Source organism: Oncorhynchus gorbuscha, linkage group LG05 (assembly GCF_021184085.1).
Source record: "Oncorhynchus gorbuscha isolate QuinsamMale2020 ecotype Even-year linkage group LG05, OgorEven_v1.0, whole genome shotgun sequence".
Taxonomy (NCBI): domain Eukaryota; kingdom Metazoa; phylum Chordata; class Actinopteri; order Salmoniformes; family Salmonidae; genus Oncorhynchus; species Oncorhynchus gorbuscha.
The window spans coordinates 35,546,052-35,618,140 of NC_060177.1; the positions used below are offsets into that span (position 1 = coordinate 35,546,052).

Consider the following 72,089-nt stretch of genomic DNA (forward strand, 5'->3'; position numbering starts at 1 on the left):
GCGGTTATGACACAGCCTGGGATCAAACCCGGGTCTGTAGTGACGCCTCAAGTACTGCAATGCAGTGCCTTAGACTGCTGCGCCACGCAGGAGGCTGCTAAAGTGATATTTCTAGTAGCTATGTTGACTTTGACAGTCTTTTTTTTGTTGCCTGGTCACAGACAGCTGTTGTGTTGAGCACTGAAGTCCTGTGGAATGCCTTCAACACCTTGTCCGTGTCCGGAAGAAATGAGGCTGTTCTGAGGGAAAAAGAGGGGGGTGCAACTCAATATTAGGAAGGTGTTATTAATGTTTTGTACACTCAGTGTATTTGAACCGAATTCATATTCTATCTTAATCTATCAGGGAGATGGAGTTTTGTGACCATGGTGATTCCAACATTGTTTGTTTAAATCAATCAAAAGTAAAGAACTTTACAGACCATGTGTGGTCTTGTTGCACTACATGTAATTAAAAAATGAATAAATTACAGTATAGCTGACCCTGCTCATTCCTGATTCATTTTAGACAAATCAGACGGCGCTGACCAAATCACATTTTTGAGAGAAATATTAAAGTCACAGCGGGCTATTGCATGAAACTATATACATAAGATAATTTTTCAGTCAATAATCATTATTGCCAGTTTTTAGAATTTTGAACAGTTTGAAATTGGGATCCTTTGAGCCAAACAAATGCATTTCCAGGCATAGAGCCAACATGAATAATATTGAAAGTATTTAGAAAATACCAAAATAAATATTTTACCTTATCAAATTCTCCTAAATGTACATTTTAAGCTCAAATAACACAACAAAATCAATCATTTGTGTAAGGTTCTGTATTTATTTTTTTAGTCAACCTTGTGTTCTGTTTCGTTGTGTTCGTAGCCCTGTTTCTTTGTGTTCTTGAACGTAGCCCTGACTTTCATTTTTGTTCATTGTTAGTTACTCACCTGGTCTCATCAGCTCCTTATTTAGTTCAGTCCATTCTGTTTGTGCCTTTGTGAGGTATTGTTTGTTTTGACTCCACTAAGCCTTTTCGTTGTTCGTTTGTGAGAACCAATTATAGCCTTCAGTCCTAGTTTTGATTCACCTGCCTGTGTATAATCATTACCTGCATGTGACCATGATTCCTGCCTTCTGTGAAGGCGTAATAAACACCTGCAGGCCTCGACGTGTGAATCTACACCTTTTTCTCCCCGAGTATTCATTACAATTTTAGACTATAACAATAACGTTTCCCTGCTGGAGAAGGGCTGTCCCGATTTTCGAGAATCTGTAAACAAACTTTCTGCTTATTCTGCTAATTTTGACATGAGGCTGAGAGCAAATTTAGTTGTTTTAAAGCAAATTCATTTTGGGGGGTTGGGGGCCCCAAAGCTTGTGGGCACCCCCGTCAAGATTGGGAATTGAATGCCAGAACAGTCCCATATCTAACAGGCCCCTGTCCCACAGCCTAGATTAAACCCCACAGTAGCCCTGTATCACACAATTAGACAGAACATGACTACAAAAGAAAATATGGCAATTTATTTGAAAGCAAATGATTAAGGCATATTAATCATATCCACAAAACATGTGGATATTATCATATTCAACATCTGCATATTCTAGAGTGAAACACTTAGAATTCCAGATCCTTTGTATTTTGTTGGAACACCACAAAAAGGATCAAACCATTCTTCTCAAAATGTCAATGTTTGTATGCTGAAAGGGTGTGCACATTTGCCCGTAGGCTAACATGCGAGTTGGGTAATTCTACTTTTATGAAAAATTTCCCATTCACACAGTATGGAAATTACTATTGTGATTGAAGTAATATAGGATGTTTGAACATTACGAATGAGACGAGTTTGTATTTGAAAGATGTACCATACTTTTAGAGATATATTAATACTCGTTCATAAGGACAGTAGGCTAACAATTACCTGATCAGAACTTTCTATTTCGTCCCTATTCTGTTCTCCACGAATGCAAATGATTTTTTTTACCCTGTTGTCTTGTTTAAGAAAGGTTAGCCTCGGACTTCAGTTAACGAGATGGGATTGGAAGGATTGCAACACAAGACTTATGTAGTCCTATAAGATATTGACCTGTTGAAATGATCAAGCATATGCGTTATGTTGGAGATTGGATTGTCCACAGTGAGTGTCTGCAGCATGGTCATTGTGTACACCCGCAGTAGTCTTCTTTCTCCTTGACCTCCTATTTGGCACAGAGCATTCTAAATGCACAACATCTCATGGCTGTAGACTAAAGTCTGTTTGCTCTTTGGGGTTGAGATTGATCTTGCAGCCACTTCAGTAGTGCTCATCAAAAGTGCTACTGTGGCCCTGAAATCTCCTTTGTGAGCCACTGTCTCCACCACTGTAACAGCCAGAGAGTGGTGATGATTAGTGCAGACACAGCATGCCTAAGGACAGAATCTGCACAAGTAGAACCTATAGGGCACAGGTGTCAAACTCATTCCACGGAGAGCCAAGTGTCTACAGGTTTTCACTCCTCCTTTATTGATGAATTAAGGTAACTAATTAGTAAGGAACCACACACCTGGTTGTCTAGGGCTTAATTCAAAGGGGAAAACAAAAACCTGCAGACACCAGGCCCTCCATGAAATGAGTTTGACACCCCTGCTATAGGGGATCACTGGAGACAGTCTTGTGTAGCCTACTGATGCAAGAGCAGGGTTCTCAGTGGGGTAAAATCACATAAAATCTTGACCCTGGCCTGCGGCATAGTAGAGTTTATGAAGAAAGGTCAAATGTACTCAATGTACTGCACAGCTGCAATTTAGGACACTAACGTATTATATATCACGTACGAATGGCTTAAAATACAGTATGATGCAACATAGCGGCACACAATATGACAGGGTTAGGCAACTACATTCAGCCGAGGGCCGATTTATGTCAGAGCCGATGTTCGGGGGGGGGGGGGGGATGTTTTGATATTGAAATAAAAATAGCTGCATTGGGCCTTTAATAATTTATGGATGCAGTGCTATGTGAAATATCAAGTTTAGTTATCATCACATAATATAAGTAGAGCTATTGTAAAAGTTATTGTGTGGTAAACATGCACAGAGGAAAGTCTTTCACAAAAAGCAGCAGTTTTGGGATCTCAGCAAGGTCACAGCAGCAATCAGGTGAGTGAGTCATAGAGTATAGTACAGCCCTCAGCTCAGAGTCACTCTAATGACATAGACTGTTTCAAATAGTGCCTTCAGAAAGTATTCAAACCACTTGACTTATTCCACATTTTGTTGTGATACAGCCAGCATTTACAGTTGATTCAATTGAGATTCTCTGTCACTGATCTATACACAATACCCCATAGTATCAACTTGGAATTTTGTTTGTAGAACATTTTAGAAATTCATTTTTTTTTAATTAAGCTGAAATGTCAATAAGTATCAATAAGTTAATAACTATTCAACCCATTTCTTATGGCAAGCCTAAATACATTCAGCAGTAAAAGTGTGCTTAACAAATCACATAATATGTTGCATGGACTCAGTTTTGTAGGATAAAAAGAAACGTAATACAGCTATGAGCATAGGCAAAGTCCTAGAGGAAAAGCAGGGACGCAAATTCACCTTTCAGCTGAATAACCTAAAACACAAGGCCAAATCTATGCTGGAGTTGCTTACCAAGATGACATTGAATGTTCCTGAGTGGCCTAGTTGGTTCTGACTTAAATTAGCTTGAAAATCTATGGCAAGACTTGAAAATGACTGTCTAACACTGATCAACAATCAGCTTGACAGAGCTTGAAGAATTTTAAAACAACACCTCCTAGTCCTTGCCGATGACAAGCATACCCATAGCATGATGCAGACACCACCATATGAAGAGTGGTACTTTGTCATTATGGGGTATTGTGTGTAGATGGGTAAGAAAAACATATATGTAATCCATTTTGAATTAAGGCTTTAACACAATAAAATGTAGAATAAGTCAAGGGGTATGCATAGTTTCTGAAGGCACATATTTCTCACCCATCTACACGGTATTCACACCTATGAGTCAATAGATGTTAGAATCAACAACAGTGATTACAGCTGTGAGTTTTTCTGGGTAAGTTTTTAAGAGCTTTGCACACCTGGATTGTAGGATATTTGCACATTATTCTTTAACAAATTATTCAAGCTCTGTCAAGATGGTTGTTGCTAGTCAGCCATTTTCAAGTCTTGCCATAGATTTTCAAGACGTTTTAAAACAAAACTCAGGGACATTCAATATCGTCTTGGTATGCAACTCCAGTGTGTATTTGGCCTTGTCTTTTAGGTTATTGTCCTGCTGAAAGGTGAATGTGTCTCCCAGTGTCTGTTGGAAAGCAGACTGACTCAGGTTTTCCTCTTGAATTGTTCTGTGCTTAGATCTATTTCATTTATTTTGATCCTTCAAAAACTCCCTAGTCTTTGCCAATGACAACTATACCCATAACATGATGCAGACACCACCATGCTTGAAAATATGAAGAGTGGTATTCAGTGATTTCTTTATCACATTTTTTGCAATTCTACTTCAGGATGCCTGTTTTGGAATATTTGTATCTGTACAGCCTTCCTTCTTTCTATTCTGTCATTTAGTTTAGCATTGAGGAGTAACTACAATGTTATGGATCCATCCTCAGTTTTATCCTATCACAGCCATTGAACTGTGTAACTATTTTAAAGTTACCATTGGCCTCATGGTGAAATCCCTGAGCAGTTTCGTTCTTCTCCGGCAACTGAGTTAGGAAGGACGCCTGTATCTTTGAAGTGACTGGGTGTATTGATACACCATCCAAAGTGTAATTAATAACTGCACTATGCTCAAAGGGATATTCAATGTCTGCTTCTTTTTACCCATCTACCAATAGGTGCCGTTTTTTGCGTGGCGTTGGAAAACCTCCCTGATCTTTGTGGTTGAATCTGCACTTGAAATTCACCACTCGACTGAGGGACCTTACAAAAGAATTGTATGTGTAGGGTAAAGAGATGAGGTCGTCATTCAAAAATCGTGTTAAGAACTATTATTACACACAGACTGAGTCAATAATGTTTAATTCATTTGTAAACATTTAAAAAATATATAATTCCATTTTGACATTATTGGGTATTGTGTGTAGGCACTATACAGCATTATAAACTTTATTAATGTATTTCATTTTGTATTTCACAGTCAAACATATCAGAGAACAATATCTTCAAACGTTCACTAATGCAAAGGCACTTGAGTGTTCTAATGAAGCTGTTCAGATACAGAAGTGCCTCTATTATGTTCTTTAATGATGGAGAAAATGAAGGGAGAGGTCAATCCACAGATCTGGGTCCTATCAAATTGCTCATGCCCTATTCTCTTCTGTACAGATTCCTATCTACACAGGAGAGAGTAGTTAAAATCTCAGTCACTGAAAAATGCACACCTGAGAGAAATGACAGGTCTCACAGCTATATCAGTCATCTAAAAGGAGCTCAGCTGCTGTCTTCTTTTCTCTGTCCTTTAACCGTGTTCTCACCAAGTTATTAAATCGTTATCTCTGCTCTTACAGTTGAGGGTGGTGTTCAATGTTTGTTCTGTAGATGAAGCAATGGAGTTACATTTTCGGCTCTGCCAAGTTTTCACACTGAGAAATGTGTCTACTTGTATTTATAATAATTCAGTGACTGCTTTTCAAAGCCTACTGATAAAATTGAATTCTGAAGTTTCATTGTGAAGATTTAATGACTTAATGAGAGCTTGCTGTTTATGTGCAAACGAAGCCAGATCAAGAGTATTGGCTAATTACTACAATACTCATGCCAACAAGAATGGGATCTATTAGCCAAAGTCACTTTGAAAACGATCAATAATGTTTACTAGTGTTCTGGGACATGTTTTGAGACGTCTGGGTACGTGGGAGCATCTAGTGTCAGTCCGAAGATGCTGTATCTTTGTGGTTGTGTGATTGAGAGTGAAGGTGTGGTAAACGTGAGGATATGCATTGTTGAGCTGCAAAGAAAATGTATGACAATCCTTGAAATGTTTCCCTTCTCGTGTATAGACCGTCAGTCAATCCGATATACTGTAAGTCAGTGAGACTTTGAAACATTGCTGTTGATTGATTGTTTCGTGCTACAGAATATTCCCTTCTGAGTGTGGCTCATCATTGCTGAGCATTGAAAGGGCCACTAGAGGGTAGTAATGCAATGGCTTTTCCTTAGAAGAGTATAAGTCGAGATCCTAGTTGAGAGCAATTACTTTTTTATACGTTTTCAAAGTATGGCTTTGCAATGACTTCCAGTTACTTTTTTCAATCAGTCAATCAATACAATTTATTTATAAAGCCATTTTTACATCAGCAGATGTTACAAAGTGCTGTACAGAAACCCAGCCTAAAACCCCAAACAGCAAGCAATGCAAATGTAGAAACACTGTGGCTAGGAAAAACTCCCTAGAAAGGCAGGAACTTAGGAAGAAATGTAGAGAGGAATCAGCCTCTGAGGGCTGGCCAGTCCTCTTCTGGCTGTGCCGGGTGGAGATGGTACATGGCCATTAAGGCCAGATTGTTCTTCAGGATGTCTGCCGGCAGAACAGTTGAAACTGGAGCCGCAGCACGACCAGGTGGACTGGGGACAGCCAGGAGTCATCAGGCCAGGTAGTCCTGAGGCATGGTCCTAGGGCTCAGATCCTCCGGGAGGGGAGGGAGAGAGAGATAATTAAAGGGAGCATACTTAAATTCCCAAAAGGACACCAGATAAGACTGGAGAATTACACCAGATATAACAGACTGACCCTAGGTTCAGGGTACACTGTGGCCCAGTCCGACGATTCCCCCGGACAGGGCCAACCAGGCAGGATATAACCACACCCACTTTGCCAAAGCACAGCCCCCTCACCACTAGAGGGATATCAACAGACCACCAACTTAGTACCCTGAGACAAGACTGAGTATAGCCCACAAAGATCTCCTCCACCGCACGAGCCCGAGGGGATGCAAAACCGGACAGGAGGTTCATGTTTGTGACTCAACCCACTCATCCCTCCTAGGGACTGAATGGAAGAGCACTAATAAGCCAGTGACTCAGCCCCCGTAATAGGGTCAGTGGCAGAGAATCCCAGTGGAGAGAGGGGTGCCGGCCAGGCAGAGACAGTAAGGTCAGTTTGTTGCTCCAGTGCCTTGCCGTTAAACTTCGCACCCCTGGGCCAGACTACACTCAATCGTAGGACCTACTAAAGAGATGAGTCTTCAGTAAAGACTTAAAGGTCAAGACCGAGTCTGTGTATCTCACATTGATAGGCTGACCATTCCATAAAAATGAAACTCAATCATATTTAATGTATGGTCTCTATATTCTTGGTTATTCCTGTTTCAGTTATTTTGTAGTCCTGGTTTCATTTATATTTTAATATTTTGTATTATTATTTATGGATGTTGTAGCCTATGTCGACGTACTGTATATCCCATTATAACTGACCCACAGAATAGATTTAACATGCCCATGAATGAGTTCAATAAGTCCTTTTAATCAATCATCTCTGCTGCTGGTTTCCATTCTTCATCTGTTATAACTTTGATGATATGCCTATTGATTTTCAGGCCAAGTGCTTGTTTTCGTTCGTAGGAAGTCATTGATGTCGTCTTTCAAGTAGCAACACACAAATATCCACCTCTCAAGTTGAATTCATAGTCCTGTGAACTTGCTGGTTGTGAAAATGTAGTACTGTACATTCACTGTGGGTGGAGCCATACTCCTATCTACATGGTCTTGGCTGAATTAACTTGTTTTCACATCTTATTTTTTATCAGACTGAGCAGAGGTGAATAAAAAGTCATGAAAAGTAATTACTTTGGCATAATAACTTATTTGGCTAAGCGGTTAAACAAACATCCAAATTGTGAAGCCAATGTTCAACTTGATGTTTGATTTGATGTCTCTGCATCTTCATCCAGTTTCAATAAGATTTAAAAAATGAATTGAAACAAGCCAATGGGCTCACAAAGCTTTTCTCCAGCCATTCGTCAACATGTCAACATTCAACTTTAATCAGGATATTTACTTCATACTGAGATATTCCAAGAAAAGCACATGTTCAAACTAAGAACTATATTTTCATAAGAACTTTTCAAGAAACACACAGTCACCAAGTTGCATATCTGGCAGGTTTTATAACATCAATCTTCTTGTATGTAAGGCCTTCAGAAAAATCTAGTCGTTACAATGCTTATAATCTCTTCTTGGTCTTTTGAAGGGGATTTAAACTGAAAGAGTGTACCTGTGGATGAAGGGAGTATCCTTGAAGTCTTCAATAAACTGAATTACATCTGGCTGGATGGGTATGACCACACAATGAGGACAGAGAGCTTAAATTCCCAGACCCAAGGCCCCCTGCTTGCATTTAATCCGTAGCTCACCCTGGGTTACAGCTTGCCTTTGTCCCTTTGCAAACGCCACTGCCCTTCACACACTTTCACCTTCAAAACACTATCATCTAAACAAACATATGAATCTATTTTACTTGCCTGTAGTGTAAACTGATGGTGTAACTCATCTTTGCGGCCACACAAGATGGAGAGGCCTATCACTCATGCTGCAGTATTCTCCATGGTATGGTCTTATGAGCAGAATGAGACAATGAGCTCTCTGAGACAGGTTGAGATGGAGAGACAAAAGGAGAAAATCTCTACATTGGATTAGACTATTCATCAGAGTATGGCATATTAAACTGCTGGAGATTTTCAGGTCAAATTAATAAATGTTTTCTGTATAAAACATTAGACAATTCAAAGCACTCATACAATTTGCACAATCCGGTCAAATTTCTTACTTGACTCATCGTGAGGCATGCTTTTAAGTGACGATTTAGTAGTCTCAACATTCAGCAAATTTCAGCATGCAATTCAAAGCTTGTACTTCATCTTTTATATTTAGAACAAAAAGAGTAGGCTTGTTAAAAAGAGACCTCAATAAAAAATACTATTTTACAAGTTTTATTTTTTTAAACTTCACATGAGAAGCCCTTGGTGTGTAGTGGGTTTGTGGGCGGTTCTCAGTAACCCTTTAGAGTCAGAAGCTCAGCATGTCATACACACAAACTTATTATCGTGGGTGTCAGGTACACTGCAAAAATCCTGTGAAACTCTTAATATCATAAATGTCAACTCCTGTAGACTGTGTGTATGATGCAACAGTGTGTAATGATATCTGTTTGCCAAGCCAACCCCCTTCCCCCTTCCCCTTGCATAACTCATATTCCACTTCCCTTCCATTCTCTGATACTTTCTTTGGCTTGACGACCATGTTAAGTCAAAGAAATCCAGCCTCAAGCTTCCCAGTGATGCGAGCCTACCAGGCGAGCTAAATGCTTCTATGCTAGCTTCGAAGCTAGCAACACTCAGAGCACCAGTTGTTCCAGACAACTGTGTGATCACACTCTCTGTAGTTGATGTGAGTAAGACCCTTAAACAGGTTAACATTCACAAGGCCGCAGGGCCAGACGGATTACCAGGACGTGTACTCGGAGCATGCACAGACCAGCAGGCAAGTGTCTTCAATGACATTTTCAACCTCTCCCTGATCCAGTCCCTATGCCCAATATCTATCGCCCCGTGGCACTCACATCTGTAGCCATGAAATGCTTCAAAAGGCTGGTCATGTTTCACATCAACACCATCATCCCTGACAACCTGGACAGACTCCAAATTCGCATACCGCCACAACAGATCCACAGATGATGCAATCTGTCTTGCACTCCACACTGCCCTTTCCCACCAGGACAAAATGAACCTACGTGAAAACATTGTTCATTGACTACAGCTCAACGTTCAAAACCATAGTACCCGCAAAGTTCATCACTATGCTAAGGACCCTGGGACTGAACACCTCCCTCTACAAATGGATCCTGGACTTCCGGACAGGCCACCCCCAGGTGGTGAGGGTAGGCAACAACACATCCGCCACGCTGACCCTCAACACGGGGGACACTCAGGGGTGTGTGCTTAGTCCTCTCCTGTAGTCCCTGTTCACCCACGACTGTGTAGCCGTAACAAGACTCCAACACCACCGTTAAGTTTGCTGGCGACACAACGGTGGTAGGCCTGATCACCAACGACGATGAGACAACCTATAGGGAGGAGGTCAGAGACCTGCTGCTAATGTGGTGCCAGGACAACAACCGCTCCCTCAATGTCAGCAAGACAAAGAAACTGATTGTGCACTATAAGAAACAGAGGGCCGAGCACCAACCAAATCACATCGACGGGGCTGTATGGAGCGGGTTGAGAGTGTCAAGTTCCTCGGTGTCCACATTGCTAAGGATGGTTCAAACACCAATACAGTTTCAGTCTCCTCCTCATTCACTGGACTCTAGTCACACACACTCATACTACACTGACACTCCAACACACAAATACACACACACTATGTAACGGTTTTCTTCCGTTGAAGGAGAGGAGGACCAAAATGCAGTGTGGTTAGTGTTCAACATGTTTAATAAGGACAATAAACGAGAACACTTACAAAATACAAAACAACAAAGGTGAAAACTGAAAACAGCCCTATCTGGTGCATAGACACACAGAAGACAACCACCCACAAAACCCAACACAAAACAGGCTACCTAAACATGGTTTCCAATCAGAGACAATGACTAACACCTGCCTCTGATTGAGAACCATATCAGGCCAAACATAGAAATAGACAAACTAGACCTACAACATAGAATGCCAACACAGCTCACGTCCTGCTCACATGCCAACACTAAAACAAAGAAAACACAAAAGAACTATGGTCAGAACGTGACAGTACCCCCCCCCCCCCACCCAAGGTGCGGACTCCGGAAAACCTGAACCTATAGGGGAGGGTCTGGGTGGTCATCTTTCCGCGGTGGTGGCTCTGGCGCAGGACGTGGACCCCACTTCACCATAGTCTTTGTCCTCTTTATCTCCTCCTAGGAACGGCGACCCTCGCCGCCGACCTAGGATTTGCAACCCTACTAAGGGCCCCACTGGACTAAACAAACTCCTCCGGACTGAGGGGCAGCTCTGGACTGAGGGGCAACTCAGGACTGAGGGCAGCTCAGGACTGAGGGGTAGCTCAGGACCGAGGCGTAGCTCAGGGCCGAGGGGTAGCTCAGGACTGAGAGATAGCTCAGGCTGGTTGACGGCTCTGGCAGATCCTGGCTGAATGGCGGCTCTGGCGGATCCTGGCTGACTGGCGGCTCTGGCGGCTCTGGCGGATCCTGGCTGACTGGCGGCTCTGGAGGCTTCTGGCTGACTGGCGGCTCTGGAGGCTCCTGGCTGACTGGCGGCTCTGGAGGCTCCTGGCTGACTGGCGGATCCTGGCTGACTGGCGGCTCTGGAGGCTTCTGGCTGACTGGCGGTTCTGGAGGCTCCTGGCTGACTGGCGGCTCTGGAGGCTCCTGGCTGACTGAAGGCTCTGGAGACTCCTGGCAGACTGGCGGCTCTGGCGACTCCTGGCAGACTGGCGGATCCTGGCTGACTGGCGGCTCTGGCGGATCCTGGCTGACTGGCGGCTCTGGAGGCTCCTGGCTGACTGGCGGCTCTGGAGGCTCCTGGCTGACTGGCGGCTCTGGAGGCTCCTGGCTGACTGGCGGCTCTGGCGGTTCCTGGCAGACTGGCGGCTCTGGCGGATCCTGGCTGACTGGCGGCTCTGGAGGCTCCTGGCTGACTGGCGGCTCTGGAGGCTCCTGGCTGACTGGCGGCTCTGGAGGCTCCTGGCTGACTGGCGGCTCTGGCAGCTCCTGGCAGACTGGCGGATCCTGGCTGACTGGCGGCTCTGGCGGATCCTGGCTGACTGACGGCTCTAGAGGCTCCTGGCAGACTGGCGGCTCTGGCGGCCCCTGGCAGACTGGCAGCTCCTGGCAGACTGGCTGCTCTGGCGGCTCCTTGCAGACTGGCGGCTCTGGCGGCTCCTTGCAGACTGGCGGCTCTGGCAGCTCCTGGCAGACTGGTGGCTCTGGCGGCTCCTGGCAGACTAGCGGCTCTGGTGGCTCCTTGCAGACTGGTGGCTCTGGCGGCTCCTTGCAGACTGGCGGCTCTGGCGGCTCCTTGCAGACTGGCGGCTCTGGCGGCTCCTTGCAGACTGGTGGCTCTGGCAGCTCCTGGCAGACTGGTGGCTCTGGCGGCTCCTGGCAGACTGGCGGCTCTGGCGGCTCCTTGCAGACTGGCGGCTCTGGCGGCTCCTTGCAGACTGGCGGCTCCTTGCAGACTGGCGGCTCTGGCAGCTCCTTGCAGACTGGCGGCTCTGGTGGCTCCTTGCAGACTGGCAGCTCTGGCGGCTCCTTGCAGACTGGCGGCTCTGGCGGCTCCTTGCAGACTGGCGGCTCTGGCGGCTCCTTGCAGACTGGCGGCTCTGGCGGCTCAGGACAGGCGGGAGACTCTAGCAGCTCTGGATAGGCGGGAGACTCTAGCAGCTCTGGACAGGTGGGTGACTCTAGTAGCTCTGGACAGGCAGGAGACTTTAGCAGCTCTGGACAGGTGGGAGACTCTAGCAGCTCTGGACAGGCGGGAGACTCTAGCAGCTCTGGACAGGCGGGAGACTCTAGCAGCTCTGGACAGGCGGGAGACTCTAGCAGCTCTGGACAGGTGGGAGACTCTAGCAGCTCTGGACAGGCGGGAGACTCTAGCAGCTCTGGACAGGCAGGAGGTTCTAGCAGCTCTGGACAGGCGGAAGGCTCTGGCAGCGCTGGAAAGACGGGAGCACCCGTAGGGATGAGACAGAGAGACAGCCTGGTGCAGGGGGCTGCCACCGGAGGGCTGGTGCGTGGAGGTGGTACTGGATAGACCGGATCGTGCAGGCGCACTGGAGCTCTTGAGCACCGAGCCTGCCCAACCTTACCTGGTTGAATGCTCCTGGTCGCCCTTCCAGTGCGGCGAGGTGGAATAGCCCGCACTGGGCTGTGCTGGAGAACCGGGGACACCATGCGTAAGGCTGGTGCCATGTATGCCGGCCCAAGGAGACGCACTGGAGACCAGATGCGTAGAGCCGGCTTCATGGCACCTGGCCTGATGCCCACTCTAGCCCGGCCTATACGAGGAGCTGGTATGTACCGCACCGGGCTATGCACCCGCACTGGTGACACCGTGTGCTCCACAGCATAACACGGTGCCTGCCCGGTCTATCTCGCTCTCCGGTAAGCACAGGAAGTTGGCGCAGGTCTCCTACCTGGCTTCGCCACACTCCCTGTGTGTCGCCCCCAATACATTTTTTGGGCTGCCTTTCGGGCTTCCTTGCCAGCCGTGTTCCCTCATATCGCTGGCTCCTCTCTCCGGCTGCCTCCGCTCTCCTAGCTTCCTCCACCTGTTCCCATGTTAGGCGATCCCTTCCAGCCAGGATCTCCTCCCATGTGTTGCAACCCTTGCCGTTCAAAACGTCCTCCCATTCCAGGAGTCCTGACATCGCTGCCTCTCCTGCTGCTGCTGCTGCCTGTTACCACGCCGCTTGGTCCTTGGTTTGTGGTTCTGTAACGGTTTTCTTCCGTTGAAGGAGAGGAGGACCAAAATTCAGCGTGGTTAGTGTTCAACATGTTTAATAAGGACAATAAACGAGAACACTTACAAAATACAAAACAACAAATGTGGAAACCGAAAACAGTCCTATCTGGTGCATAGACACAAAGACAGAAGACAACCACCCACAAAGTCCTTCTGTAGCTCAGTTGGTAGAGCATGGCGCTTGTAACGCCAGGGTAGTGGGTTCGATCCCCGGGACCACCCATACGTAGAATGTATGCACACATGACTGTAAGTCGCTTTGGATAAAAGCGTCTGCTAAATGGCATATATTATATATTACAAAACAGGCTACCTAAATATGGTTCTCAATCAGAGACAATGACTAACACCTGCGTCTGATTGAGAACCATATCAGGCCAAACATAGAAATAGACAAACTAGACATACAACATAGAATGCCCACTCAGCTCACATCCTGACCAACACTAAAACAAAGAAAACACAAAAGAACTATGGTCAGTACGTGACACACTACATAATGCTCACACACAAATAAATAAAAAAACACACACACACACCTTGCACATACACTGCTGCTACTCTGTTTTTTATCTATCCTGACTGTCACTTTTACCCCTACCTACATGTACATACTGTATTACCTCAATGATCTTGTACCACTGCACATTGACTCGGTACCGGTACTCTTGTATGTAGTCTTGTTATTGTCACGTTCTGACCTTAGTTCCTTTGTTTTGTCTTTGTTTTAGTATGGTCAGGGTGTGAGTTGGGGTGGGCAGTCTATGTTTGTGTTTTTATGTTGGTTTTTGAGTTTGGCCAGGTATGGTTCTCAATCAGAGGCATGTGTCGTTAGTTGTCTCTGATTGAGAATCATACTTAGGTAGCCTTTTTCCACCTGTGTTTGGTGGGTGTTTATTTTCTGATTTTTGGTTCATCATTAGACAGGACTGTTTTGTTTGTTCATTCTTCCAAGTTGTTATTTTGTTTAGTGTTCAGTTTTGATTATATTAAAAATCATGAACACTTACCACGCTGCACCTTGGTCCTCACCTTATTCCACAGACGATGGCCGTTTCAGTTATTGTTATTTTATTGTGTTATTTCCTTTAAAAAAAAATCCTAAATGTTCTTACTATTTAAAACTCTGTATTGTTGGGAAAGGGCTTGTAGTAAGTAAGCATTTCACATTAAAGTCTACACCTGTTGTAGTCGACGCTTGTGACTAATAACATTTGATTCCATTTTTTCTTAGATTTTATTTTATTTTGCCTTTGTCCATCCAAATGGTCTATCCATTTCCTCACGAGCATTCTCTCCATCAGGCTGTATTGCTCTCTCCAGATGTGGCCCAGACATGCTGGTCTGGAGTTCACACACACACAGAGAGAGAGAGAGAGTTGGCTGTCTAGTGGAACTGGTACTGCGGGGGAGGGACAGACTGCATCCAAACGGATGACAGCATCTGGAACCTCCTCATCAATCACTCTCTATCCCCGATGTTGTTTCCCATCTCATCTCCAATGAAAGCATATATTGTATATAATTTATATACGGTCTCTGTTTTAGTGCATTGTGAATAGGTTGGATATACACTGAGTGTAGAGAACATTAATACTGAGTTGGATCCCGTTTTGCCCTCAGGACACCCTCAGTTCGTTGCGGCATGAATTCTACACGGTGTCGAAAGCGTTCCACATCAATGCTGCCCCTGTTGACTCCTATGCTTTCCACAGTTGTGTCAAGTTGGCAGGATGTCCTTTGGTTGGTGGACCATTCTTGATACACACGGAAAACAGTTGAGCGTGAGAAACCCAGCAGCGTTGTAGTTCTTGACACAAACCAGAGCTTTCACTTGGATTCACCTGGTTGGTCTATGTCATGGAAAGAGTAGGTCTTCATAATGTTTTGTACACTCAGTGTATAGTACTGTAGAGGCGTACATTTTCTTTAGGCATAGGCCCTTATAAAACACTGTCAGTCACAGCATAGAAACAAAAATCCCACATGTCTTACTGTTCTCTCCTTTGTTGTGGCTGTCAGTCACGAGTCAGCACCATCGAAAATGTTAGAATAATTAAACCCCTACCTAATGTGAAGTTGAACCACTGCCTCAACGGGTAGAGAGGTTGGGACCAACCACGAAGTACCACGCCCCGGCCGGTCTCTGTGATGGATCTAATTATTGATACACCGGGGGAGGAGAGGATGGTTGGATGGAATCTACAGCCTCGCCCTTTTTTGCCTCAGCCTCCCCAGACAGGCAGACAGAGTGACCCTGAGGCTTGCTATAAATACCCCACTTATTACTGGGTGGCGATGGGGCTATGGCCAGAAGGCTCTCATTTAGGCTTTTCCGAGACTGAAATAAAAAGAAACACTCGGAGTTGAGGAGAGAACCTCTGAAACTAAGTCTAGGAATAACTTCCGTGGGGGATGGATTACCAAACCGAACGTTCCCATCAAACAATGGGATAAAGGAGCTACCTGGATGCCTTCCAGACAGTGGTTGGATTTGTGGTTTGTCAGTCTTCTCTGTGTTAGGCTTCCAAGCTACACAAACCTTGTCATTCTTTCTCTCTGTTCCCAGTACTGTCGTTGTTGAAGTCAACTAAAGGGAATGGAAGAGTTCTGAATGCAATACTCTCAAACCGCCACCAGAAATGACATTCTCCTGGGATTCTATCTTTCTTTGGTCCGTATAACTAATAGAAATAGTCTGCCAGTGCCAGGCTTTCAACAATGACAGAGGTCACAGTTGTGCCTCTCACTGAACAATATGATATTGGCATGCGGACTACACAAAGAAATCGATTTTTGTAAAAAAAAAAAAATAAAAAAAAATCCCAGCTTTAATGGGGCACGGAGGACAAACGCTTTGTTATTGAAAAAGGCTTGGTTAATACGCGTCTCTCTAACCACAGCATGTCCAAGTCAATGTGACGTCAGTCTGGTGAGTCATCTCTTGTCAAGCGTGTCAGAGGAGGTCTCTTACTAACAAGATATGCTATTAAAATGAACAGGCGGCAGGTGATTCAGTGGACTATAATCAGCCTCAATGTGGGCACACTCTGCTAATAGGAATCAAATGGGTTTGAATGAACTCACAAAACCTCGCACCCCTGCTTTATAGAGTTGATATGTGAGGCAGAAGGCTATTGACATGATCAAAGATAACAGGCAACAACAACACAAAATACACTACATGACCAAAAGTATGTGGACAACTGCTCATCTAACATCTCATTCGAAAATCATGGGCATTAATATGGAGTTGGTCCCCCCTTTGCTGCTATAACAGCCTCCACTCTTCTGGGAAGGCATTATACTAGATGCTGGAACATTGCTGTGAGGACTTGCCCCCTCTCAGCTACAAGAGCATTCGTGAGGTCAGGCACTGATGTTGGGTGATTAGACCTCGCTCGCAGACAGCGTTCCAATTCATCCCAACTCCAGCCGACGCTTGGCATTGTGCATTGTGCATGGTGATCTTAAGCATGAAAACCCATTTCATTAAGCTCCCGGAGAACAGTTATTGTACTGATATTGCTTCCCGAGGCAGTTTGGAACTCGGTAGTGAGTGTTGCAACCTAGGACAGACATGTTTTATGTGCTACTCGCTTTAGCACTCGCCGGTCCCGTTCTGTGAGCTTGTGTGGTCTACCACTTCGCGGCCGAGCCGTTGTTGCTCCTAGACATTTGTACTTCACAATAACAGGACTTACAGTTGACCAGGGCAGCTATGGCAGGCCAAACATTTTACAAACTGACTTGTTGGAAACTGGCAAACTGACTTGTAATACACCTGTCAGCAACGGGTGTGGCTGAAATAGCCGGATCCACTAATTTGAAGGGGTGACCACATACTTTTGTATTTATAGTGTATCTTTATAGCTAGTTTAAAACGTATATTTAGCTCTTCTCCCTCTACCCTGTATATTATTTTATTGGCAACTGCTTAGCTAACTGCTAACAAGCATGTTGGTGTGAAGTATATTTATAATGTAGCATTTACTGGTAACCACAGACAAACAGTTGTTCGGTCCATAAACATTTGCTGCATTAAATATGTATTATATTTCCTTTGGTATAACTGTGCTAGGTATGTGTATCCTCGGTATAATTTGGGGCAGTAGTACACATCATATTGTCCAGCCTCTGACGTACATGATAAGTACATTGATTCAACGTTCGTTATCCATAAACATCAAGTCCCAGTGAGTTAGCTGTATTGACTCAACTAAAGGGTTCAGAGCGGGGAGGCAGAGGCAACATTTTCCGATCTGATCACCATAATGCGTCTCTGTCCTATCACACAGGAAACCGGAAAGGTCACTGCTTCCCAACATGTGTGATCAGATGGGTGACTCATCCTCCGCTAGTATCCCTATGAATATAGAAACAGAGGTTTGTTATGGTCCGTTTTTGAACGAGAGAGCGGTGCAGGATGTGACCGCATCATGGGCTAAGGCTCGCAACCTCACGTCACCTCCAAAACTAGTTTCAGAAACATGACACAAATGCTGATGAATACCTTGTGCATTTCCCTTGTATTCAGAGGGATACACTTTGCAGAAATAACTGTGTCAAAACGGTCCTGAGGATCTGTTCAGCCCTGGGTGAACTAAGAGGATCTGGGTTTAGGCTATGAAGATGTAGTGTATGTGTTCATTGTTTTAGTGAGAGGAAGAGTGATGTCCATGGTTGCAGTACTGATGAAAGCTTTCTGAGGTGGTTTTTGGTGGTGGTTAGGTTATCGTCTTGTCTGGACTACCCCCTGAGCGTTATGCTGCTGTGCTGAGGACCAGTCAGATCCAACTAAAAATAAGACCAAGCTATTACTGCTAAGCTTTCGCAGGTGACAAGAACAAAAAGCTGAGACCAGACTCCGAGCAGGTCCCTGAACAGAGCTTTAAAAAATATATGTTTTGATACAGACCCTTCAGCTTGAGTGTGTTACGTCTATGTGCGATGGAGGTGGACAGACGACAGGACTTTGTGATTGATTAGACACAGCATGTTAGCCCGGGCAGGACGCCCAGACGGAGAGAGCCAAACACTTAGCCTGGGGTCAGGCTGTGTGACACGGCCTCATGAACAAGGTGGTGTCCAGGTGCTGTGAACTCTAGTGCTGTTCTCCCGACCACGGACAACATCCTCACCACTGTGCTCCTGTGGTAACTACAAAATGAAGTGGGCAGGGTGGCAGGAGTGGTTTTGTCATGTGTGCTCCTTACGTAACCTGACCTTGGTGCAGACTGCAGACGATTTGTTGGCAACGGTTTTGAAGGAGCTCTTTTGAGGCCTGTTCCAGCTGGCCTGTAGAGTGAGCACCCATCCAAGACCGGGCTTTGATTTCCATAGGATACACCCAGTCACTCAAACACTGCCTTGCCACACCGGGCAGTTTCACTTCTGGTGCTCAGTTTCCTTTTAGAGTAAAGGCCATCGATATCTGGATCCTGAACGTCTTCTTTTACTGTCTGTGCTCACACACCATAAATGAAAATATTGTATTACTTGGACACAGATGTTGCAAACACAACAAACTGTTGTGTTTGTTGACACAAAGAGGCCGAGGAGTTCCAGAGTCCTCGCCATGTTTCCATAAATCTGGAGTACATTTTCTCAACCTTTTTTAAAAAATGTCAATTTCATCCATTCAGGACAGAACACGAGGAAATTGAATTGCAGTTTGAGAGTATTGCAATATTCAAGAGATGGCTGAAACGTCCTTTATGACACACAGACAGGTAGAGAGTAGTCTGGGTAGTGGTGCAATCCAATGCCAATCTGATACAGGACTGACCTGAAGCTTTGTGTGTTCAAACAGACAAAACATAAGCTGTGACCATATGTGCATCTCAGTATGGTTTTCAAAATCTGACCTTTAGGAAAAATGTCATTGGGTATGTGACATTCAACACGGGAAAAAGAAAGGGAGTAAATCACTGTGCTAAAAAAATAAAAATAGGAGTACTTCATAGTAAAATGGAATATGGGGGGAAAACACCAAAACTGCCGACTTTTGCTGTGTGGGAAGAAGAAATCGTGAGGGGAATAAACTTCAAGCTACTGTAACAAATGAGATTATATGCACATTATCTTCCAAGTGGTAAAAATATTGGTCTGGAAAATAATAATAAAATGTTGACTCACTTCTCGGAGACATACAGTACACAATAGTCTGGGGAATCAGGGAGTATGTTATGTTCTCGAAAACAGGATTTTACGCATGGAAAGAAACAAACATTGAATCTTATTCCATGTTTGCGTGTAATTTGAAGTGGTTCTATGGGCTTTTGGGTCATTGAAAGACTACTCAGTGCATGTTGTCTTGTAAAACAACATGACCCCGATTTGACCTCAATTCTTAAAACATGAAGTATCCGAAATGATTACTCCAATTACCTCAGAAAATGGACACGGTAACGGTTCTTAGCCATTTCAATATGATTGTTCACTGAAAGTACACGCTTCAATTGGTGTCGTTTTTCTCCCATAAGAACAGACAACATATTTTGCCATATAAAGATATACTTACAGTTATTTCACACCTGACAACAAAAGCATACGGCAAATATCCGTCATTCATTACATTCACTGTGTGTTCATTCATCCACCATGCTAAATCTGTTACCATGGCATCCCAAGGCTGGTGTCTGGAAAGCGGAGTGTAGTGTTCCCGTAATGACAGAGGAGCCCTGGGTGCCTCAGTCAGAACTGGATGCTACCAGTGTAAGTGGTGAGTCAGTCAGGGTCATAGTTTTATCCGGTTTCCTGACGTCAAGGACCTTTTGTCCTGGACTCCATCCCCTTGAAAACCAAAAAGGTAAAGCAATGACATTGATAATAGTGCCAATTCTTATGCAGTCAAAAGTTGCCCGCAAACTTCATAGTTCTAGCTGGACCCCTGGAAGATCTGACGTCCTTGTGATGTACTTTGGTTATGTACTCAAGCTAAAAAAAATTGCCGCGAATTATGGTCAAACAGGAGCGTGGGGTTATATGTCTTACAGGTCTTATGGATCCATGCGAATTGATTCTTACCTTCAAAAATGTACAAATTGGCCTAGTAAAGCTACCATTGTGAATAAGCTACCAGGATCAGTTGGGCATTGTCATAGGATCTACCTCTCAGATAAACCTGTCAAGTCAGACTTGACTGTTTCTGTACATACCCGACAGTATACATTGGAAGCAATTTCTCTGTATCTTGTGTTTCAAGATGGTAATCATTACAACAGATGTAGAGGCACAGTATTAGTAAAGGTGATGTAATATAACGCAGGACAATCTAAGGTGTCAACCCAGCTTCATCACATTTCCCCTACTAGGTAAATATCTGGTAACTTCATGATGAAATCAGCTCCGCCTCAACGGATTCCTTTTGGAAGTGTTTCTTGGTAGGCCCTTTTGTTGGATTTTTGTCCATTGTTGTAGAGCACCCGTCCTACTTTCTCTGTTTTCTGTAGCGCGGAGGTCTACCTGAAGTGAAATCAGCTCTCTGTTGTTGTTCAGCCTCTGGGTAGCTTCAGAGGCATAAAGGTAAACGCGTTCAGAGCTGAGGGGCACGTTATTTTGGAGGGGTGGGATACACCCATCCTCTCCAGTGACCATCTTTCGCTAGGATAATGATCATGGGGTGGGTGCAGTTGACAGGCTCTTCTCCTCTCGTCCTGGGATCAGAGGAGAGTGCGGGACAGACAGCCTATTGAAATATTGGACTACTATTGATCAATATCAGGACTCCTCCTGAGTTTTCAGCTGTAGAGGGCGTGTTACACAGGTGTGCTTTGTCTACCAGAGTCCATGGACAGTATAGGGATATTGTTACTTTTCTCCTGCACATAATTATATTTTGTGACTCCGCTAGTTTCTTTCTGCCAGGCCCTGTCATCGGGTTCCATAGAGTTCTTCCTGGTAAGTACTCCCTCACTCGTGTGTATATATACACAGGTTATTGTTCTATACGTGTGCTTCAGTGTGCAAGAAAGGGGCTTAATGGTCTGCTCATTGGAAGTACAAGAACAAGTCACTGTACAGGACACACAATGGCATACGTGTTGTACAAGGGTTTCCTCCCCAGAGTAAACTCCATAGACGTGCCATTGAGAAGAGGCAACAGAATGTGTTGTACATTTGCTTTAGACGGCTGGTTGTTGGGTGTCAGTATATTATAATGACCGTAATTCATATTTTATCGTCTTTCATCCGTCCGTCCTTTCGGGTTGCGTGTTTTCATTTACCGGTCATTTCAGAGACCTCTGAAACAGTGGGTACAATTAAAGGGCTACTGTACAGTATGAGCATTTTGATTGACAACTTTCCAATGCGCATGTGTGGGCGCTGACAGGGTGGGTGCAACTGAAAGTCATCTTTAGCTGGCTCGAACCCTGACAGGGAAGCCAAGTCCTACCCGGTTACACCACATAGGACGGTATAATCACATCCCACTCTCTGTGCAGCCCTGTCATTTTTGGCCAGAGAGCGACTTCAAGTGCAACTCTCTTTTGAAAGGCGGTGATCATACGCTGTCTCCACATGAGTAACTGCTCTCCGCACTCTACGTCACTAAATCACTGTCTTTGAGTCCCCACTCTCTACTATGCAAGTGCTCCTCGAGTTGAAATCCTTGCCAATGTCTCAGTTGGACAACACTCCTGTTCACCCGTCATCGGTACCCTCTAGAGATAGAACCTCTAATTGGACATACATATTAAAGACCGGCACGACAGGGACAGGTAATGAGTGTTGTTAATGGAGAGGATGTCACACACTGTTGCCATCTGGTTTGTCACGTACGTGGGTGTCACGCACCTTCTCGTATTCATGCGTTGCTCTTTTGTCCTTTCTCGATAAGGTAGGGATTTATCTCTCGTGGACATAACAAACTTTTGTTATATTTTACTCCTGGGTAACCGAGATTAGGTAGGGATATACTTAGTGGCCAAGCTAATGGAGTTGACAGATGACACAGCCGCAAAAGGGACGTAAATTGAATAATATTGGATGGCAATCCCTAAGCAAAATTCCGCATGGCTCTAGCTTTGGCTGATTCACCCATTCATTCTGTGAAATAAGAAGAGCACAGAGGTTCACTGAGGTCGGTCATTTATCCTTGGTAGGAGTCAAAGTACTGGCAGGAATCAGCGACATATAAAATGTCCCCCATGGCAGCAATGCAGTTTATTATTTATCCTTTTGTCAATAGGAGAATAAGTAGTATATATTGCTCACCTTTCCAGAGTCTTCCCCCTCTCTGTCCCTGTCTTTCTTTCAATCCTCCTTTATAATAATATATTATATGTGACAACCACAGGTGTCTGTTTCACAGAGTCAAGTTTCCACCCGCAATTATGTAAGAGGCCGGTTGGAGGTGGGAGACAAAAGGGAAAAAGCTGAGGGGAGATGCACTATGGGTATGAAGAGGTGAGACCTTTAGTCTTCTTGGCCTTGGTATTCCAGCCACACTGTGAACAAAGCAGGTGAGGTGTGTCACAAATAGTCACGTTGTGACAAGGCATGTTGTCCTGTTTTATGCTACCTTCCACTATTCACCTCGTCTTTGCTTTTTTACTAAGGTAGCGCTTGGAGTAATTCTAACGAAATGATAACTAAGATTTTGTTTTGTCTGGGGTTCACAAAAAACAGCACTGTTTAGTACCATTGCGCACCAGCTACTGTGGTTGATTGCAATTGAATTCATCACAGTCCAGACCTGAGCATTCTTTCCCTGTTGTATCCTGCAATGGCATCATCAGCATTGGACGTCGTTGGCATCACGCAGAATGACCATGGTGCTTACCCTCCTGCTGCTCAGTCTATAAACCACCACGATTACATGACGTTGTACATTCAGTCATACAGCACCAAACTCTTTCATCTTGCAGCAAAACCAGTGTTGACACCTTTGCATTTGATGTCATGTGTCACCGTTGCGTTTCACGTTAAATGGGGCAAAATCTTGTCAAGGAAAACTTCAGGGGATTTATAGTACGTTTTCCTACCAGCCATCATCTGCAGCGGGGTGGGGTTTACAACCGTACAGGGCGGACGTAAGAGCTGTGGAGAGGCTTCAGAGAGGAGGTAAAAGGCCCGAGGCAGCCATTTGAAGCAGCGCCAACAGCCCCCTCCCGCCAGGTGTTTGCGTTGCTATGGCACTTTGTTTTCACCATCATTAGCTACGAGAGTGAGAGGAAGCCATGGTGTACCTGAAGTGTTTAATGTATGGCCTGACACATGAAAGGACTGGGTGTATGATGTACGACATATGAAGCCCAGTGCGCGAATGGTGAAACTCGTGTTAAGCGTCAAACTTGTTTTAGCCACGTTCTATCATCTTGTCTTGTTGCCACTTTCGCCTTGTCCTGTTTTAGTCACACTTTCATCTCGTCTTGTTGCTTCAAAGAGTAATTGGTGAGAATATATATGCCAGTGAGAGTTGGGGTGTGCTGTATAATGACAAAACAGCTATGTTCCTGGACAAAGACAAAGTGAAGAAATCTAACAGTGTCCTCATCTGATCTCATCTGTGGTCCTGCTGTCTGTATTCTAATTGACCAGGTAATTATAGGTAATCACCGAGCACCTTGAAGCCACTCTTACACTCGGCAAGCGACGGCTTCATCAGAAGCCCGGGCGAGGAGTCATTTCCAGTTAGAATGGGCTCCTAATTAGGGATAATAAGCTCATTTTAAGAAATAAAGAACTGCCGGCTTCAACTGTCCCTCCTCATCTCAGTGACTTCCTTTAGAGGGGCACTTGCGTCAATACCAGGCCGAGTCTTGAACAAGGTCACTGCTTTTTAAAACAGCCACTGTTACAGCTGCCGGTCTGGAGCAAAAAATCAACAAATGGTCAAATGACAGAAAGTGAGTGTTGCATAAGTGATTATTAGTTATTTCCCTCCGTTAAGCATGTTAGATGGGTAAGGAGAGATAGGTAAACATAAAGCAGAAATTCAATACAACCTGCCTGCCTTAGGCCACATATCACAGGATTTTGAGAAATGAAACACATCCAGGATTTAACACAGGAATGAATTATATCAGTGGGTGTTAAACAGTACTCATTACAATGTAAGCATACTAACAAATACACACTGAACACTTGGGGGATAGCCTACCTGACAAAACAAGGGTTCAGAAATACCTCTGCAGGTTACATTCTGTTCATATACTGGTTTGAAATGACATATTACACCACACACAGTCAACGACACCTTCACACAAACGGCTGAGTGTAATGCATCATGGGGCAGATTTTTACAAATTAGGGCACCTAAACAGTCCCTGAAGGAGGGGACAGAGAGTGGAATTGAAACATTAGCTGAGGATCTGGAGGAAATGGTGGAGAGAAAGAACCACAAGAATGGGAATATTTTCCAGGATCAGGTGGCCACTGTCCCCCTGAAGTGCTGTTAAAGACCATGGGATGAAAATCTTCATTATTGCTCCCTCTTGAAAGGCACCAGAGCTGCGTAAAGATCCAGATCATCCGTTCGCACCGACACTGTGATTTGCTTGACTGGGTTAAAACCGGCTTATTGATCCATCCCCTCAGCGGAGGAGGTCAAATCGGGTAACCAGGTGTGAACTGAATCCGGCCCAGTGATCAGAGACTACAATCAGCTCGGCACAAGAAGTGTCGCTGTCAATCGCCTCTCAAGATGAATGGGCTCTTCAATTCATGTCTTTAAAAGTCCTGCAAAATAGGTGATTATCACGCCACTAGGCAACTCATTTTAGCCCGTGATCACTCAAGGATGTTATCCAACTCAATCAAACTGACTCTCACACTTTCTGGTCACATGGTGATGGGATCTGATCCTGACGCCTTGCTGTGTAAATGAGGCCTGGCTGTGAGCTGAGAAAAAGCTTGGTTCGCCACAGCACTATATCATAGTAGCATCCTGTGGCTGACACACTCAGTCAGCCAGCCAGCCACTCCCCTCCTCTCGTCACACACACACACACACACACACGCAGGCACACACACGCAGTCAGTATATCACTGCAGTCAAGAACACACTGATGCATCAGGCCAGACAAGGACAGCAGGGTGTTCAAAACCTCAAATCCACACTCTCGGTCAGTTTAGATGTCTCTATCATTCGGATGGATTTACTGTATACATAGTGCACAGAAGAGACAACATAATAAGTATCCTCTTTATGAACTGTATGAATCACCTCACTGCATATTGGAGTTCCTATTCAGCTTAACAGTGTGTAGTATTTTAGTATTTCATGATACAATGGAATGTTAGGGAGTAAACATTATTTATAATAAGGGTTACATGGAGAAAATAAGACTTCTCTGTTAGGAAAATGGATGGCCCTCCCTTCAACAAAATATATTTGACCTAAACCCTCCCTGAACGCTTGAAAAAAACAAGTGACTGTAAGAGCCCCACATTGAAGGTGTCACAAAAACCCATAAAAAAGAGCCCCCCCCACCAACAACAAAAAAAACTTCCAAATGTTTTTTAACCAATCATTTTCCCATTGGGAATTTTCAAAATGCTTCAAATAAGGGCTGTGTTTCATGTGGGCTTACTCTTGTGTGACATTTCAATACCATGTAAATCTCTCTCGGACAAGGTGACTTTTATCAATATATTTGTTTCTATTTACTCTCAGATTTGAAAATAGACAAAGTAGACATCATGTAAAGCTACAAATCCCTGAAAGCTCCTGCACATAATCTCTAGCTAACGCCTTTGCTAACAGGTTTTTTGTGCATTTAAAACTTGCACAAGACAGTTCACAGAATTGTCAATTGAAAGAAATATAGGCAATTTATTCATTACTAAATTTAGCTAATATTAGATAGTTCTTCCAGAGATTCTTACCTTTGCCTCGATTTGGCCATCTCGTCTAGATCATCATGACATTTGTAGTTCTTTATGATAGACACATTAGCCGCTAATTAGCATTTCATTTTTGGGGGTGCATACAGGCAAATATGTTGATAAAAGTCACCTTGTCCTTGAGAGATTTACAAGGTTATCAAAATGTCACACCAGGGTAAGCTTACACGAAACACAGCTCTTATTTTAAGTGTTTCTAAAATCCCTATGGGAAAATTAATGGTGAAAAAACAATTTGAACCATTTCCTTGTTTGACTGCTAGGTTTCATTGGTATTTTGACTCATGGTACTCTATGTAACAGTATAACTTTAAGACCGTCCCCTCGCCCATACCCGGGCGTGAACCAGGGACCCTCTGCACACATCAACAACAGTCACCCACGAAGCATCGTTACCTATCGCTCCACAAAAGCTGCGGCCCTTGCAGAGCAAGGGGAACTACTACTTCAAGGTCTTAGAGCAAGTGACGTCACCGATTGAAACACTATTTAGCGCGCACCACCGCTAACTAGCTAGCCGTTTCACATCCGTTACATCTACACCCCAAATAATAATTAAAACAAAGCAGATAGCAGAGAACATCTCTTCTTTTGCCCTGACTTCTTGGACAGGCATCAGGGCTGCGGGCCAGAAGGTTGTGGGTACACAGACCACCGTTGATAAGAGTAGGGGTGGAAAGAGCCCCTTTATAGTAAAAGCATTGCAGCGGTCTAAGGTACTGCATCACAGTGTTGCGGCTTAACTACAGCCTGGGGTTCGATCCCAGGCTTTGTCACAACCGGCTGTGACCGGGAGTCCCATAGGGCAGCGCACAATTGGCCCAGCGTCAGGAAGTTTTGGCCATGGGGCTTTACTTGGTTCATCGAGCTCTAGCGACTCCTTGTGGCGGGCCGGGCGCCTGCAGGCTGACTTCAGTAGTGAAATGCTTGTGCTTCTAGTTCTGACAATGCAGTAATAACCAACGAGTAATCTAACCTAATAATTCCACAACTACTACCTTATACACACAAGTGTAAAGGGATAAAGAATATGTACATAAAGATATATGAATGAGTGATGGTACAGAACGGCATAGGCAAGATGCAGTAGATGGTATAGAGTACAGTATATACATATGAGATGAATAATGTAGGGTATATAAACATAAAGTGGCATAGTTTAAAGTGGCTAGTTATACATGTATTACATAAAGATGGCAAGATGCAGTAGATGATATAGAGTACAGTATATACATATACATATGAGATGAGTAATGTAGGGTATGTAAACATTATATTAAGTAGCATTGTTTAAAGGCTAGTGATATATTTTTACATCAATTTACATTTTTAAAGTGGCTGGAGTTGAGTCAGTATGTTGGCAGCAGCCACTCAATGTTAGTGGTGGCTGTTTAACAGTCTGATGGCCTTGAAATAGAAGCTGTTTTTCAGTCTCTCGGTCCCTGCTTTGATGCACCTGTACTGACCTCGCCTTCTAGATGATAGAGGGGTGAACATGCAGTGGCTCGGGTGATTGTTGTCCTTGAGGATCTTTATGGCCTTCCACATCGGGTGGTGTAGGTGTCCTGGAGGGCAGGTAGTTTGTCCCCGAGTTGCCATACCAGGCGGTGATACAGCCCGACAGGATGCTCTCGATTGTGCATCTGTAGAAGTTTGTGGGTGCTTTTGGTGACAAGCCAAATTTTTTCAGCCTCCTGAGGTTGAAGAGGCGCTGCTGCGCCTTCTTCACAATGCTGTCTGTGTGGGTGGACCAATTCAGTTTGTCCATGATGTGTACGCCGAGGAACTTAAAACTTACTATAGCAGTCCATAGCTTAATTTTGTCTGTCAAACAGGTAGGCTTACCTAATTTCTTAAATATAAAGAAATAGGCTCCAACACAAAGACCTCTTGTTAGTAAAGTCTAATTAAATGAGGATGGTTGAAATTAATTATGCATACTCAAATGTATCTACTTTCAGCACCATGAGCTGTCCATTTCGGATTGATTGTGCCAAGGCTGCTGCTTCAAGTTTCAGCACAACAATGTAAGTGACTTGATTCTGGCTTATTGTGAGGTTAATAACTTAGATAAACACATCACGGGCAAGAAACATTTAGTTTTTAATCAATTAAATTATAGTAGTAGCAAGCTATCAAAGTTGACCTCTGGTCCTCCTCCCCTTTGCGTTCTCCACAAACTGAACAGAACATAGACTATAGGCTAGTCAGTGCAAAATATTTTTTGGACTAGGCCTAATCCAAAATTATTTTTCTCCAGTTAAGCATTCTGTACATTTTGATCGGTCTCTTAGCATCTTTTATCCAGCAGCATACCACCCTGCATCCCAATGTTGGCTTTCATCCAAAGCTAAGCAGGAGTGGTCATGGTTGATCCCTGGATGGGAGACCAGATGCTGCTGGAAGTGGTGTTGGAGGGCCAGTAGGAGGCACTCTTTCTTCTGGTCTAAAAAATAATATCCGAAGGGCAGTGATTGGGAACGTTGTTCTGTGTAGGGTGCAGTCTTTCGGGTGGGTTGTTAAACAGCTGTCCTGACTCTCTGTAGTCACTAAAGATTCCATGGCACTTATTGTGAGCGTAGAGGTGTTAACCCTGGTGTCCTGGCTAAATTCCCAATCTAGCCCTCATACCATCATGGACACCTAATCATCCCTGGTTTCCAATGGGTTCATTCATCCCTGTAACTCTTCCCCAGGTTGTTGCTGTAAATGAGAATGTGTTTTCAGTCAACTTACCTCATTAAATAAATAGTTGTCATACATGTGTTAGAACTGCATACTAATACTTTGAGAGGACCTTCACAGAGATATACCTGATGTTTTTTCATTGGAGATCTGCACTTTCTACATGCCACTCAAAATACCCCAAAGCTATAAGAAGAGTCAGAGAATACCGAAGCTACTGCTTCTTTAAAAAATGAAATAAAAAGAGGCGGGGGATGTGTGCAGAGAAAGTGAGGCGGTACCATCATGAATATTAATCACGTGATTTGTTCCTTAGAGACAGAGCGCAGCTGGATGTCGCTGATTTGAATGAACTAGAGGACACCGCGCATCATAACAACGCATATAAAATCTAAAATAGTATCTTAATAAGCACTACACGCTATTGAGTCGCGGGATGCATAACAACATTATAGTTGTATAAGAGACAGTTCAGAACAGAGCAGCCTAAAAGAGCTGCTGTCATCGGTTCTTAACATTTGAAACGATTTACCTTTTATTGCTTTTTTGAAAATATATTTTATCATAGAGTTTAATTACAGCAATTGCACTTATGGACACCATTCTGGACAATTTCGCCCCGGATAAACTTTTCCCCAGTGCCAACCTGTTGGACCTTGAGGATTTGAATGAAGGGGATTTTCTCAACAATGTGGTATGTGCAGATGTTCATTTTTATATTCTACATATTATCAACACTTATCTTTACGCACACAGTGATTGACAAACTGTAATGCAGCATAAATCGTGATTCGTATGATTCTCCGGATGTTTGATTTATTATACGGCAGTATGCCTATAGCCTATGCGATTATTGCTTTCAGTGTCCACAGTGTCAGCAGTGTTCCTCTGTCTCGATTGTGATAGACGTGTTAATTACTCTGTAATAACCTGATTTATGCAGGAATTAAGCTGATAGTCTACACTGCAAATATCCAATGCACGTCAGAGAAAGGTGTTGAGTTCGTCACTTTGCGTGTCTGAAACGATTACGAAAGATAAACAGCCGGCATGTAAGCTACTGCTGTTTAATTTACCCAGCTGTGCATTTCAGAAAATTCTCTTTCACAGTCGTGCCGGATCTAAAGTGGGCGTGTTAGGTGGAGTTGATCCTGCTCATGCATCCGGCTTCAGTGCATTTGTAAAGACTGTTGTGACAGATGTGAAAACAATCACACTTTTATGATGGCCCTCGATAAATGACTCTGATCCAATTGAAGAGGATATTCCTCATGTATTAGTTAAGTTAAATATTCAGCACATCACACACAGGGATCAAGAGTAAATGTCACTGGAAAATGAAAAACTGTACCAAGACTAAACAACCCCACCACAAAGAGATGGAGTACATAATTGTTAGTAGGTGGTGGAAAATTGGACCAGCCAATGGGCTATTGGAGAAATGGTGAGCAATCTGGAAAGGATCCCATTAGGCTTTGTATGTTCCATGATGACTCATTCTTCTGAGGAGAGAGTGGTGGTGGTTTGTATCTTTAACTACTCCCCGATGGGTCAATGTTTCATCTAATTCGAACACCCATAGGACATACAGAGGTTTAACTGGGGATGCTTCACACATATGAATGGGAAATCATGTGACATAATGGCATTCACACTGAATCTGCACATCAGCTCAACTAGTCATGCACTTGGGACACTTGAGGATGATTGTGTTCTCAATGTGGATTTGATAGACTTATAATAGACTCAGATGTCCCTCCACATTCTCCCGGCTGTGAGGGTATGTATCAAGCCTGGCCCCTGGCCCTCAATGGCTTGATTGTGGCTGGCAGTTTTCTAGGGGACAGAGACAGGGAGGAGAGGACCAGTCTGTCTTTCGCGTGAATAAGATCAGATTCTAGCAACTGACTGCCCTCTCAGTGCTGTGTGAGAGTGAATGAGGGCCTGTGTGTGTGTGCAGGGTGCACCCCTCACATGTCTGCCGCTGCTTCCCCCTGCACAGCCCTCTGTTGAAGCCCCTCTGCAGGCAGAAGCGTTGAGGCTGGCCCTCTTCAGTGAAAGAACCCTTTTGACGTCTTTAAAACAATTACAACAAAATTACACACTGACAGCAATGGGGGGAAGGGTGGGGAGAGGCAGGTAATAGGCAGTGTTTGTTTTACCAGCTATTATGGGGGTTTAAATATAGGTGGGTCATTTAAGGATTTCTACTGTTTAGGTTTCTGTGTGCTATTTTTTTATATAGCTTGGAGTTAGAATTTCATGGCTGCCTTGGGGTTTTTGGATGCTGCCTTTGATGACCCTCTTGCCAAGCACATAAACACCCTACATTTTAGGTAATTGCATGGGTGGGTAAATCAGATAAACTGCAGGCTATTGTGTAGCTTATAAGATCAGAAAGTGTGGCCACATTACCTAGGATACCTATGGTGTGGAGATTAGCATATTCTTATGATACGACTTTCAGAAATGTGTCAGAGGGTGTTCATTTCTTTTGCATGGATTACAGACTAATGAGTTTGCAGGTTGTCTTCATATTTGGCTGGTCTAGTCAATCCCACTTTACTTGAATGATGAGAGCAATTCCTATCGGATTAAAGGTCAGTAGCATACTGTAGTTTGACGACAGAAGTGAAATATTCACTTGGGTGGATGCGTAGAATAGAACTGCACCCGCAAGTGTCGTATTGCAAGTGTGTGTCTGTGTGGAAGAGGGGTGATCCCAGCCGGCAGGTGACTGGCCAACCCACCTGCGTCCCACACAAGCCAGCGGCTAGTTCTGCTCACAGACGATGGAGCGTGACTGGGCATGCCAAAGAACTCCAGCAAGTCGGGGCCTTGCAGTCGAGACACACTAATGTAGAGTGGGGGTGGAAAGGAGTTTTTGGCAGAGGGAGGGGGTAATGGGATCGGCTAACTGCATTCCTTCCCAATAGGTTCCTACAGGGACTCATTGCTCGGAGCTTCCTACTGCTGTGTTTGGAGCCACTCCAAAATGGATGGCTATGACAAAGTGATGTAATATTTTGAAAATTCATGCATGCCTGCAAAAGAAGCCAGACAGAAAACCAGTCTACCAAAAGGGCATGCCATTGGCTCTTAGTTCTTCACAGTCACTTCTACTTTCTGCTACATGTGTTCTCTGCTGAGGAGCATGAACCCCGGCTACAAACTTCCACTTTCAAGTGGTCAATAAAGTGATTCTACTCTATAGCTTGATTCGGTGTGAGGTGAGGTAGACTTGAAAATGGCTGTCTAGCAATGATCACAACCAACTTGACGGAGCTTGAACAAAATATATAAGAATAACGGGCAAATATTGTACAGTCCAGGTTTGCAAAGCTCATAGCGACTTACCCAGAAAGACAGACAGTTGTAATCGCTGCCAAAGATGATTATAACATGTATTGACTCAAGGGGTTGAATACTTATCTAATCAAAATATATTCATATTTTATTTTCCATTATTTGTTTTGTGAATTTTTCTTCCACTTTGACATGGCAGTGACATTGCAGAGACATTGCGTAGATCGTTGGCAAAAAAAATGACAATAAAATCCATTTAAATCCCACTTTGAAAAAGTCAAGGGGTGTGAATACTTTCTGAAGACACTGTACTGCATATACGGATCTGTCATGGAAGGCTCAATAAAGAGAAACGTGACAAACTACGACGCTAACATGTCATGAGAAAGATTACGCATTCGAGGTGCTATTATCAGTCCTTCAACTTCGTCTGTGAGGTGAATATCAAAGGCGTGGTGATACATTTCAGTCGGGTGCGGAGCGCACACCATAGGATCACACCTGTGGTAGTTGCAGGCTATGATCAATTTAGAAAGCATACAGTGTCAAACCAGTCAGTGTTTTATCTGTGTCTCTTATATTGTCCTCACTGAATTGTTAAAAATGCAAGTCATACTTTTTTTATTTTTTTATTTGAAGTTTTGTCTAATTTCTCTTAGAAGAAGAAAATTAGGATTTTAGAAGATCTTAAGAACTAGAAATGATGTGTTCTCTATCAATATACATTTGAAATAGATTGCATTATGGAGCCACAATGGAGCCTCCAGCTATATTATGGGCCTTTCCGATATAGTATATTGATTTAGAGATCTGAGTAATAGAGCTTCCACAAATTTTGAACTGGACCAAGTTCTGGTGAGCCTATTGTCTATTTTCAGGGCAGTTCTCATGTACTTTATTTTATTTCTACGCGAGTACTTCCTTCACCCATTTCCTTCTCATTACATCCTTGAAGGTATCACTTTGTTTATCATCTTGTAATAAGAGGATAATGCCCATTGTAGTTGAAGTACCCACCCATCCTCCAAGCTTACAAAGAGTCTTTTGCAGGTTATTTTCACAGTGGTTGAAATTTTAGGTCACCTTTTGAAAGTTAGCCTTGTGGTTTTCGACTAGCCTATATGCTACTAAATGAAACGGTGAGTTTGCGTATCGAGTATCCAGAGACAAGTAGGAATGTCTATTTAATCTTATTTTATTTTGTATAAAAGGCTGGTGGGCAGTTTTCTCAGTCTGTAAATCAGTCCTCTGTTGTAGTCTCTGGCAACCAGCTCTGTAAATGAAACGGCAGAACAGAAGAAACCAGACTTAATCTGGAACACATTGTTAGGATGGAGCTCTCAGGGATAGATTTCAGGGAGAGGCTTGCAGGAGACATAGCAGGGACAGTTCTAGGCAAGTCTTTCTGTCATAATCACCTACACATCTCTATTGGAGCAGTAGGACTGGCTGTACACGTCAGACAAAAATACCTGTCTGAAAATCCACATTCCATATTAGTAACCAAACGAAGTCAATTAGCTATCTGGCTAATTATCTGTTTATGACTTATGATTGGAAGGATAAGACTAAACAGGGTTGTTATCACATTTGAATGGCTGTCGTGCTGATATGAATTGGATTCAAATATAACAGTTGGATTCCTGTTCCCTGACCCATTTCGACCACAGTTCATTCATACCTTGCCTCGCTGGTTCTCTGAGACCGAGTCAACATTGTGGACTGGTGTTAACGTTGGCTGGAACAAGGCTGTAGATTCTTTCAAAGCGTCCAATGGTCATTTGGATTATTTAAGAAGATAGTACTTGAAGTTCACACATTAGTCAATTAAATGCGCTAAGGTCATTTATTAGGCACAGGAAGTGCAACAGGCAGTGAGAAATTGTATTGAGAAGTGATTAAAGTGACTTTAGTTTTGTAGTCCACTTGTAGTCCCCCCCCCCCTCTCAACAATAATATTTTCTGGGCTTCCTCTAATCTATCACAGACTCTAAATGGATCCAAACAGTCCCTTAAAGGTCAGGAAACCAGTCAGAGTGACACACAGAAGCCTGTCTCCAGTGGTTGTGGTTTTCAAACCCCTCTGCTTGCTAAAGAAAGCATCTGCACTGGAATTAAGAAACCAGGCCTTTCCACTCAGGAAAAGTGGGGGATGGGAGCTCATGGGTCTACTCTATACTTTAGGGTGCTCACCCGCTGCTCATGCAGAGGGAAATTCAGGCCATGGGACTGCTGACTGCTGCCTCAACCTCAACAGTAGATGAATAAATGAAATGTTGGACTCATTGAAGAGCATCAGTCAGCGAGTGTCAAGTCTGGTTGATTTGAGAGCTTTGGGAATACCAGTGATCACATGCATAGTGCAGTATGTCAAGCAGTAGGTCAATTGTGTGGATTACGCATATGTCATTTTGTTGGACATCAGTGTAATGCTGATGTAAACGGAAGCGCTACTTCCAAATGTCTTCCTCAAAACAGCAGGTGGAAGATGAGAATCAGGGGATGTAGAGTGCCCACTTGAGCATTACGCATAACAATTGTAAATGGTAACGCATCAGATGCATATCAGGCTCATCTTGTAGCACCTGGTCTAATTTGGGTGCCAGTGGCAATGTGACAAGTGACGACGTGTACGACGTGTGACCTGGCCCTTAATGTTGCAGATGGGAACATTTGGATGCAGCAGTCTCAAGTCCTAATGTTTGCACGCAACTTAAGAGGTTTTCAATGGGAGGTCAGATTAGGTCAAGCTGTCAAAATGTTATGGATCACAGCTGATTGGAACGCACATGCTTTTCGCTTGGAATTTCCCTCCTCTCTTGTACTGATGTAGCGTGGGTCCTCTAGATAGTCTTCCTGTATGTCAAACTTAACAGAGTCCAGATCGTGACAGTCATATTGCGCTTATCTTGTCTGCTGATTTTCAGTTTTTAACTTCACCCTTAAGCACAATTTCCCAAGTAATAATTTGTTCTTAAAATAACAAACTGTACTAACTGCTGCTTCTATTCTATATCTTCTCACAGCAACAAGGGTAAATCTCCACAGAACAGCCACATTTGAACTGCACAACAGTCATTCCTGCAGATCTGAGAGTCGAGCAGCTTTCTTGGCTTGGGTCCCAGGCCCAAACTTTTATTGGCCGATTTATTTTTCCTTTTACAAACACACATTTTCTCCTGCTGCTGAGCTGCTCCACGCGAACCTTGCACTCCAGTTTTCCTTCTGCAAGTGCCTGGCTAATTTTCATGCTTCGCTCTGATTGGTCGCAGAGCTGACAGTTGTTGTGTCACCAGAAGGAATGCGAGAAGCACATTGGTATTACTATGCGCTGCTTGACTTCAGTGCAGCGTTTACCATGTCTACTGCTGAGACATTTATTCATGCTTTCTTTTCAGCAAATGTGATACTGTGTGCCAGGAGAGAGTGCAGTACTTAATATGATTATGCCTCGCTAGAAATACTAGCACCACGTCAATGACAAGAGGGTAGGCTTAGAGGGCTTATTTATTGTGTGGTAGAATGTCTCGAATATTGCAGATAGATATGGTAACATTCCACCCCTTCTGAACAAGCCAAACAAAACACTTTCCTTGTTTCCAATCACAGTGGGTACAATACTCCCAAGAATTCTGTACATTTATCCCTGTGCCCGTGGTTTCTAAAAATATACTATTTGGTTTCCAAATCCATAACTGCAGTGGGCGCTAACATATTTGGCATCTATTATCATAGTTTGCTTTTAAAGGGCAAAGCATTTAGACGGGCTGCAAGGTATCTGCACAGACAATGCTCCGGAGCCTTATTGCTCAAGCATCGATGTAGAGTAGGGAGTCGAGTTGCTCTGGAGCATTTTAATCTCTTCGGTTCCCCATAGCGTAGTGGTCTATCTTTCTCTCTCTTAGCCGCAGAGAGTTTTAATGAGAGGGCTTCCAGAAAGAGTACCACCCAGCAGCCCTCCCCCTCTATGGGGCTTCCTGTCTGTCCAGACCTGTACCAGCTGCCCCAGCTGGAGAGATGGGCCGGCGAGGGCTGAGGGAACATCTGGGGCAGCAGAAAGGGTCTTTTCCCCACCCCAGACAGGGAAGATGTGTTTCCCTCAAGGTGCTTAAGTGTGTTTCTCTTCCCATCCCATTCTGAGACACCTCTGTAATTATTGTCTGCCATCATGACCACTAAAATGACAGACGAGAGAAGAACTTGAGTGCCAAAACGATAATGAATTCTCATTACCTGTTCCCTGTTCAAAAAGCAAGCTTTCTCTGTCTCATTCTAAGCTGAGAATCCAAATATTCCCTCAATCATTTTGCATGCAAGTACCGTCCTGGTATGACTTGGTGTACTTCAAAGCCTGCTGGCTGGTGCTCTAGCCACAACATACGTAGCAATCTAGAGACATTTTCAGATGAGGGGCAACTCCCAAAGAAACTGTGATCTTTTAGGCTTTCCTGCTTACATTTCTAGTGGGTTCATGTGCAAACAATCATCATAGTTAAAACATTTAAAAAGAAAAGTCATGTTACTTTTACTCCATCCCAAATATGACCCAAATTCAGTAATTGGGTCTCTTTATAAGACAATTTAAGTGCCATGAGGGAGAAAAGACCCCTCTGTCTGCCTCTGAAATTCCACATCTTGGTCTATGGGGTGCAGAGCAGAAGGCCATATGTGAAACTTTTGAGGGCTTGCATCAGCAACGGTTGCATCATTCATCACCATCACAGACTGAACCAGAGTACCAGGAACGTCTAGCACGGGGGCATGCGAGGGAGTTGTATTGTGTTGACTTTATTAAATAGTTTTCCATCTGTTTGTTTTTAAAACGGCTTGTTCGTTTTCAAAGGAGCTAACTACCCATACCAAATTTTTCACATTTGGTCAATTCTGGAAGTGTTCCAACCCGACTGAGGCTACAGCTTGCTGCCTTCAAAACCAACCACTTATCTGTGTAATATACACATTGTGATTTGTGTTTGTCTTTTCCAACCACCATAATGTCCACCTTTATTCTTGGCTTGACAGTGAAACATAGAAACACCAAGGTCAGTCTGGATTATCTTGGGCACATCCGCCGCACATGGGGCACAACAGGAACCTCCTGCTGTAGATGAAAGGGTCTGGGTGGGACTGTTTATCCTGTTGCGCACTCGGCCATAGTGGTTAGTGTGCCTGCTGACGGCAATGGTGCTGCACTGGTAAATAAGCCGGATCTTCTAGTATTGCCAGTGTGCCTTTCTTTAAGCATACACTGCTCTCGAACCGACATCAGCTCTATTTAATGGTGTTTGATATCCGGTTAAGTTTTGTGTACATAGATAATGTAGGGGCAAACTAAGGTTGTGAGTGAGTGAGCCTTCCATACACTCCCTTGCACTTTATCCAAATCCTTATCATGAGAACATGACAAGTAGAGTGAATGTGTCATACTGATTGGAATTGATTCACCTCCACTAGCAAGATAATCTCATCTGTTTAGGCCTAAATACATTTCAGCAAATGCAGATATTTTGTCTGTATGATGATACAGCCTTCCGTGGGGACACACAGTTTGGCCAGGGCTTGATCTGTGTTGGTTTTCCTGCCACCGAATTCACAATGTTGAGGCGTGTGAGAGGGCCTAGCACATGGTGAACGAGGGATGTCTTTGGTGCTGTGGGCAGCGTACATTGCCTTCTGTTTGACAGCTGTTCAGCTCTCAGGCCTGGGTTACAGGTTCACACCTCAGACACTCCCCTGTACAGCAAACAAACTGCCCCACAGGTCGCTGTACTGTGAATAGTTGCACGTGTCTCATACTTGTAAGGATGTACAACTCGCAAACAACTTTGGTAAGAGATGGAGTGATGGTGCCTCTGGAATTCTATTCTCTGTGATTCATGTCAACCTACCTTCAAAGGCATACCCAGAAGCAAGAGATCATGTGCAATTGATGTTATTAGAGATGTAGATATGTTCGAATGACACACAAATCTCCACAAGTGTTCTTATTTGCAGGGTGATTCAACATGTCTCGACATGTCTGTGATCAGGATGTCCTTCATTGCAAATCACGAAGCCCTTCAGGCTCTGGGTTGACTAATACAGTCGTTCTATTGACCCCACAGTGCTGCTCCCATCTTTGTTTTTTAGTTTTTTATTATTTCTGAGTTGTAAGTTAAAAAAAAATAAAAAATCAGATAATGGGCCTGAAATTATCTATGTTCTTCACATTACGTTTACTTTTTGACAAATTCATTTCGTTACAGCTCTAGCTATTATAAACTCAATTGATTGTATTTCCCCTCTGCATATCATCATGGGTGAAATAAAATCTTGAGAGCATAGCTGTTATACATCTGGGAAAATGAACGGAGCATGTTGGGCTGTTTTTAATTATAGCTAGTCATGTTGGTCATTGTGAATGACATGCAATTAGTGGTATGTGTTGTTGGGATTCATTAGGCATAGCTGGTTTGAGAGGAGGTGGAGTGTAGAGGAAGTAAATGTGAACTGCTCTGTAATGTGGAATACAGGGGTGATCTGGTACACTACAGCCGGAGGACCAGACTGTGTCCCTGGGGATTTTAATAGAGCTGTTCTGATTCTTGCACACCAGCAATGACTCACTGTCTGCTAGCTAAACTAAAGTAGTGGAAAAAACTGAACCATGCATTGGTGGCCTAATAGATAGATCCCAAGGACTCCATGTGTGAAATGGTATGACTCATACTTCCAAGAGCAGGTCTACATATTGTATATTTTGGTATGGGATTCGATTACATGATTTTCTGATTAAAGGCGGTCTGATGTGAGGAATGTTTTGTTGGTGATTTTGTTTTGCAGCACTTCTCGGAGCAGATGGAGGACTTCTCCAACGAGCTGTTCAGCAGCTTCTTTGACGACCACCTCCTGGCCGACAGGAACCCACTGTTGGACATGGAGATGGACCCACCCAACCCTGACATCCAGCAAGAACACAGCTACTCCCTGAGCGGAGACTCGGCCCCCCAGAGCCCCTCCATGTCCATCAAAATAGACGAGGAAGCAGGTATGAAAAGCGTTCTTTTTGGTTCTTCTTCTTTGATCTTCTTCTTCCCTGAACCCCCCCCCCACTCACACACACCTTATTATGCTGAAGCTAATTGGCAATTTATTGATGCTTTGACCAAAGTTAACAAGAAACAATACATCTACAGCACAATGCTTTGACTAAATATGAATCCAGGACAAAAATAAGAGCTCCACCAACAGGGCTGCTAGGGGTACAAGGTCTTTAGTTTGATAGTAGTGTAAGTCCTACGTCACTAGAATAGCTGTATCAGATCTGTATCCGCGCTCTCCGCTCCTGCCCTATCTCCCGACGCTCCCGTGCCGCACAGAGAACCCATCCAAGGAGCCGAGCTCACATAGTACACTCCCAGCCAAGCCCTGCCCACCCTGGAGGAATCAAGGAAGCAAGTCAGGGGATTCCAGGCAGTCAGCCAATACACACACACACACACACACACACACACACACACACACACACACACACACACACACACACACACACACACACACACACACACACACACACACACACACACACACACACACACACACACACACACACACACACACACACACACACACACACACACACACACACACAATGTGGCTTCTGCAGCCCTTGCAATGACTCCAAGCTGCAAATGTTTCTCCTTTATTTCCCTTGTGCTTGGGGCCAGAGCCATAAATAAAAAATAAAAAAAGGGAATCTACTGGTGGGGGTGGGGGGGGGGCAACTACCGTGGCTCTCAGAGGGAGTTGCGTCACACAGAGTTTTACTTAGGGCTTAGGGTAGACTGAAAGCATAACATTGGACTAAACAGTGTGTTAAAAACCACAGTCTCACACATGGAATGTTAAATCACTGCCCCCCCCAAAAAAAAATATACAGGAATCCCCAGTAAGATTGATGGAACAATGGATGGAATCTAATGAAATGGATTCATATGGGATTATGGCCACACACATTCGTTCCACTGAATGTCAACATGAAAGTGTGCATGTAGATGCACAGCACTTCCATAGCAGTCAAGTTCCCAAACTGTCGACAGAGCAGAGGCACCCACAGAGCACTGCTGCCAATGCAGATTTGATTCCCCATCCACTTTGCCCAAAACACTGTAAAAAGCCCATTGTTAAAGAGGTTGACTGTTAAAAGGGTGTGTCTAGCTTCTTTACTGCTCTCCGCCTAGGTGTAATGTGTGGAAATCAAACTGCCATCCCCTCTCATAGCCTGGCTAATGAGCTCCCAGGCCCTGCCCCAATCCACTCAGATGCTGAGTGAGGGGAGTCCGACTAACTGTACTGACCTGCCTATAAACTTCAAAGGCAATCCCGATGCTTCCTCAGGGCCACGATACATGGCCTCATGGGTATGGGCAGGCTGTGGCCATGACATCCTCTGAGATGTGAGCTACTGGATGTAATGTCATGTCTAGATACTCTACATAAAATGACCTGGATGTTCTGTTGGTTTGCATGAATTATTTGTGATGACATGCCAGTTACCGTTAGTGTTGTCCTTGGTCACATTCATTTAGTGCATCCTGTTGCTTCACTGATGGAATCTTCCCATAGAAAAGGGAAGGCCTCTTCATAACATTTGCAAGCCATGACATGTTGATGTAGAATCCCAGGGAAAGTTGTTACTACTGTAAAATAAGTATTTTTGTTGTCATTGAATAAGAAATATTTCACTCATCTTACACTCCATTATATATTGTGTTTGGCAAAGTAAAAATGTAATCTATTCCTTGTGGACAATTTCGGATGTTGCCCAAGGTTGCCAATACAGTAGACTTTGCTGAGTGGATTGAAGATTTTGACGCCACTTTGGGTTTCCCCCGTGGGGTAAAGTCTGTGGACATAAAACCCCAGTGGGGGAGGGATTTACACCCTCACTGTAATCAGTCTCCCACTGCTCCCTTTCCCCTCCTCGCCATGGGATTCTCGCCCACACCCCAACCTGTCTTCTGTTAAGGAGCACAACTTGAAAGCCTGCCTACAAACTTTTTTATAAGCCTCTGTAATGTTTTATCGATCCAATCGGGGTGCCAGCAAACAAATGAGGGAAAAACCGGGCTGCTAACGAGGACCCCTGGTTGTGAGTGCTTTTACTCCTGACTTTGAAACGACAGGACGGTCCCTCTTCAGGAGATGGCTTTGTACTCACTGGCCTCTCACTGTTTACCATCTTCACAGAGGTTATTAACGGAGGAGGAAACTCATTTCGGAGGCAGAGAGTCCTCTAAGTTTAACGCTATTGACGTTCACAATCGGCTGCTTCGCGTTAGCCCTGGATCACGAAGAGGATCCAGTCTGTAGATGTGCGTCACACCTGCTGCTTTAAATGTACACTGATCTGTCAACCAATCTTGCTCACCTCTAGTAGTATCCCAAGGTGTCCCTTTGAAATACACCGGGGGGCCTCTTGGTTTGCTTCTTGGCCCCTGGCGGTCTTCATGTAGAGTACTGTATGTTACAGAATGACTAGTTATGTAATGATATGCGTTGAGACATACAACATATTCGTTGACCAAGTCTTCTTTTTCTTCTCCCCAGAGTTTGAAGGAATGTGGTCTTTCAGCCAGGACCTGACGGCCATCCTGGTAAAGCAGGAGCCTGATCAACGGGCAGAGCCTTCCTCTACAGTCCCCTCCATGGGGAACTCATGCTTCCAGCCTCTCAACCTCGCCCCACCACCTCACAGGAGCTCATCGGGGGATATAGTAAGAATCTGCAGCCATAGAAACTATCACCTATAACCTATCCTAATCTGTTACTAGGGAAATGCGTTTTTCCTGCTTGTCAAAAGCTATGGAAGACTAAGCCTCTTTATAAGCCATAGGGATCTCTCCTGGCTTTCTCCTCCTCGACTAAAACGTGAGCTGTTTGAAGGACAGCTACAAATGTGGAATTTGGAGTCTAGTGTCTTGCTGGAACAGCAGCCTAAAATCTCATTTTTGACACGGAATGTAGTTCAAAATGTGATCGTTAAAAGGAAAAGAAACCGATGTTGTAAGTGGAGGAAATAAACCATTCACACAGTGCACCCCTACAGGACCAGCACTGTGACTCATGCATCCTTGTCCATGGGAGTAATTCATGGCTTGTGTGGCTGAGGTGGGGCTTAGCAGTCAGATGTGAACCCCAGCACAGCGATTACCAGTTATCATTGGTTACCAGGCCTGTAGCCCAGCACACATTACTACAGTACTGTTTATTTTGGTAAATTAGTGGTAAATTTAGTTTGAACATCTTCAAATTCATAGGATATTTAAAGTACTGTGAATATTTTTTAGAATTAGGGCATGGTAATCCGATTAGTTCCAGCTGTAAGAATGGCCTCCAAATGGTGAGTGTCCTGGCTACATGGTCCCTAGTTGGATCTCTTCCAAGAACCATTGGTGGAGATGGATCCCCTCTCTTCGGGTTACATAAATAGTTTGTAACAGTCTTCAGCTGTGTTTACTGTCACTTGGAATGTCTCTTGTCCTATACAAATACCCGGCTGTTTTTTAAAATACCATTGCTCTTACTCCAGTGCTCCAAAGAGTTGAACCTCAACCCCACACCTGCAATCAAAGATGAACCCAGAGAGGTCAACCAGTTCCTCAACATCCCCTCAGGTGAGAATAAATTACAGTAAGCAAGATTACATTGACTTTCAAACATCCTTAAGGGCTTATGGATCCAGCTGTTCTAAGAAAGGTTTGATTTTGAAGTGGCCGTTCGTTAAAAATGATTTAGATGCCTCAGTTTCTTTTGGGACCTTTTACACGCTCAAAGACCCACCTCGCATCCTAAAGGTTATGTGCAGGTGTCACAGGCGTTTACCTCCAGTCGATTCCCGCCATAGTGCCCTTCTACGAGTGTGTTATTTATTTCGGGAGGGAGGGGGAGGGGGGGTAGAAGAACCTGCCATGAAGCCTGTGTCACGGTGACCCACTACAGTGTATTCCCGATGACACACCACCTGTGACCACTATTCCAGACAGTGGTCTGCGTGTTCTTTCTCCTGCATGCTCCCAATCGTTAAAGCGATTGTGAAAATGGCTAGGCTATGGTGGGTAGGGATAGCAGTTACTGTGAGTAAGTGTGACACATATTGTAAAGTGTTCCTTTTTTTGTGTATAACATGTTATTTTCCTAATAGGTATTTCACTATGAAACACTATTAGTGATGGCTCATTTCAGACATGAAGTGTTTCCAATTATAGCCTGCTTGCTTTTCCTTTTTCCATTTTTCGCCTACACATACGAGACGAGACTGCCTCTGTTCATTCATGTAGTATTTTTCGGATCTAATTGCTAATGAAGGTAGACAGAAAAAGCCCACTGAGACGCAAGTCCGCAAGTATATTATTAGAGCAGTGGTGCTGGTGATTGAGTTCACTTTTTTTTTGGTGTTGTTCTAACCAGTTAAGTAAGATTCTGTTCCCATCTCCTTTTCTATCCCTTCCTTAAGAGTGGCAATATTTTTTGTTCTCTACACTAATGCCTTTAAAAAAAAATGCCCATATACTATCTGGCATTCTCATTTTCAATACTTCTGTCTGGAGCACCAGATTGCCCAATCATTTTAAAGAGTGTATCAGAGAGACCAGGGGAAGGACTGCCCTCAGCTACACTGGGATTCAACTGGAGTAGAAACTAGAACTGACCAGATACACCTGTAGAGACGCAGCTGGACCTGATCAGCCACCAGCCTGCAGATTAAAGTGGCTCGGTTAAAGAGACACTTTTACTGGTTCAGGGGTTGCAGAGACGGCCTTTATGGTGCAGAGGAATACCTCCATATAAGACTGAACCCCATCTGGTGGACCATAAATCTTATATTCAATAACCACAAGCCAGCAGCAGCACATGTCCAGTCTAGCCCTGCCTCCCTCCGCAGAGCGCAGCCTGAACAATAACGTCTGCGTTCTGTCTGCCTCTGCCTTTGACAAATGCCCATTTTCTCCTATTCTTCACCTCCGTTTCCAGTAACAACAGAATAAAACCTGGGCCCTGTGTACTCTGGACTCACACCAAACTAAATCCATGGGTCATACCGGCATGGGTCTGGCCTGGTGTTTGGGAACTGTGTTGGGGTAAATTCTGCCTGGCACAGATATCTTAAGAAATCACAGTCCTCACTCCATCCCTGTCTGAGCTCAGTTCAGATACTTACACAGAGGCTACTGCTGACAAGTGGATGGGAGGATGGGATCAAGCAATGCGAATAAGAGCAGCACTGGCTGCCTTACTTACTGGAATGAAGCTGTCTCTGTTTGAACTGGCTCTGTCCAGGAAGTCATTTGCCATTTTAATTACGGATCTCTTGGCAAAACGGACCGTTTTACGAGGTCTGGATTTGCACTGCTCCTTTCCACTGTTTAAGTTGATTGAACTGTTTTCAGCTCGATCCCACACGACAGATGAAGTCAGACATTTGTCCCCTAACCATACAGTGACTGTATGTCATCATGAGGTGTTGATGGCCAAAGGCTTTGAGCATATGGGTCATATTGCAAGTGATGCATTTCATAACCATTCGTACCCTATTTTTTCTGCCCCCCCCCAACAGATGATCAGCTGCAGCTCCCCCCCACCCCTCCCAGCAGCCATGGCAGTGACAGTGATGGATCTCAGAGCCCCCGCTCCATACCCCCTTCCAGCCCAGCCCGCCTACAGGCCCGCTCCTCCGCTGCCATATCCTCCTCACCCCTCCTTACCGCCCCACACGTAAGTGCTGAGGTCGTCCCACTTGCCACTCGCCAAGGCTGATGTGTGGTATGCCTTTCCTGATGACTTTGGGCTGTGCTTTGGATGGTTCCCTATCAGTGAAGGTTCCCCAGCATAGCTCCAAGCCCTTCCTGTCAGTAGAGTCAGAGCCACCCACGATGACCTGGGCTGCAGACAAACCCACCTGCTGGACATATTAGGAGTTCATATCCACATCCTCACACTGACCCTGACCACCCCTGACCACCCCTGACCACCACCCTAGTCTCTTCCTTAGGAGCTGCCCTGGTGTACAGATATAATACACACAGTACCACAGATTCCCCAACTCATAACCAATTCATAAAATGTGTCCTTATTTCTCCACAGAAGCTACAGGGCACTTCGGGGCCACTGATGCTGACAGAGGAGGAGAAACGCACCCTGATTGCTGAAGGTTACCCCGTACCTAACAAGCTGCCCCTCACCAAGACCGAGGAGAAGGCACTGAAGAGGGTGCGCAGGAAAATCAAAAATAAGGTACTCACCCTTACATCCTGGAAAGTGAAATGTTGATTCAGTCAAAAATAACTGTATGATTTGCTTCCAGAAAATGTGTAAACCAATTTTTAACCGCAAAACTTATTTTATACCTGTAATCTCAAAAGTAGTGTTTCCACAGGCAATATTCATATTTTAATATCCTCCATTTTATCATATGAGCTGTTATTGATTTTGGGATCCCTCTCTCACCCTTCTGTCTAGATATCTGCCCAGGAGAGTCGCAGGAAGAAGAAGGAGTACGTGGAGTGCCTGGAGAAAAAGTAAAAGCAGGACACTTTCCCCTTTCCTGTCTGCCAACTTTTTTTCCTCCTCTCTCATCGTCATTCCTGTTCTCCACTTCTTTCATTTTGCCACTCCTTCATTGTTTGATTGTTCCTTAGCTAATGCCAATGGCGTTTGTCCATTAAAGCATGCGGTCACACAGGGTCATCTGAGTCACACGCAATCACTTAATCCACTCCAACAAAGGCCACTGTTCCTTACCAGGAAAATCACTGACTTTCCATCCATGGTCACTGTTGTTGTTTTTTAGTTAATATGTAAGACCTAAGTACATTACAGAGGTGCAGAGGTTACTATAGGATTACCAATATGCCTCCTAGGACCACAGACTGTGTTGTGTTAGCATCCAAAATTCAAGCACTTTCTTTCAATAGCCCATGTTGTCTGTGATTATCAAGAATGTGTATTTCAAATGGTCAGACAGCCGGTCGAACAGCCTAATTCTCCAGCACAGCAAGCATTTGTCTCACTCTTCTATTTTGTTCTATATGCAGATTGAATGTATGGATGTGACTTTTGTGTCTCACAGGGTGGAGAACTACACGTCTGAGAACAGTGACCTGTGGAAGAAGGTGGAGACACTGGAGAGTGCTAACAGGTGAGCCGTGACTTTGAGTGACAGACTTTATGTGTGTGAGTGTGTGCATGTATGAGCACGCTCTGAGTGATGCTAGACACATCCCCGAATCAGCAGTTTCAATCAAGGCTTGAATAACCTTTTCTATTCATGATACTTGTGTGTGATTTGACTGCTACTCAGCAGTGATTACGACATCCTTCATTAGGCGGGGGGGACACTTTCACAGTGTTGACCATGGTGTAAATGCAAGTTATTGGACTCAATAAAATACTTCACAGACGACACAGACTCTAAAGGCATCACAGCCTGTGCCAGCCTCTAATTTACAATAGGCATTTAAAGTTGCTTTGATCAAAGTAACAGCGTGACAATATACCTCTCCCTAATTACAGCACAAAGGGAAACATCTCAAAAAGTGCACACTCAAATCTGTCTCATAATAATTTCAGGCCCGAGAAGGAAACCACAGGCCTCCTACAAAGACAGATCCCTCTGACTCAGCTCCTAGCAGGCAGTCCAAAGGGAACACACAGGAGCCAGCTAGCAACAATGTGTGGGGCGGATATCCCAACAGCATATGCCTTGCCCTTGGCTTGTAAAGAGGTAGACAAAATGGGCTAATCTGTCAATGAAAGATGGTAGACCAACAAGCAATCTTTTGTCCTAATGTACTCAAGTTCATGTTTTGTTGTTGTCTCGCATCTCACACACAGTTAGCTGGATACTAAGTGCTTGCTGTACTTTAAATTCTAACGTCTGGAAAGGTTTGTTTCATGAGGAGGGTCCAAGGTAGCTCTTGAAAAGTTGAAGGAGTCATAGAGTCACTCATGCAGATGTTTCCCAGTCAAGGTCTACTAGTGTTTTTTTATTTATTTAATTTACACAGTCTATTTTAGTCCCTTGGGAGCAATAAGGTTTATAGATAACAACTGTACAAGCACTGACCAACCATGATTCAATTCAAATGTGATGACGCAATGGACATTCCTCACATGGGACGTTAATGTTCCGTTTCCAGAGTTTCCATGAGAATTATCCTGTTAGGATTTGACCCCCCAAAAATTGTAATCACCTTCATATCCAAATGGACCATTGCATGAAGCTCTTCTTTTATGAGAATATACTGTATTTTCAATCTCTAGTATTAACAGCATGCTATTTGTTATTATGTTATCTGGGGTATCCCAAAGGACCAATATCAAGTCAGTATAGCTGTTTGTATGTTTTTTAACTTTATTGCAGTGTTATAGTCACATATTGTGGTTATGGCAAATTGTTTCATGGTGTTTGGTTTATGTGAAAGCTATCATTGGAAATGTCTTTTCTACCAATAGTGGAAAACATGCTCCCTCTCGTGGTGAAAATATGAAAGCTCGCCTGGTTTCATTTCTTATTGCAGCCTGACCCAACACTCAGTAATTAATGTCTAAAGGGAGATAGAGAGAGAGAGAGAGAGAGAGAGAGAGAGAGAGAGAGAGAGAGAGAGAGAGAGAGAGAGAGAGAGAGAGAGAGAGAGAGAGAGAGAGAGAGAGAGAGAGAGAGAGAGAGAGAGAGAGAGAGAACCTTATGAAGGAGGTAGAGTCCAAGTGGGCGTCTGCATTGCTTGTGGTTTTCAATAGCTTTCTATTTGGGCAAGGCTTGCATTTTGTGGGGAGAAGGAGGGACTGTGGGAGCATGGTTCACACACTAGAATTACAGACGTCTTATATAATTTCCAGCTCTGTTTCCTCAATGTGTTATCCTCACATGATCTTTTTTTTTCCTCCCTCAGAGGTGAACTTCAATGTCCTGGATGCTCAGAAGAGCCAGACATTTATGATTCCGTGTTAGTTGACTGCGTCCTCGCTCTACAGTCACAAATATAGCCAGATGGAGAGGGATTATTTTTTGGGGGGACTTAACAAATAATTTCTGGGAAGTGTCACTGTCAGTCATCTGTGCGTGTTTGCGTGTGTACTATATGCGAGGCTTGCCTTGTGATACCCAACAGCTGGAGCTCAACTGGATGATTGTCATGACTGACAGTCATTACAGAGTCTTCTGGAGAACGTTTTAAGTTCACAGGAGGATCGGTATTGTAGATTCCGCAAGAGAATACAGCTGTATTTATCCGTCAATCTGAAACATGTATTCTCTACCTCCTTTCTCCAGAACTCTACTCCAGCAGCTCCAGAAACTCCAGGCCCTGGTCACAGGAAAAGTGCCCCAATCCTGCAAGATGGCCTCCACGCAAACAGGAACATGTCTTATGGTACTTTGCATACGATTTATTCTCATACACACATGCCCCACCATTATCGCTCTCTTAAACAATGCTAAAATCCCATACACATTTTCTGTGCTCTTCACTGACCTAATATATTGTGCGTATAATGTTCTGTGGTCCTAATAGTCATGCCAGTCAAAAATGTAAAATGACTGCTTTGTTTGTGAAAAGACTCACTGCAATGGACAGGGACACTGGCTTGTGGCCTGGCCTACTCTTCTATAACACACTGGAGCAACCCCATGAACTCAAACTGGCAAAAGCCTTCTCGGCTGGAGAACAGAACCTCACTAGCACACTGTGCTCATGTCGCTCATGTTGACCGTGTGCTGTTTGTTGATGGTTTCTGGTTCCCTCCCGCCAGGTGGTGGCGCTGTGCTTTTTCCTGGTGCTGGGCTCCATTGTGCCTTGTCTGCCTGAGCTCTCCTCCCTGTCCCATACTGTGAAGTCCTCCTCGCCCCTCCCCTCGGCTGACGTCTACACAGCCAGCCAGGGTATGTCCCCCTACCCTTCACCTGTCACCTAGAACAAGGTTTCAGGACGGAGCCACCCGTGGGTGCATGTTTCGTTTTTTAGCCCTAGCACTACACAGCTGATTAGAATAATCAAGGCTTGATGATGAGTTGGTTATTTGAAACAGCTGTTTAGTGCTAGGGGGAAGAAAAACAAACCTGCACCCATGGCTGCCCCAGGACCAAACCCTGACCTAGACTTGTCTACCATCTACAGCATGAGGAACACAAAGTCCTTAGTTGGTTGTCCCATACATATCCCATATTTTCGGGGCATATGTTGCTTGCCCATCAGCGTTTCCGGACATAATGTGAAAAGGAACATTGTGTAGTTGAATAACACATCAGTGTGGCATTACATCTGATCTTGTAGTGTTTCAAAAGCAACAGACTCAGGCGAGTATGTTAGCTGAAATCACAATATCCTTCTGTTATAATATTCAGCTTGATGACCACAAAATGGAAATCATACATGGACCTACTGGCTACTCAGAATTGGTTGGGGAGGGCTGGGTTGCCTTAGAAACCTGAAGTCAGCATGGCACAGGAAGCGGTTATGAGTTGTTCTCCCTGGAGAAGTCACATGACCGTCGCACACCGGCTGAATAAAGATGGTCGCCCTGCTCACACCATTCCACTCTTCAAAAGAAACATACTTTTTTTTTACTGTTAGTTTACATTTTCTTACAATAACGGAATGGTTCTATGTTCCTTTGCAGTGTTTGGGGGATCCAGGCAGTGATTAACATCCTCTATTTGTCTCTGTTTGTGTCTGTTTAGTCCGCTCCCGCAGCCTACTCTTCTACGACGAGAACTCCTCGTTGGAGGACGGTCACAGGGGCTTCCTGAAGATGGAGGGGGACGGCTCGGAGGGGGCGCCCCTCGACTACAACGAGGACCGGTCGGCACATGACAGCCACAGGGGCGAACACGAGAACATCAAGTACCTCAACAAGGCTCACTCCGACCCGGTGGACTACAACAGGACCGGCGCCCAGTTCCTCCAAGAAGAGCCGCAGTACCACAAAATGTAAGCTGAGGCCAGACAAGTAGGGCTGTAGACTCTGTCTCCATCTGTGTTAATGAGAGGATTCTCACAAATTGCTCTTCAGAACCAGGGACTCATTATTTTATCAGTGCTCCTTGTAATTACTTAAACATCAACAAGAACAATTTATTTGAATGAGATTGTTAGGTTACCAGAGTTTGCCCAGTGGCGTATGTTGTGATACTGACAGACTCTTTCTCCCCTCCACAGAGAGCCAAACCCCGAAGGAGGAGCGGAGTACTTTTAACCTTTAGGAGCGGAGCTGCCAAAAACACACAGCTCTCCAGACTCCTTGCCCATGTGGATGTGTAGTGACACTACGGCGCCCCCTAGTGTGCCATCCCCAACCCACCTCTCCCTGCACTCCCTGACCTCCTGCAGTAGCTCCCTGGCCTTCCTGTTCCATCCCATTCCCTGAAGTTCCAACCGGTAGAGAGGATGAAGAGGGTATGTGAAGAAGATAGAAATGATGGGCAACTGCAATCAAAGCTCCACAGAAACTTTTCATCTTTGACTGTTGTGCTTGACTGGAGGCAGAAGCAGGGAGTGAGAGGGGCTTTTTGAAACCTCTGTGTGCAATGTGTGTCTGCCTGCACTTTCAAGCGGGTGAGTGTGGTTGCAGTGCTTCTGTGCAGAGGAAGTGCTCCTCAGATTCCACCACACTGTTGCTTTTTCAAGGACTGCTAAAAATATTTAGAACACAGGAGGTACTTCAGGTGAAGGGTGTATCGGATCTATAGCAAATTGGATGGGAGGGTGGGGGGGGGGGCTGTATTTTTAATTCCAGTTATAGAAATTCCCTCTCCTAATTCACAATTGGTAATGCAATTATTTTAATACATACATTTCAAAGATTGTCCTCCATTACCTTTCGCTTAAAATGTGCTCTAGTGCCTAGAATTATACATCTTTCAATGGCATTTATTTGACATTTGACCACATTTTGTCCCATAATGTTTAAGCTTGTATATGCATTGCACTTTTTTGTCTTCAGGTTGACCTTGCAAGCTAATGGGCATAAGTGCCTTCAAACTCTTTCAGTGTTTGTATTCTCACACCATCCACATGGGGTTGTTCATTTGATTATTTTACTCTTTATGCAATCTAAATCATATGTAATATATACGTATTATTGGCATCAAAAAAAGAGCATATTTATTTTATGCAAAAAAATATAGTGAACTTTTCTTTTTATGAATATCAATTATGATGTCATGTTTACATGATCTTGTTGTCTTAACTGTTACACAGTTTGTCTGTTTTTGTATTTATTTCTGTATCAAGAAAGTTTTGTATATATTGAAAAAACGTGAACAGGGACAATCAGTGTAAATACATACCAAGGGTGTAGAATACTCCCTCACTGGAGCAAAGCCTTCTCTCGTCCAAGAGACTGAAAAACTGCTCATATTTACAAAAATCTTAGTCAAGAGAATACATTTCCTCCACAATTAAAAAAAATAAATTCATATCATAATTATGTTAAAAAGTCCATTCAGGCCTAATGACTTTGTGAATGTGAAAATATAGTATATTTTAAATTGAATATCAAACTTCAGAATCTTCTAGGGGGGAAATGCATCACTATTTACAGTAGTGCCCAAAAAAACAGTTCACTCTAAAGAACAGTATTCTGTTGATAATGCTTCTAAAAAAAAACATTAGTCACTTTTCAGCAGCAAAATAATACAAAAAGCTTTTCATGCAGAGTTATTGTTGTGAGAAACCTTGTTACATTGAATAGAAGATATTCTGGTGTTCCCTCCTCTTCCTGCTGTGTTGTTTGAGGGCGAGAGAGAGAGAGGGAGGGAGAGATTGTGTAAGGACTGCGTGGGGCGGCCCCACTGACGCTCAGTGAGATTGTGTAATGCTAGGTAGGAGGGTGCGAGTAGAACTGCCCAGGCTCTGTGGAGGAGGCATGGAGGATCTGGGTCAGCCAGTGGCCTTGGAGTCTTAGCTTAAAGTCCAGTCTGTTGCTTTTCATAGATTCCACTTGCTTATTCACAACTGTAGCTTGCCTGTGAATAATCAGGGGAGGCCAGACTCACAATCCTGCCATATGAGTAATATGTATTTTACTCTAGCATGTCATTAGATTTGCATTATTCATTTTCTGTCAAATGGTTTGTTAAATCACTACCCTGTTAATCAGGTTCAGATTCATACAATTTATAAATTGGTTTTGATTCCCAGCTGTCACCTGTCACATATCTTAGTGCACATTACCTGACCAATGTAGAGTTGGTTAACTGACTACACTGATAATGTGTGTATATTGGAAATGTATATTGCTTCCTGTCAAGATACTGTTTGTCTATGTTTGTCTTTTTGGTTTATTAATAGATGTGTAACTAAGGTTCAACCAGATGCTCCGGAAGCTGACCAGCCCTCACCCACTTGCCTTCAATTAAACACACCTTTTACTGATCAAATGGTTGCTTAGTTGTCCCAACCCACCCCAGACCCTCTACCCTCCCTGCCCTGCCATCTTTAAGGTTGTCTCAAAGCTGTACCTGGTATAAATTACTGCGACTCTATATTCAATGTGCTGATCTTGAACAGGCTCTCTGACGACTGTGTCAACACTAAACCCCATGTGATCATGCATAACACAGTACATCAAGTCAGACTGAGTTATCTGGTTGAACCAGGGTCAATCTTTTGTAATTCATCCCCCAAATGTGTGGTAAAAAACCTGCTTCAAAACCTGTGTGAGGGATTTTACAAGGCTATTATAATTCAAAGTGAAATGATGCAAATCTTACCAAACATTCCATGTGTTTGTTGGCGTTCATAATGTGTGCCCTTTTGTACATAAGACAAAGTGAATGCTTTTGCTGTAAATAGGGGGTGTATTTTTGTATTTGAAATTTATTTTGGTATTCACCTGGCGCCTTTGGGAAGGAACTGGCCAGTTGCTGACCTTTCACACTGTGGCTGTACAAGTAAAATGCATGTATTTCTGGGCAAGCCACAGGAGCGTCTCTGTATTGCCATTCTGTATCAGTCTCTTTAACAGTAGAGTTAGTAAGTAGATTTTAGTATCAAGCAAAATATAAAAAAATTGCATCAGCATAACACCGTCTCCTTTGTCTCTGTGCCCTGATATTCTTGAGAAATGCATTCGGTGCAATCTCGTTTTTGTGCCGAGTGGTTGTTTTATCATTGGAAAGTGCAGGCAAGCTTGATACTCAGTATCGCCACAAGAGGTCGTACTTGTTAGTCCATCCAGTTTGGCTAACCTGATTCTAACCCCATCATCCCTCAAAAAATAGACCACTGTGTGCCTTCCTAACTGAATCCTAAAACACTACCACACAAGTGGCTGGCTCCACTGTATTATATCAGAACCAGTTGTTCATAGCCTGTCTGGACATAACCCACATTTGTATTGAATTTCTGTCCTGTCCATCTACACTAGGGGTGCCAAAGGGGGTCAAATCCAGTCCAATACAGGGTGGTTTGAGTAAAACAATTACTTAAAAATCATACAATGTGATTTTCTGGATTTTTGTTTTAGATTATGTCTCTCACATAAGAAAGAAAGCTAAGGTAACTGAGCTAAACGACTACCGCCCCGTAGCACTCACTTCCGTCATCATGAAGTGCTTTGAGAGACTAGTCAAGGACCATATCACCTCCACCCTACCTGACACCCTAGACCCACTCCAATTTGCTTACCGCCCAAATAGGTCCACAGACGATGCAATCTCAACCACACTGCACACTGCCCTAACTCCTCTGGACAAGAGGAATACCTATGTGAGAATGCTGTTCATCGACTACAGCTCGGCATTCAACACCATAGTACCCTCCAAGCTCGTCATCAAGCTCATCATCAAGCATCATCAAGCATCAAGCATCAAGTAAGGCTCTCCCGAGGGTAGTGAGGTCTGCACAACGCATCACCGGGGGCAAACTACCTGCCCTCCAGGACACCTACACCACCCGATGTTACAGGAAGGCCATAAAGATCATCAAGGACATCAACCATCCGAGCCACTGCCTGTTCACCCCGCTATCATCCAGAAGGCGAGGCCAGTACAGGTGCATCAAAGCTGGGACCGAGAGACTGAAAAACAGCTTCTATCTCAAGGCCATCAGACTGTTAAACAGCCACCACTAACATTGAGTGGCTGCTGCCAACACACTGACACTGACTCAACTCCAGCCACTTTAATAATGGGAATTGATGGGAAATTATGTAAATATATCACTAGCCACTTTAAACAATGCTACCTTATATAATGTTACTTACCCTACATTATTAATCTCATATGCATACGTATATACTGTACTCTATATCATCGACTGCATCCTTATGTAATACATGTATCACTAGCCACTTTAACTATGCCACTTTGTTTACATACTCATCTCATATGTATATACTGTACTCGATACCATCTACTGTATCTTGCCTATGCTGCTCTGTACCATCACTCATTCATATATCCTTATGTACATATTCTTTAATCCCTTACACTGTGTATAAGACAGTAGTTTAGGAATTGTTAGTTAGATTACTTGTTGGTTATTACTGCATTGTCGGAACTAGAAGCACAAGCATTTCTCTACACCCGCATTAACATCTGCTAACCATGTGTATGTGACAAATAAAATTTGATTTGATTTTATAAAAATTACAGACCTCTACATGCTTTGTAAGTGGGAAAACCTGCAAAATTGGCAGTGTATCAAATACTTGTTCTCCCCACTGTATCTGTTTGTTTTGCACATATAAGAGCCTACAATGCCTGATATGACATGAATGTATTTAGATTTATCAATTCGATCTGCACATTTGCTCTGTTTTATGGAGAAGTGTTAATGTTTTTATTGTTACCGTGATAGTATGCAACAGCTTTGTCCCGTGATGGGGTATTTGATTCAGGACTCAAGACTGGGGTGCCATGGCAAAGAGCAGACAATTATAAAGACTAGAAATCCCTGGCTGTCTGTTTCACACTCATTGTGACCCTAGTGAGCGAATATAGATGATGAGAGTTCATAGTCCTCTCATTTCCATGGCAACGTCAATTCACAAGGCTGAACAGTCTAACCTAGTTACCTCTTCTTCATCCAGCACAAACCACCCGAGCACACTTCTCACAGTACAATTCAATGATTCTTTGTCAGAAAAAAAATACTCTCTAGATTGAATATGCACTGCATGAAACATCTAGTATGAATGGAAGTTGTGGAGTGCATTCTTGGGGCTGGAACAACAGTTGCACATTGAATAAATATGTTCATCTTCACTCCAGCTCCCAATATATTACAAACCAGGGTAAGAAAAACATAGCAGTAGAGGTTATTCCACATGCTGAAGAGTTTCTCCACGAACACCTTTCTCATATAGCTAAAACCAAATGTTTTGTCCAAATCAATTCAAATAGCGTTTCATCTGCTCCATTACATTTCCCACATTTCCAAGGAAAACTGTCACTAGTCATTTACATGCACCAAATGCTTTGCATATACCGTATACTTCATTTTTGTGTTTATTTGTCAAACATCCAACAGTCTGTTATTTCAGTCAGGGCTCTGTACAAAGGTGTGGCTCCCTCTTATTGACTTTGGGCGGTGGAGCAACTGTTCTATCCAAACTGCAATGTAAACTAACTGTATGAATATGCATGCCTGATTACATGCCTGTATGTTTGGAGAGTTACATTGTCTATGGCAGGCACATGATACGTTATGTACATGCATAATGCAACAGAACAGAAATGCAAAGCATGTTGTATACATGTTATAACATACACTTTGACAGGAACATGCGTGATATTAATGTAATGTCTTCCACATGCATACATACATACCTAACATGATGTCGGCTTTAGTTTAGAGCAATTCCCTTTTAACATCCCCGTATCCTACATGAGATCCTTCGCTGGAGTAATCAACCACAGCCTAATGCCCCATTATCTGACCATACTGAAAATGGATCCATATAGCTGTGCTCTGTGCCGCATGGCTTGTTCTACATTTGTTGCTATTGGAATCAAGCTAGACAGTTCCTGTCCGCATTCAACTGTCCCCTTTTGAGAAACTCAAACAAGTTGCCTACTAAAACAACTTGGCTACGTGTAAGTAATATTTCGACTGCCTGCTTAGGAAAAAAGGCTGCATTTCCAACAATCATTCAGGCGTATTTCACCTTGTGGCTGTGATGGTCTGACTCACTGGGTAACACCAGGTCACATAACAACAGCCCAGGAGAGGTCAGACATTGATTGGCCCAGTTCCACTGTAACCGTTGTCATAACCATCATTGCTGTACTAATCATTCAAATAGTTCTAAATTGCAGTGGGACCAACAACTAATTAGGCCTACAGCAAACATGGCTACAACAAAGATCAGGTACAATAGTCTACCCAATTTGTAAGTCGCTCTGGATAAGAGCGTCTGCTAAATGACTTAAATGTAAATGTAAATGTACCTCTAACAAAATGCCTAAAACAACTCAATCAACTGCAAATGTTCTCATGGCACTGTTTTGGTGTAGTTTTCCTTTGGGATCATTTGCGCAGGACAGCTTCCTGTTTCTTAAGGAATTGCATTCACCAGTTTAAACAGTTTTACAGCCCTTTTTAAGGACGATTTGACAAATGGCTTAAAGTAGGCTATACCGTGTTTAGCATACCTTGCTTGGTTGACTAACATAAGGTTACACAGGTTAATCATCACTCAGGCCTTTTCAGAGTATTGTTTGGGTTAGGCCACCGCAGTGATGAGGTCTTCCTAAGAATAAAGCAATAGGTCAATTGTGAACAACACAATGCATCAATACGGTAACATACACTATTGAAGAAGAGTAGCCTATAGACCTAATTGCATGTTTGGTTTACTGGAATATGTAAAGTAGGTTAGAGCAATTCCAGTTTTACCTCCAATCTTTCATTTGATTGGAAGTATTTTTATTTTCTCACACAGAGTTTACAGAGATACCGCCTGACGCCAGTGAATGCAGAAGCCAAGGGAGAGACCAGTGTGCTGTGAACAACATAAGCATGAGCAACAATAGTGGAATTGGCGGTGTGTCTTCTAAGTCCCCCATTGAAACTGATGCAAACTGATACAAATATTTGAATCATGCCACAATTGTACGACATAATACTAAACAATGTTGGAATGTTGCTATATCAATTCAATAAAAGACAATAATCAGTTATTTTCACACAATTTTGTTTGACAAATCTGTTGAAATCGTACTGTGGATGTAGACCTCAGAATTTCCTGGTTGCTAAATTCATCCAGTATCAGTTTATGTAACAAAACAAGCATAGAAATCCCAGAACTGACAAGGTAAAAAAAAATCTGTCGTTCTGCCCCTGAACAAGGCAGTTAACCCAATGTTCCTAGGCCGTCATTGAAAATAAGAACTTGTTCTTAACTAACTTTCCTAGTTAAATAAAGGTCAAATAAAAAAAACAAGTAGAACATGTAGAGAAGTCAGTGCTAGTAAGGGGGGGAATTCAAGTGCAGTGTTTGAAGCTGGTGCACAAAACTGAAAGTAAAAGATGTCAAACCAAAATGTGAAATAGAGCACATAGAACAGATCAACAGCTTCTTAGACTTGAATTTCAATGAGAATGGCAGATCTATAACTAACATTTCTATGTGAATGTGGTCGTCCCTTATGAAAAAAAAGATTGCAGTCAGAGTGCAGTATAACTGCAGTATAACTGCAGAGTCCAAAATAACACTTTTTTTACTGCAGTAGTTTTGCAGTGTAACTGGAGTTACAGTGCAGTATAACTGCAGCTCAACAGCAGTACACTGCAGTTATTCTGCAAGTACAGTACTGCGAGTCGACTGCAGTTAGTACACTTTCAAAATTGCTATATTTGTTTGTAAAGGGTCGCTCAAAAGTAACATAATTGCAGCTTTAAATGGGGTATCAGCCAATTCAGTGACACTCACAGAAAACCAGTAGTCATAGCTCTTATTGCGGGACTTTAACTGGGTGAAATCACCTTCCCAGCCAGTCTATTGTCTATACATCCACGTTGCGATTTCAAATAGTGCGATTTTGTCTTTTGTCAAATCTATAAAACAACACTCCAACTTTTTTTAGCATTAATTTGTACACGTGTGTCACGAGTCCACTACTTTCATTCCTTTGCATCAGTTTCAATCGGGGACATTTATTTTTGAAGGTTAAACGCCGATTCCACTACTGTTGTTTGCGCTAATATTATTCACGATCCCACGTGTGGTTACGCGCAGAGATCAGAGAGAGGAGAGAACTGGAGCGAGCCGCACAGCTGTACAACCGGTTTCTACTTGTTAATACCACCACAAAGTCCCAATTGGCTATATCGTAATAATTCATAATATAACAAAAATAGCTTTTTTTTGTAAGGTTAGGCATACGCATAACGGTGTGGTTAAGGTTAGCTTTAACATCCATTTTTAAGAAGATAAACTGTAGAAATAGGCGGGGTTTATGACTTTGTGGCTGTGGTAAAACGACCCCCGTGAAACCTACGGCCACAGGATTTCCGTCTTCGCGTGAATACCGGCGACTATAACCAGGTAAATTCTGCTGAACAAAGTCAGTATCTGTAAGCATATTTGTCACATTGCAAGACGAGTCATAGTTTTGCTTTGGACTTCCTGTGTTGAACACAAGCTACTTTATTTTAGGTTGCAGCACTCCACTGTTGATCCACAGCACGGTATCGATGGCTGAGGCACCGGATACCGGGGACCGTGTAACCCCTATCGTCCATAGCTCTACGGATTCACCCACGGCGACACTGGTGCCACCAACCATAGAAGAATGGGCTGAGGAGGAGGACGTTTTTCTTCCCGAAATGGTGTCACCTGGTCCAGTCTTCAAGCCGGGAGAAGTACAAGGAAAAGTGTCAACTCGGTTGGAAGGTGCGGGGGCATTGACAGTGGAGCAGTTGGATAACGACTTCTTACACCTCGCTATTAGGAAGCAGGTATCATACAGGTAGTACATTTTGAATTTATCCCGCACTTCCTATCTCAATCCCGCACGATATTTCATATAACTACTTCAGTTGGCTACCAAATGTCTGAAGTTGTCTAAAATCACCTGCAGCCATAACTATCTCACCTGGTAGCTACTGTCAATTATTTGTAGGCAAGACAACATGTGTCCATGTGAGCTGACACCCCATTGCAATATGGTTCTTCATCTAATAGATAGGCCTACAATGAAGTTATCATTAGGCTACGTGATCCACTACAGCATTTTTAACAGCATTATAGCAATTTCACATCTGTCAGCAAGGCCATCCTAATGTTCAGTTACCACAGTGGTGGATATCATTCTTACTAAAAGCACCTGCTAATGTCCTTTGGAGTATAGTAAATACATGCTCGTTCATGTCAGAAATGGGGGATGTCAAGAAAACAACATACTTCTGTGTCCTCCTCAGTCATAACATTGAATTTGAATTGAACCGTTATTTAACTAAGCAAGTCAGTTAAGAACAAATTCTTATTTACCATGACGCCAAACCCGGACGACGCTGGGCCAATTGTGCGCCGCCCTATGGGACTCCCAATCACAGCCGGTTGAGATACAGTATAGACTCCGTTAATTTACAAGCTTTTGGATTAAATACTCTATCCTTCAAAATCTCAGACTTTTAGGACTGACAATCTTGCTTCTTATTGGAATCCGGGCTATAGCAAATGGTTTGTAGTATTATATATTTGACTGGCTGCCCTCAGGCTACTGTTGGCTTCCTGACCCTGTTCGTTGCAACTCAGTGTGCTGTGCAAGTAAATGACATGACAGAGTGAGCAATTTGCCTGCTAACAGTCTTCTGTCAGGAGGAAGTGATGCACAGAATGACTTTTGACCATGACCCCTTACACATGAACCTTGGACACGTTTTTATTAAACATTCACACAGACATTACTACCACACTCGGTTACATTTGAGTCATTTAACAGATGCTCTTTTCCAGCGTTAGTGTATTTCTAGTGAGTGCATTCATCTTAAAAATGGCTAGGTTGGACAATCACATATCTCAGTCACAGTAAGTACATTTTCCCTCAATAAAGTAGCTATCAGCAAAGTCGGTGGTTAGGGGAGGTGGGGGGAAAGTCAAGAGCGAGTGTTACTTCACTGGGAAAAAAGGATTTGGCTACAGTATAGGATTTGGTGTACAGAAGGATTTTGACTGATATACAGCATAACTGTAAAATCTGTCTTTGGTATAACATCCACCAGACCACTTAATTGAAAATATTTGGTTTGCAATGACAGCGGTAGTGCAGGTTTTCCTCCATAATCCCAACTGTTTCTAGCTTGATTGTAGAGGATGGTGCAATTGTCTGTGCCCCTGACTGACTCATTTTATGTAAGATTTGAGGGACTATTTTTCTGTGTGGGCTGTGTAGAATGATGTGACTCTAGTCACTGGGTGTTGGTTATTGAGAGTCTGCCACTGCCAGCGGATGCTGTGATGCATTTGTGGCTCTTATGTAACAGGATGAGCAGCAGCAGCAGCAAAGGATCAGGAGTTTTTTTGCATTGTAAATAAGAGGCACTTACTCTGCTTAGTGAGCAGAATTCTGGGCTGGCTGCATCTACTGGCTGACTGGCTGGTCCATAGAGGCCTGATGATGCTGGATGGTTAAGGCTGGCCTGGCAATGAGTGAGGCTGAGGCCATGTCAGTTTGGCTACTTTAACATAGATTACCCATCGCTTTCCTCTGTGTCTGTGACTAACAGCGTCAATACAGTGACTCCAACAACAAGGCCTGGGGTAGTGGTCTCATGTGTGATTCAGATGTTATTAAAGACCAAACAGCACCTGCAGCAGGGGGTACATGTTGACTGTTAAGGAGATGAGTTATTGTGAAATGTTATGTGCATCCATTAAAAAAAAAGAGATGTTGTATAATTGCATAGTAATGATAACTACCTTTTTTGTTTGGATGAAATTGTAGATTTTGTGAAAAGCAGAAATGTGTGATAAATACACAATGATCTCTGTTGTTTTGAATCTGTACTCCAGCACTTTGGATTTTAAATGATACAAATACTATGGGGCTAACTAGCAGACTGTCAGCTTTAATTTGAGGATATTTTCATCCATATCCAGTCAACCGTTTAGAAATCACAGCACTTTTTGTTCATAGTCCCCCCATTTTAGGGGACCAAAAGTATTGGGACAAATTCACTTATGCTTATTAAAGTAGGTACAAGTTAAGTATTTGGCCCCGTATTCATAGCACACAATGATTACATCAAGATAGAAACTCTACACATTTGTTAGATGCATTTGCTGTTTGTTTTGGTTGTGTTTCAGATTATTTTGTGCCCAATAGAAATGTCATGACTACATGTGAGGATCACAATGGGTCAGATCAGCTTGGCAATAGCTAACAATCACCAGACCCTCTCCCACACGCAAAGGGGGGAGGAGGGAATGGTGGGGGTTTTGACACCTCCACTCCCGGTCGTAAATTTTAAGCACTAGAGAACTCTCAATTCAATTCAAGAGCTTTATTGGCATGAGAAATATATGTTAACATTGCCAAAGCAATTGAAGTAGATAATCAAAAGTGAAAGAAACAAGAAAAATGAAGCGTAAACATTACACTCACAGAGGTTCTAAAATAATTAAGACATTTAAAATGTTGTATATATGGCGCAGTGTTTAAGGGCGCTGTACTGCAGCACCAGCTGTGCCATCAGAGTCCCCGGGTTCGCGCCCAGGCTCTGTCGTAACCGGCCGCGACCGGGAGGTCCGTGGGGCGACGCACAATTGGCCTAGCGTCGCCCGGGTTAGCGAGGGCTTGGTCGGTAGGGGTGTCCTTGTCTTATCGCGCACCAGCGACTCCTGTGGCGGGCTGGGCGCAGTGTGCGCTAGCCAAGGTGGCCAGGTGCACGGTGTTTCCTCCGGCGCATTGGTGTGGCTGGCTTCCGGGTTGGATGCGCACTGTGTTAAGAAGCAGTGCGCCTTGGATGGGTTGTGTATCGGAGGACGCATGACTTTCAACCTTCGTCTCTCCTGAGCCCGTACGGGAGTTGTAGCGATGAGATAAGATAGTAGCTACTACAACAATTGGATACCACGAAATTGGGGAGAAAAAGTTGTATATATATTAGAGGTTGACCGATTAATTAGGGCCGATTTCATAAGTTTTCACAATGGGAAATCTGTATTTTTGGGCGCCGATTTGCCGATTTTTGTTTTGTTGTAATTTAAATTTAAATGTATTTATTTTAAATTAAAAAAATAAATATATATTTTTATTTTTATACCTTTATTTAACTAGGCAAGTCAGTTAAGAACACATCCTTATTTTCAATGACGGCCTAGGAACGGTGGGTTAACTGCCTTGTTCAGGGGCAGAACGACAGATTTTAGTTGCTAGCTAGCACTAAACTTATATTATAAAAAACAATCAATCATAATCACTAGTTAACTACACATGGTTGATGATATTACTAGATATCATCTATCATCTTGCATATAATCTGACAGAGCATACAAGTATCTAAGAATCTGACTGACCGGTGGTAGGCAGAAGCAGGCGTGTAAACATTCATTCAAACAGCACTTTCGTGCGTTTTGCCAATAGCTCTTCGTTGTGCGTCAAGCATTGTGCTGTTTATGACTTCAAGCCTATCAACACCCGAGATTATGCTGGTGTAACCGAAGTGAAATGGCTAGCTAGTTAGCGCGAGCTAATACCATTTCAAACGTCACTCACTCTGAGCCTTCTAGTAGTTGTTCCCCTTGCTCTGCATGGGTAACACTGCTTCTATGATGGCTGTTGTCGTTGTGTTGCTGGTTCGAGCCAAGGGAGGAGCGAGGAGAGGGACGGAAGCTATACTGTTACACTGGTAATACTAAAGTGCCTATAAGAACATCCAATAGTCAAAGGTTAATGAAATACAAATGGTATAGCGGGAAATAGTCCTATAATTCCTATAATAACTACAACCTAAAACTTACCTGGGAATATTGAAGACTCATGTTAAAATGAACCACCAGCTTTCATATGTTTTCATGTTCTGAGCAAGGTACTGAAATGTTAGCTTTCTTACATAGCATATATTGCACTTTTACTTTCTTCTCCAACACTTTGTTTTGCATTATTTAAACCAAATTGAACATGTTTCATTATTTATTTGAGGCTAAATGTATTTTTATTGATGTATTATATTAAGTTAAAATAAGTGTTCATTCAGTATTGTTGTAATTGTCATTATTACAAATACATAATTGTTTTATTATATATATATTTTTTAATCGGCCGATTAATCGGTATGGGCTTTTTTGGTCCTCCAATAATCGGTGTCGGTATCGGCGTTGAAAAATCATAATCAGTCGACCTCTAATATATATATACAGTGTTGTAACGATGTGAAAGGACAAAAGGGAAAATAAATAAACCTAAATATGGATTGTTTTTACAATGGTGTTTGTTCTTCATTGGTTGCCCTTTCCTTGTGATAACAGGTCACAAATCTTGCTGCTGTGATGACACACTGTGGCATTTCACCCAGTAGATATGGGAGTTTATCAAAATCCAGGTTGTTTTTGAATTCTTTGTGGATCTGTGTAATCTGAGGAAAATATGTGTCTCTAATATTGTCATACATTTGGCAGGAGGTTAGGAAGTGCAGCTCAGTTTCCTCCTCATTTTGTTGGTAGTGTGCACATAGCCTGTCTTCTCTTGAGAGGCAGGTCTGCCTATGGCGGCCTTTCTCAATAGCAAGGCTATGCTCACTGAGTCTGTACATAGTCAAAGCTTTCCTTAAGGTTGGGTCAGTCACAGTGGTCAGGTCTTCTGCCACTGTGTACTCTTTTTAGGGCCAAGTAGCATTCTAGTTTGCGCTGTTTTTCTTTATTAATTACTTGACACAGTTACTTTCTCACAGGAGCCCACTGTATTGCTCAACCTAAGGTGAAGGATTTGTCACTAGGTCTGTCCTATTGTTATACTATGTAACTAAAGGAAACACTTTTAATGCTGTCCAGATGGTGTTTCAGATTGTGTTTCTATTTATAGCAGGGGTTGGAACCGGTTCAGGGAACAGAACTGAAAATCGGAACAGAACCGTTCTTTTAAAAGCATGGGAACCGGTTAATACCATTATTTTAGGTTCCTGGCATTTTTTTCCCCAGTCCCACAAAAAAAACATAACAAAGCGCCTATGCAAAGCCCTCACTCTGTCACTCGGAAACATATTCTAGTGTCTGCCTGCCAGCTGAAAGCCTTTGCCAGTGCGTGTGTAGTAGAGGTCGACCGATTAATCGGAATGGCCGATTTCAAGTTTTCATAACAATCGGAAATCTGTATTTTTGGGCACCGGTTTTGCTGATAAACAAATAAAAAAAATTATATATATTTTTTAATACCTTTTATTTAACTAGCCAAGTCAGTTAAAGAACACTTTCTTATTTTCAATGACAGCCTACAAGTGTGAACGGTGGGTTAACTGCCTTGTTCAGGGGCAGAACGACAGATTTTCACCTTGTCAGCTCAGGGGAACCAATCTTGCAACCTTACAGCTAACCTGTCCAACGCTCTAACCACCTGCCTTTCATTGCACTCCACGAGGAGCTTGCCTGTTACGCGAATGCAGTAGAAGCCAAGGTAAGTTGCTAGCTAGCATTAAACGTATCTTATAAAAAACAATCAATCAATCATAATCACTAGTTATAACTACACATGGTTGATGATATTACTCGTTTATCTAGAGTGTCCTGCGTGGCATATAATCGATGCAACGCTGGGGGATGATTTAACAAAAGCGCAATCGCTGGACGACTGTACTTAACCATAAACACCAATGCCTTTCTTAAAATCAATACACAGAAGTATATATTTTTAAACCTGCATATTTAGCTAAAAGAAATCCAGGTTAGCAGGCAATATTAACCAGGTGAAATTGTGTGATTTCTCTTGCGTTCATTGCACGCAGAGTCAGGGTATATGCAACAGTTTGGGCAGCCTGGCTCATTGCAAACTAATATGTCAGAATTTTACGTAATTATGACATAACATTGAAGGTTGTGCAATGTAACAAGAATATTTAGACTTAGGGATGCCACCCGTTAGATAAAATACCGAACGGTTACGAATTTCACTGAAATAATAAACGTTTTGTTTTCAAAATGATAGTTTCTGGATTCGACCATATTAATGACTAAAGGCTCGTATTTCTGTGTGTTATTATGTTATAATTAAGTCTATGATTTGATAGAGCAGTCTGACTGAGCGATGGTAGGCAGCAGCAGGCTCGTAAGCATTCATTCAAACAGCACTTTCGTGCATTTTGCCAGCAGCTCTTTGCAAGCACAGCGCTGTTTATGACTTCAAACCTATCAGCCTAATGGCTGGTGTAACCGATTTGAAATGGATGGCTAGTTAGCTGGGTGTGCGCTAATAGCTTTTCAAACGTCACTCGCTCTGAGAGACTTGGAGTAGTTATTCACCTTGCTCTGCAAGGGCCACGGCTTTTGTGGAGCGATGGGTAACGCTGCTTCAAGTGTGGCTGTTGTCGATGTGTTCCTGGTTCGAGGTAGGGGCAATACTATAGTGCCTATAAGAACATCCAATATTCAAAGGTATATGAAATTCAAATGGTATAGAGAGAAATCTCCCTATAAATACTATAACTACAACGTTAAACCTCTTACCTTGGAATATTGAAGTCTCATGTTGAAAGGAACCACCAACTTTAAAATGTTCTCATGTCCTGAGCAACAACGTTAGCTTTTTTACATGGCACATATTGCACTTTTACTTCTCCAACACTTTGTTTTTGCATTATTTTAACCTAATTGAACACGTTTCATTATTTATTTGAGGCTAAATGGATTTTTATTGATGTATTATATTAAGTTAAAATAAGTGTTCATTCAGTATTGTTGTAATGGTCATTATTACAAATAAATGAAGAAATCAAATTTGTCAGATTAATCGGTATCAGCTTTTTTTGGTCCTCCAATAATCGGTATTGGCATTGAAAAATCATAATCGGTCGACCTCTAGTGTGTAGGCTATATACCTGCCCCTCCCCTCCGAAGCATAGGCCACTGTAGTTTACTGGCGTTACAAGTGTGATTCAGAAATTAGGGAGAGAGATTTTCAGAGGAGAATGGATTAACTTTTTTAATGCTAGTTAAGGATACTGTAGTTAGCACGTTTCACATTTAGATTTATTAACTACAAAAAGGGAAGACGTGTTTTGTTTGAATTCTGGTGCCGCTCTGCACACGCAAGCTTGTTAGCTAGCTAGCTCTGGTCCAACGTTAAGCCAACTTTCTAAAGTTCAAAGACATTAAAAGTTCCTTCATAGAAGCCGCGCCTCCTTAGGTATAATTCTGTGGGCCTAATTCAGATATTGCATGTCATAACAACAAGATGCCCAGCGCTTCAAGCCAAGCCTCCTCCACCCACTCTCATTTCAGCTACACTTGTCTGTCCAATGCATGTAGTCAATTTAATTTAATGTCGAGCCAAGTGTTAAAAAAATAGATATTTCAGAGGTTTAGAAAGGAACGATATAAACCATTACTTTTTTGGGGGGTCGAACCGGTTCAGAACTTTATTTTGCTGGTCGGAATGGTGGGAGAAGAAATGGTTCTGTTCAGAACGAAACGATTGGAAAGTAATCTGTTCCAAACACTGATTTATAGTAACAGTCCTGATCATTTGGACCGCCAAGCATTCCGCTGTCTGAATGCTAAATTGTCCTTGTTTGTTATTTGGGGTAGGCTCAAGGGCACAGACAGGTGCGTGCTCTTCTGTCCAGCAGATTAAAACTGGGTGAAATAAAAATGTTAGAAAATGTACAAATCCACGAGTGGCAGCTAAATTTAAGTCCCAGGTTTCCTCAAACTCTTTAAACTAGGATGAATTAGACCTCGTTTCTAGGCCACCAGACAAATAGGTTTCTTTCTATTTAATCTCAATGGGATTAACCTGGTAAATAAATGGTGCCATGCAGTGTAAGTAAGGGTAAAGGATGACAGAGGTTACAAATTGATCCCTTCCATTTGAAACTAAATTGAGGGAACCTGTGGCATACTATATTGTCTGTTGGACGAGAGCTTTGGTGATCTCTTACTGTATATGCAAATAAACTATGGATTGTTTGGCTTTTTTATGTGGAGAAATGGGAGCAACAGATTAAAGTAGAGATTTTAAATTCCATTTCATCACAGTATGTTGTTTCAGGTTTTCAGGATAAGGTTGAGCTTATCCTGAGCTTTAGATCAGATCAACACATCAAGCCTGTTCCACTAGTTTGTTGTAAGTGGGTCGTAAACTCTACATCCAACGTAAAATGTGCTTTACGCCTCACCAAAACATTAAACCTGTTGCACCACCTGGGCGTTAGCCCTTCTATGAGCTACGCCTGGGATCATCTTTCATGATATGCACAGACAATAATAGCAATCTATATTTTCAAAAAGGATGTGAGTCTCGTGCTCATATCACAACCTCCGCTGGCTTTTCGAGTGGCCATGTGTGAGTCAAAGATTATATAACCATGTATACAGATGGAGATTCAAGTGAAACAAAATCACATTGATTACAAAGCCTGCACGACGACGTGCACCACACGGCCTATTGAAATGCATAATGACCTTAAAGTCACCAGGCCTCTCCTGAAATATGGATAATACCCTTTGTACTCCTGTCCTGAGTCTTTTACATGTTAGAAAGATGAAGGAACTTGTCATCCTGTCATTGACATTGGGTCACTCTGTGTGGATGCAAAATGAAATTGGGTCGTATGCCTATAAGGCAGGTCCTTATGGCTCTATTGACACTCTGATTAAGGTTGTTTGTGGTTTGATTGAGGGAGATGCAAGGATACAGCCCGTCTAATGAAGGGAACTAACTGTCTCGTCTGGACTCAATATCGACCAATGACACTAATGGATGTTGCCCATAGACCCTCCTCTCCAGTTATTTGTAAATACCCCCATTTACCTAATTTCTTGTGATTTATTGCGTTGCACTCAGTTACTAACAGGGTGCATTTCCATTTTAAACAACAAACCCTGACTTAAAAAAAAATAACTGTAAAGAAATACATAAATGTGTATTTTGTGTGTGTCAGAAAAATATGTGTGGGCTAGACAGAGGTATGTTCACTACCGGTCAAGAGTTTGGGGCCACTTAGAAATGTCATTGTTTTTGGAAATAGTGTTGTAAATGACTACTGTAGCTGGAAACAGCTGATTTAAAAAAAAAAAAAAAAGGAATATCTACATAGGTGTACATAGGCCCATTATCAGCAACTATCACTCCTGTGTTCCAATGGCACGTTGTGGTAGCTAATCCAAGTTTATAATTTTAAAAGGCTAATTGATCATTAGAAAACCCTTTTGCAACAGCTGAAAATTGTTATCCTGATAAAATACATTAACAAATATATATATATCATTTTTTATTACCCCCTTTGTGGGTTCAATTACAGGCTCAAAATGGCCAGAAACAAAGACCTTTCTTCTGAAACACATCAGTCTATTCTTGTTCTGAGAAATGAACGCTGTTCCTTGCGAGAAATTGCCAAGAACCTGAAGATCTCGTACAACGCTGTACTACTCCCTTCACAAAACAGAGCAAACCGGCTCTAACAAGAATAGAAAGGAGTGGGAGGCCCCGGTGCACAACTGAGCAAGAGGACAAGTACATTAGTGTCTAGCTTGAGAAACAGATGCCTCAAAAGTCCTCAACTGGCGGCTTCATTAAATAGTACTCGCAAAAACAGTCTCAACGTCAACAGTGAAGAGGCGACTCCTGGGATGCTGTCCTTCTTTATTTCTAACCAATTTGATGTTATTTTAATGGTTAAAAAAATGTGCATTTCTTTTAAAAAAAAGGACATTTCTAAGTGACCCCAGGGCTCTGAATTGTCTGATTCTACAAAGACTGCCTTGTCTGTGGGAGTCATTTATTATTTCTCACAGTCAAGTAATCTGGTTTTCCAGGAAGTGTCTGCAGCCATAAAGGACCAGTTAATAATGTATTTTCCTCTCTACAGAGGCTAAACAGGCCATTGTGTCTGTTCAACCTCAAAATCAATACCTGCTCTATGGCAGTGTTTCCCAACCCTGGTACTCGAGCACCCCCATCAGCACACAGTTTTGTTGTAGCCCTCGACAAACATTCAACTCATTGCAGGCTTGATGATTAGTTGACGAGTTGAATCAGGTGTGCTTGTCCAGGGTTACAATAAAAAATGTGTACTGTTGGGGGTAGTCAAGGACTAAGGTTGAGAAACACTGCTCTATGGAAACAAAAGTTATTTGAGAACATTGGGCAACAGCTGGTATGAAACTCTGAACCTCATCATGAATGACTCCACTCAGGCCAGAGCTCTGTTTGCTGTGGACTAGATAGGTTGGCATGTGAGAGTATTCAGGCCAGCCGCTCCCAGACTTCACTTCATTACTAATATTTCAAATAAAGCTATTTATTATGTGTGTTTTTAAAATGCGGGGCGGTTAATGTAGTGTTTTTGTTTTGAACTCGCTGACATATGAAGTCAAGGAGAGCAATGAAATGTGAAAATGAACGCGTCATACAATTTGTTTAGATCTTCCACTTCTCTAGCAATCCTACCTGGATCTGGTGAATCCAATATTCCTTCTATCGGAATATCTCTTCCCATTGTCAAGTTTGCAAATAAAATACTGCAGTTTCAAATGAAATCAAGAACCATTGGGAAACGGCAGCACTCCAAAATGTTTTTAAAGTGGACAAAACTACGTCGCTGTAACGGGTGTCGTCGGATGAGGAGGAACCGGACCAAAGCGCAGCGTGGTGAGTGTTCATGACTTTTATTGAAATGAACACTTCAACAAAAATAACAAAGTGAATACACAAATCAGTCCTGTCAGGTGAAGAACACTAAACAGAAAACAACTACCTGGAAAAAGCTACCTAAGTATGGTTCCCAATTAGAGACAACGATAGACAGCCGTCCCTGATTGAGAACCATACCCGGCCAAAACAAAGAAATACAAAAACATAGAAAAAATAACATAGAATGCCCACCCAAATCGCACCCTGACCAAACCAAAATAGAGACATAAAAAGCTCTCTAAGGTCAGGGCGTGACAGTCTCCTCATTTGACCTTTAAAAAAATAAATACAAATTAGGCCGGGCAAGCTAATGCGTTTCCATAGTTATGCCTTCATCAGATGCATAATGGATGCTCTGAAGGCATAACTGCCGGAAAACGCGTCAAAAATAAAAATATGAAATGTAGGTAACGTCTTTCTAAAATTATTATTATTATTCTTTTTTAACATTTGAGTGCAGCTGTTCTTGAACTCGGGATTTCATTTGAAGCCATTGTCACATATGGCAGACCACCCAGCTAATAAAGCGATAGCACACCTGTTACCCACTCAAATACTGTAGCTCTCGGCAACAGCTGAGAAGGGGCACTCTTCTCTCGCCACTGTTGTTGATAATTATGTTTCCTCTCCCATCTTAGGAGGACCCGTAATTACCTTAACCAGGCAATTAAATTGGGAGGAAATAACGTTATCTTTTCTTTGAAGGATAGGCTACACAAACACACCTACACTCCCACGCGCGCACACACAGAAACACACACAGATACAGACATGCACACAAACACACACCGATACAGACATGCACACAGAAACGCACACCGATACAGACATGCACACAGAAACGCACACCGATACAGACATGCACACAGAAACGCACACAGATACAGACATGCACACAGAAACGCACACAGATACAGACATGCACACAGATCCAGACATGCACACAGAAACGCACACAGATACAGACATGCACACACAAACACACAAACATAAGAGAAAAGGAAAAAGTAGATTCCTACCATTTTGAAAAGGAAATGACAGCTGACGATGACAGGATGTCTGGTTGTCATGGCGCGCCTAAGAAATCAATGCACCATACAATCAAATTGATCAAATCAAATTATTTTTCATATGCGCCAAATACAACTGCTGCAGACTTTAGCGTAATCTTCTTCGGTACGAGCCCTTCCCCAACAATGCAGAGTAAAAAAGTAAAGCATTTGCTAAGTTAAAAACAGAAATAGTAACATAATAAAATAACAATAACGAGGCTATATAAAACCAATATCAGTACCGAGTCAATCTGTAGGGGTACGAGGTAGAGGTAATATGTACATGTACGTCGGGTTAAAAGTGGAAATCAGGATGGATAAAAAATAGAGTAGCAGAAGCATATGTGAAGAGCTTGAAAGTGTATCCGTTTTAGAATTTTGAGGTGAGAATTTGACAGGGTGCAAACAACGACGAGCAGAGGAAGAGAGGGAGCAACTCAATTTGGACTCACTGACTGGCCTCTTTCTTTTCCTATGTTTAAAATATGAGATCTGCCTGGGGAGTGGAGTACCTCTGTACCACTCCAGCTGAGTTACAGCTTGGCTACGTTAGGAAGAGAAATGGAGACTGAGAAATATTGACGCAAATGAAGACTAGATTTATATGGATCACCAAAGTAGGCTTTATCAGCACTACCAATGGGCTTCAGATTGCTATAAGGTTCACCAGAAAATGGTTGTGGGCGTTTTTGTTAATTGAGACAAACTGGTTTGCCAATGTTGCCTTCCACTTCCCTCTCGCTGCCTCTGAGCGTTTCCATAGCTGCGAAGAGAGCGTCTGTTTTTTGGAGTGCTGCCCTCCAACGCTTTTATTTGTAATGTAAATAATGTGTGGGGGATGTGGAGCGCTTCTCCATGGGGAATCAACATTAGAGAAAGAGACTGACGAACTGACTCTCTTGCTCT

General features: G+C 43.1%; 1 protein-coding gene across 2 annotated transcripts; it reads left to right on the plus strand.

Moving 5' to 3' along the window:
- The first annotated feature begins 21,009 nt into the window (after positions 1-21,009).
- Positions 21,010-51,036, plus strand: LOC124035889 (cyclic AMP-responsive element-binding protein 3-like protein 1). Of its 2 annotated transcripts, none has more exons than XM_046349712.1 (12): positions 21,010-21,362; positions 39,126-39,330; positions 41,892-42,058; positions 42,874-42,958; positions 44,899-45,056; positions 45,426-45,575; positions 45,801-45,859; positions 46,411-46,479; positions 48,613-48,712; positions 49,092-49,221; positions 50,020-50,269; positions 50,498-51,036. In XM_046349712.1, the coding sequence occupies exons 2-12, from the start codon at positions 39,141-39,143 to the stop codon at positions 50,532-50,534; spliced, it is 1,395 nt and encodes a 464-aa protein (XP_046205668.1). In that variant the 5' UTR covers positions 21,010-21,362; positions 39,126-39,140; the 3' UTR covers positions 50,535-51,036. The 2 variants fall into 2 exon arrangements, with proteins under 2 accessions (XP_046205668.1, XP_046205667.1); XM_046349711.1 differs by lacking the exon at positions 21,010-21,362 and adding an exon at positions 29,332-29,691.
- Positions 51,037-72,089: the final 21,053 nt, after the last annotated feature.

Coding starts and splice junctions, on each gene's coding strand:
- LOC124035889 (XM_046349711.1), top strand. CDS start 29,590: ATGGACACCATTCTGGACAATTTCGCCCCGGATAAACTTTTCCCCAGT. Junction 29,692..39,125: donor GGGATTTTCTCAACAATGTG/GTATGTGCAGAT, acceptor TTTGTTTTGCAG/CACTTCTCGGAGCAGATGGA. Junction 49,222..50,019: donor CGTCTACACAGCCAGCCAGG/GTATGTCCCCCT, acceptor GTGTCTGTTTAG/TCCGCTCCCGCAGCCTACTC.